Source organism: Numenius arquata, chromosome 7, assembly GCF_964106895.1.
Source record: "Numenius arquata chromosome 7, bNumArq3.hap1.1, whole genome shotgun sequence".
Classification (NCBI taxonomy): domain Eukaryota; kingdom Metazoa; phylum Chordata; class Aves; order Charadriiformes; family Scolopacidae; genus Numenius; species Numenius arquata.
In genome coordinates, this window is record NC_133582.1 from 16,554,315 (window position 1) to 16,626,403 (window position 72,089).

The following is a 72,089-nucleotide window of genomic DNA, read 5'->3' on the forward strand; positions in this document are numbered from 1 at the left end:
ATGCTCTTTTTTTTTAATTACTAAATTAAGAAAGTTAAACAGTTTTAAAATGTAAACTTGCAAATAAACCATAACAAAATGTAATTAAGACTTTAAAATTTGCAACTCAGTATTAAAAACTCAATAGAAATAGAAAGGAATTTTTTTTTTTTTTTTTGGTTAAACGTAAGTAATTCAAGGCTGGTACAGACAACTGAAAAGGTAATACTTTGTTCTGTGCATCCCCCATGAAATGTAAAGAAGTGCATAGTAATTCCACTGGAGAACTTGCAGACACAGAGAAAGTAATTTCATTAGCGGTACAGGACATTTAACACACTTACTTTACAATGGAAAAATGTTACACATAAAACAGAAAAGTCCTAGTTGCATGACCAACAGTTTAGCAGGTGGACATGGCTAAAATGCTATGATTTTAAGACCATCTGAATGTGGTTACACTGTTTAATAAATCTTTTTGAAACATTTCAGTATACATGTTTTGATACAAGAAGTCCTTGCAGTTTCAATTTTCCAGTTCAAACGGTGATGGTGTAGTTTTCTTGCTTTAAATATGTTTGTTTTAATTTCAAGAACAAATCATCACACACTTGTCAAACATTGGAAACATTACTGTAAATACAGCACATGATTCCTGAAAGAGCAAAGTTACAACCATCTACAGGTACATAATCATAAACAAAAAGTGCAATCCAATTTAAAAAAATCATGCTTGGCAAAAGCCAAAAATTAGATCACTGGCTTTCAGAATCCCACCAGTGTTTTCATGTCTGCAGTAAAATTATCGCTTTCTGGGTACTGCTGCAGCAGGATTCATTCCATTCCAAATGAGTTTCCTCTGCAATAGCACCCATATACTGTATGTACAGGTATGTATATATATTATATATATTTTATATATAAAAAAGCAAAAAACCAAACACCTGTCCTGATTTTTTTTTTATTTTATTTGTTAAAACATGAAAAAAAATGTTTTAGACAAAGAGGCCACTTCTGGAAAATAATACTTTTAGTTGAATCAGGAGAAGACTAGTTAAAATCACATAGGTTTTGCGTTTTAAAAAAAGGAAAGCACTAGGATCAGTTATTGGCACTGAGTTACTATTTACAATGAACAGAGGTTTTGCAGTTTACATAACATCAATACAATGCAGTTTTGGAGTCTTTGATTAAGGAAAAACAAGTGTTTTTCTCCTTTTCATCCAGGACATTCAGAGTATTAGGACAAGTGGTCATAGGCAAGGGCTGCGGAAGTTCCCAGCTCCAGCCCCTCCTGTGCACAGCGGTGCTGGAAGATGCTGCACTCTGGAGAAGCCGATCACGGAGTTGGAAGCTGGAGGGCAGGTGGGGCAGGGCTGAGGAACACCTGGTAATTCATGACAGTGTCTGGAGACAAGGGATTTACAGGTTGTCACCGGGCTGGTACTGGGGTTCTGTTGCAGTGAAGTAGTCTTCAAGGAAACCCTGCAAATATTCGAAAGTTGGACGCTCCTCTGGGTCTTTTTTCCAGCAGTGGATCATAAGCTCGTGCAAGGAGATGGGACAGTCCTGAGGACACGGCATCCGATAACCACGCTCTACTTGCTCCAAGACTTCACGGTTATTCATGCCTGTAAAGGGCAGACAAATCCACACTGTTAAATTACAGGAAAATTAATCTGAGTATAGCTATATCTACAATACATACGGTTTTCTTGGTCATACTAATTTCTTTTGGATCAGAGAAGAGAAATAAAAGCACCCCAATGCCCTTTTTCAGCTCTTCCTCAACTGCAAGGTAACTTGGAATATTTTCTTTCTTGGTAGAGGGTTATAGGATCCAATGATGAGTAAAACGCTGCTCCCATGGTTACCCTCTTGGCTTACTCACAATGGGCAGGATTTGGCATGTTCCTTCCCCAACAACAGTAGCTGTGAAATATATTTTGTGAAGTGGTTAAAGAAAATAACAAATACTATTCTGAAATCTAGAAATTAAGATGAATTTTGGAAACCCTCACACTGAGCATGGGCATTTCCTCAAGTGCTGTGTGAGGTCAAGCTGCAGAGACAAACTCTGCTACTTTGGGCTACCAGGGATGTTTAAAAACTCAATTTGTGCTGGTTAGTATTGTTTCTACCGTATTCCACTGTTGCATCCCAACCCAGAAGAGAAAAAAGTTGCTCAGAAGACAAGTCAATCACCAAGCAAAATGGCTCCACTGCAGAACCACAGCTCTCTCTCACAAAAGGTAAAAAGTTATATTACTGTCCCGCTTGCCTCTAAGAGTCAAGCCAGGCCCTTTGCTACTTTGTCTTTCCTATGCAACCTCTTCAACCCTTGATAACTCTGCTCAAGTGTTTTTCACTGTATGTTAATTTCAGTCAACCTCAGCTTTAGTTTAAATAGCTCTTCCAGTAACCCTTTTGGCTTTTTAACAGCAGGAGTAGGACTAGCACTGCAGGCACGCAGAAGTATTTCAGAGAAAGCATGCACCTTGACTGCAAGCTTTGTGGCTTGCCAGTTGGCAAGCCCTGACCCAGTCCTCTGCTGAAAAACATCTGCAGGCTTCAGTCCCCTGTCCTAGTGGGTACTGCCAAGCAGCTCTGCAGGAGAACTAGGAGGGACACTTAAGTTCCTCCATGACAGAATCTAGAAACCAGCACTTTGATGTTGCTCTTTCCATTAGCCTTTCCTCCCTCTGGCTTCCATGGCACCATCCTTCCCTGGATCTCCTCCACTCTGTTCTTTCAGGGTGTCCTCTTGAAGAATTTTCTAGTCCAACCTTCAGAACCCAGGGGATTGTCTCTTTTCCCTCTACTCTTTACTTTTTGTAAACTTATTTGTGAGAAATAATTCAACCAGCTTCTTCAACACAGATTTATCTTTCTACTCCACACCTTGACTAGAGGGAATGATGTCCTTACACCGCATGGCATTCAGGCTGGCAACTTTGCTGTATCCTTGGATTTGCTTCTTACTCTGCGTTCTCATGTCCTGGCTGTGTTTAATTCTTAAAGATGTTTTAAAAGAAGCATCTGCAAAATACAGCCTTTCCTGACCGTCCACATCTCGATTCTCATCTCAAGTTAGGATAACAAAACACCTTTTCCTCTTATCTTGACAGGGTAATTTCCTCCTGCTGGTATCCATTTGCAATGTCTCTGCAAAGATCATTTTCCCAGCCTGTTGTCGTAACCACCCCTCGCATGGTCTTGCCACTTGCTCCTTGTTGCCTACTATGTGAAATACAAGTTGTTTGTTTTCACTTTTGAAGCTTCTCACAGGCAGCCTCGCTAGCATTTAGGCTTTCATTTGGCCACGTCCTGGTCAGTCCACAGTTCTGGTCAGCCTGCTGCAGCACCTTCCAAGCACTGATCTGCGGTTTCTTATGCTGCCTGTTGTGCATGGAGGAACCTGCCCAGAAAACTGCCTCATCCTCCTACAAACCCTTCCCTTTAGCAGTGAAAACTGCAAAAAGAAAGGTTAGATTTAGTATTTCCTAACCTGCAGACCAACACTTTAGCACTGGTTTCTTGTGTTTGATTTATCACCTGCATCCACCCGCTCTTAGATGTTTATGAGTAGAAGCAAACACTTTGTGTGGCACCTGAAGTGGTCCATGGTTAGGACTCCACAGAGTGATGAAAATAGAGTAATAATGGCCCTCTGCAGACATCAGGCTCTGCATAGAGGGAAGGTTCTCCTGTATTATTGACTCCAAACTGATGTTGTTAGGGCACACAGGCTCACAACAAACCAGAAAAGCTTGCCACACACTGAATAAACGTTTGGGTGTTCCTCATTATCCAGCAAGAACATTTTCAAACATATTCCACTTTGTTATTATATTACAAAAAAAAAGCTAGTGGTCTGTTAGTCATCACCAACCCAAAGGCAGCATCACCCCAAAGCTTCTGGCCTTGTTGTTTTCAAGATGCTACAAGAAAAAAATGGGCATTTTGCTCACACTGTGTTCTCAATATTAGTTTTTTTAATTTGTGTTTTAAACAAAAATCTGCACCATTTTTTCATATTCTTGTCTTTGAATCTGCTGAATTACCTCATGTTTTGGGGTAAGAAATTCTGCTGTGCTTTTCTTCCTTTACATACTTAAGGCTACAAAGTGTTACCAGTAACTCATCTATTGTATATACCTAAAACACAAACTGCATTCTTTGTTTTTATTTTGGCAATACACCTCTAAGTACAACATGGGTGGAAGCAACAGCAGCAGAAAAGCTCCTTCCCAACTGATTTGTTATTCTAAGATATCAAATGTTTGGTGTTTTTATCCAGTGCGTTACTCAGTGCTGCAAAGCACACTCTGAAACTTGATAACGAACTGTATGCTGGAAGAAAAACCCTGAGGAGAGAGAGGGGGGAGGAAAAACATAAACAGCTCTTCACTTCCCTTTGTTAAAAAAAATGTAGAAAAAAAGAACATAAAAGAGACATTGCTGTCTGAAATCATAGTCATTTTTGTCCCTGGAAAGTCAGTCAAGCCAGGTTTTCTCATCACAGTATAATCTAGGAAAACGCCCTTCTTTTCCTTTCTTCTTTCCCCTCCCTCCCAGTAAAAAACCCAGATATGAAACTAAACCAAGTAATCCTCATGTTCCTTACTGGAATTCATACAGCCAGTAAGGGCTGCAGCACCTAGGATCTGCCAAAGAAATTACGTTGGTTTTGACATGTGCTGCTAATATAAAAAAGGAGTTTCAAATAATTTTTTTTTTTTTCAAAATCGATTGGATTATTTGTCAGACTTATAAAAATAGCAGTGTTTTGGGGATCCTTTTTACCTCTTAAAAGGTCTATTTATGTTTACAAACCTATTACCTAGATTCAGTTATCTTATCCTACAAGTTCTAGTGTTTCTCTTTTGATAGCAGGAGCCTGTTGTATCTGCACTTCTAACGCCACAGAGAGAATATTTGAGCAGTCTGTACCACTCCTCTCTCCTAATGAATACCCGAGAGTTTCAACTCTTTTAGTAAATAATAAATGAAATTCTGCTTACAGTACGCTTCTAGACCCCTTGAAAGTTTATCCTAAAATCCTTAAATCTGTGGAATAAACTACTCAGCAATATTCTTCTGTAAACTTCAGCTATTTCACCTGCTTGAAAATCAGTTTGTGCTCATGATGTTTCTAGAACTACTGTTTGGACCAAGAAGGAAATATCCAGTTTCCACAAGATGGCTTTTCCATTAGCTTTTTATTCCTTGAGAAGAGTAAAAATGAAATAACCTCCCAGCTTTATTAGTGAAACCTCCAACAGTCTTAGGATGCCACAGGATATGGCCACTTTAATGCTCAATACAATAAAAATCTACTGCCCATATGGCCTGGGGACAGAAACACAATGCTGCTTGACTTTTCCTAGAAAAGCTGCAGTAGTAAGAGTTACTGTGACATAAAAGAGGATGTAAAGTCTCCAGTTGTGGGTAAAGAAAACACTGGAAAGTGCTTTGGAGTGCTCTGAGGACCTTGATTAGATAGAGCACAGCGGATGTGCAAATAGCACAGATCTGGGCAACGCTGCTCTTCCAGAAGACAGGACACACTGCTGTAACTAGGCAGCATCCCCACACCTAAAGCTAACAGGCTATATAGATTACTCTGGGCAATGTGAAGTCCAGTGAGGACAGTGATGGTTTTAAGCCACTTTTTTTCTTGCTTTCTTCTGTCAGACTGAGAACTATGCTCCTTCAAGACCCACTGCATTATTTCAGACCACAGATCAAACTAATACAGACACAAATGCTTAAAGTAGGACTCTTAAAGCAACAGCTCAGCTGCTGTCCATCCCCAGAAATGCTGTATTTCAGATTCTCCAAGAACCCAGAGCTGTGCCTCTGCTCATGTTCAAAGGTTCCTCAGATGTGGACATGTTTGCCCTTCTCTAGTACAGTTGAGAAGGTAAAACTGTGTAGTCCTCCAGAGGGGCTGGATCATGTTGGCACTCAGAGCAAAAGAGAGAGGTACAACTGAGACAGGTTGATTTTGGGGATTTGTTTAGCTTGATCTAGAAGCAGAATTTATAACTTCCCTGGAGATCCCCAAAGAAAAGCCAGAGGTGAGGGCACAGGGATGGGATATGGGACTCAGACAGGCAGATTATTCCATATGAAGGCACAATAGTGCACTGAAGGGAACAGGAAAGCTGCTCCTAAAGGAAGACAACCTTTGACGCATAATGCTCTTCTTACTGAGCACAATATGAACCTAGTTATTTCTGTGCAAAGGTAGTAACAAGTTTTAAAAATCTGAAGTCATGCCACTTCATTTATAAATTAAGGCCTGAAAACCCTCAACAACTCCTCATCCTCAAGACCCCCACAAAGCTAGGCTACCAATATCTGTAGCACTAATGAATTAGTTATCACAGTGGTCCATTATGTCCATTGACAGAAGAGCAGGCTTGGTTGAAGGATGAAGATGAAGACACCTGTGAAAAAGTCAGTCTTGCTTGTGGGAGCTATAGGGTCTGGGGCAAGACTTGATTATGAACTCTAGCCTGATCTTCATCTCTGCCGGCAAAATCTTTATGGTTTACATGTCCCATGGGGCATTAGGATAGGAACTGGTTGAAAACTGGTAGACAATGAATGCCAAGTCCTGTTCCACACAGTCTGTTCCTCTCCTTATATACTGCCTGCCTTCTCCTTCAGTCCTCTTTGTGCTTCTCCCTCCTTCTACACAAGCTTAAAAAAATGCCTGGTTCTCCAAGGCATGAGGTACAGTGCCCTGTGGGCAGGACTGGGGTGTGTGCTATAAATAACCTCTCCAGGCACTAAGATCTTGTCAAGAGAGCAATCCCTTTGTTTGAGGGCCTCTCCCCACTCCCCGCAGCCTACTACAAGTTGTAAGCAAGAATATCAGGACAACATGCCCACAACTATTTCAGAAACTGGGTATTCCAGCAGAGTGGCAGCTCCATGACCCTCTTTGTTTCAAGGCTGTCCTTTTCCAGAGCTTGCAAATCCAAACGCCTCGGGTGTGGAAGTGGTTGGTGGTGCCTACAAACTGTATTCTCTCACCTGTAAGTTGTCTGCTTGGGTGAGGAGGGCTGAGTTTTGCCTCTCAGGGTGGTTGAACTCCCATCTTTTCCTCCTTGCACAAGCCATACCACAATGGCAGAAAAAGCCCTGTGGGTGCACCTGAACCCTACTTGCTTCTCCACACAGGAACCTGGATTCATGAAGCTTTATCTTTCCAAGAAGTCCTTCCTCTCCTCAGCATGAAGCAGGAGATGGATGATCCTTTCTACGTCAGGAGAAAATAGAGTCTTTTTTGAGGACCTTAGGAGGTCTTTGTCACCTAGGGAAGTCTGAGCCCCCTTTACAACCCACATGCAAAGAAAGACCCTTCTGAGAAGGCCCCAGTTCCCCTCCACCATTGCCTCAGCCTATAAAAGCTTCCCTAGTTAGGGTCTGGGGAATGAGATCGAATTGAAATCTCTAAAAGATTTTGGGAATTCAAATTTAAAATAGAGGTTGCCCTTAAGTAAAATTGACCGAGAGGGGAGTGATGGTGACCATGAGGATGGTTAAGGCTTTCTGACTAAACAGGGTGGCAGTCCCAGTGGGGAAGAAGAGCCCTGGTGTAGAGCTTGGGCAGTGTGTAACCAAGAAAGTACGTGACCATCCAGAAAATTGCTGTCTCTGTGATATGTAACACACAAAAAGTTGCTTCCAGCTACTTTATGTTTTCCTAGCACGGGTCGGAGAGAGTGAGCCGGAAGGACTTTCAGTGTGTGAGGGCTTTATGCAGTGAGGGATGAAGGGGAAGGACGGTGCTGAAAGCGGAGAGACACTTTGGAGTTGTCTTTGATGTGCTCAAACTGCCACATAATAAAACTGTCCACATGTTAGGACACAGACCATGCCTGAAATTTCTGTCATGGGTCCTACAAGAAGTTATATATTGCAAGCACTTAAATGCACATCCAGTGGCCTCTTTCCCCTTCAGGGAGGGAAAGGAACACTTGGGAAATGCAGACATCCTCGGCCGCCAATGGCCAACACTGTGTTCAGTTACAAAATGTGAGTTAACATGGGGCTTAGATGGTCACTTTTGCCCAGAATAGTATTTTTCCTGTGTGTGTCTGTCAGAAGGCTAGTCACTAAGCATCTCTGCCTCCCAATGTGGATGTGAAGCTCAGGGAAAAAAATTCACCTTAATTCTGCCCTTGCTGGTGAGAGTCCCTGAGCACCCACTCTGCTGGTGGCGACTAGGAATTTCGCCTTCCTGTAGCCCGGTGAGGAGCATTGCCCACCCCCTGGGAGAAACTCTGTTATCAGCTAAGTCTTACACATCTTCTTTCTGTCTTCGACCTTTGCACACCATGCCATGCCTGCATTTAACCCTCAATAAACCCACAGAAATCACGGCTCTCCCACGCCACTGCCAGTAATCCTCATGGCAAGACGACCTTTGTGCCTGCGACGGACGCAGCCACTCTGTGGTGGCAACACCCACTTTAACCACGTGGGGAAGTGCTGGGCAGAGGGACTCATCCATTCCTCAGAAACTCGTCATCTCACTTTCTGCTACCTCATTCTGTTGTCACTGTCACATCTTTACCAACTGCTCCCTGTTTATCACGCCAAAATTCACGGCTGATCACGAGAAGCCTTCCAGTCCCTGTATTCTCTTTCCAAAAATCAGCTACTGGCTGCTAGGCACTAGCAAAGTTGAAATTCCTTGTAAAAGTCTGGGAGTTTAGTTTTGCTGACCTCAGTCTTCTGAAGTGGTGGGAGATACCACAGGATAAACTGAACTCCACCTTGATGGTTCTCCTGCACAATTTGATGTATACATCTGACTGCTTGATTACGGCACAGACTGGAAAATTGAAACTGCTTTAGGGCACTTTCCATTAAACCAGCTGCAGTGCACACAGTCATATTGTTGAGTATTTAGAGACCTTAAAAAAAATAGTAGAAGAATACAGATGTGGCTAGATACCCTGTTATCAGTATCTCTGCTGATAAGAAAATGAAGGGATTAAATTCTTTTCCATGTAAGGCACTGCTTTCACGTCATCCCGTTCCTCTTCACCTAAATGCCTACAATCTTCAAGGGGGGCAACAGAATGAAAAGCTCTTTCTGCATAGGCAGATCTAATCACCCCTCCTACAAATCTTAATCCGTTGGATACTTGGCAGGGTTTCAACAAAGAGGCATGGGGCCTCCGGTTCCCCCATGCAGAGAATCTGGCCCCGCTGTGACCCTGCCATGAGCTCTGGCCTGCACATTACAGAATTATTTTCTTTCCTTCCCATCCAACTTGAAAGAAGGGTTTGAAATTTAAGAGTTTATAAAAAAGAGATTTGGTAACACCAGACATTCAGACAGTCATCAAACTTTGTAGAGAACCAGACTGACAGAATAAACGGCGTAATGCCACTCTGGGAGTGTAGCTGTTGGTATCTTAAAGTGAAGGTGGTACTGTGGAGAGCTATTTGCTCCACAGTATAGGAATTTTACATTGCTTTCATTATTTGGCTAGAAAACATATTAATTCAACTGAGAACAATTAAAAATTAACATTAGAAATTAATATGTTGGATTTTCTGTCCTCTTGTCACTTTTATCATGACCGTCACACAGCGGCTTTCAGTCAGGACCATTTTCAAACATACACAGAACTTATGCATGGTAACCATCCTCCTTTGAGCCCAGTGAAAATAAATACACATTCCAATTTAGGCATATGGCTTTTTCCCACTCCCTTCCCCAGATGACTGTTTTCTTACCTGGGTATGGCACTCTCCCTTTTGTTACCAGCTCTGTCAGTAGGATGCCAAAAGACCACACATCTGACTTTATTGTGAACCTTCCATACAGTGCTGCTTCTGGCGCCGTCCATTTAATGGGAAACTTTGCACCTAATGAAAGAATAAATGAGACTTAATCAGAACAGAGACAGAATGAAAGTACCAGTTCACAGGTGACTGTTGTGTTCTGCACCACGTGCAGGAGGACAGAACTGCAGGCAAGTGTTAACAAACAGCTCCGTGGACTATGGTCAGAGAGGACAGGCGGGTGGAACACATAGGGCAGAAGGAAAGGCTTAGCAGGGAAGGAGTGGGTTTGTCCCACATCCCAAGAGAAGGCTAAGACATTTTAATTCAGGTTTGAAGTTTTATAAACAAATAAAAAAAAAAGTTTTAAAAACCAATAAGCCCAATAAAAATAGAAATTCTTTCTCACAAAATGTTTTAAATTAACACTTCCCTGTGATATTTGCAACTCAAACACAGTTAGCGCATATGAATAGAAGTGAGATTTATTAGAAATGTACCTCACAGTTTCCCTGCTCAAGCTGAGCAAAATGCAAAACAAACAAACATGGTAAAAACGTAAATTGAAAACAAACCTAATATTTCATTAGAAACATGCAAGGACTTAATACTGCCATTCGAGTTGCTTGGAGTGCAGTGATGTCAAGGCACGACTTTGGCCTGTGATTTATAACTTGACAGTGTACTTTAAGCTCCTGGCACTGAAAAGCCTGTAGTGCCTTAAATACGTGCAGTTCTAATGTGCTCATCCATCACCAGAGCTTGCAGGAGCCAGTTGTGGTAAGGATGGTAAGATAACAAGCCTTTAAACACTGATTTATTTGCTTTTCCAATCATTTACTGTTTTCTTAGGGAAAATACTTTCAGTATGACTTTAAAGAAAAGTCTTGTGGTAATAATTAACTCATAGTATGTACAAAAAATATGCAGACATTTCCCTGGTGCCTTGTATTAACATACAGGCAAAAGAGTTGCATTGCTTATTGCTGATCCCTAGTGAAAAACACTCTTGAATTTGGAAACAGACTGACTCTGACTTCTCACCACCCTCTCATAAAAGTTCCCTTAGCTTTCAGGAGGAGTGTGGAAAGTGTAACAACGTGGACAAATCACTCTCAGGGAGTGAAGTTATGGCACTGTTTAGAGTTCCCTGCTGGCTGTTCTCCCTGTCACATCCAGCGCTTGATGCCCCGTATCTTCTGCTTTACGCCGCAATCTGACTTGACTCGGAGTACAAAGTAAACACGGTAATTCTCATCTCCTTACTTAGTAAAACATCAGCTGTGCTGAAATTTTTCCTTCTCTACATGTAAGTGATCCTAAGAGAGAATATTACTGAGAAACAAATAAGTTTTTTTTCTTTCCTAGGGAAAACTGTAGTTACTTAAGTACACCATGCTAGATTAAAAGACACAAGAGAAAGTTTCAGATCTATAGTGCCTGAAGTCAGGAACTTAAGTCTAGTTAAGCATCAACACGTGAGTGGTTAGATTTGCAAAGGTGCCAGAGGATTTTTGGATGTCTCTTCACTCTCAAAAAAGCTGCCTCCTCTGTATTTTCATTAGTTTATATGCAAGGCAGGAGCTAAAATTTGAGTGCTCGGCTTTTGTCTCAGTTTCTCTAATTTACACTTCTTCACAGGAGCAGTCTTAGTTTACAAGACTCAAAATCTATTTCATCTTCTCTTAAAATTCGCTTTGGCCACGATGTCCAAGATCTCCGCAGCTGCAGCCGCCTGCCACCACTTGAGCTTCTGTCCTGGAAGCTGGCCCTGCTCCAGCAGCACCAGCAGCCACGTGGGGTTGGCAACCGGCTCCCCATGCCACCAGCAGTTCCTGGGGATATACACCCCTTGCTGATCCCCAGAAAAACTGCAGGCTGCCTCTGCCTGGTGGTCGGGTTCCCTAGGCCTACAGCGCATGGCTTTAGATGGGTTTATGCAGGCATGCCATGAATATGAGGGCTAATGTCCCTCTGCTCTCTCCTACGTGCAGCTGAGATAGTACACAAACTCCATGCCAGCTGAACGAATAGCTCCAGGCTGGCCAGTAGCCTGAAGGCCTGGATGCTGGCCGGTGGTATGTGAGATAGCCAAGCATGAGGGTTTGCTCATTCGCTTGTTGCACACATTTTATTCAACAGTTTTAAAGTTTTTTTTTAATCAGCTGTGTTTTCCGGAGAAGCTGAGCCAAACCTGGTCTAATTCCCTTATGTTCCATTCTCAGATCCAAAGGTAGCAACCACCCACAACTCATCTTTGGAGGAAAGAAATCTCTTCAGCCTCCTTTGTGGCCAGCTCCCCCAGTATTTTTGCCGTCCTCATCTACTGCTGGTGGGGCAATGGGAGCTGAGTATGTGGAGTGTCCAGGGACCATGGGAAGATGAGAAGCAAGCTAAGTAGGTGAGAAGAGAGGACAATTCCAACACATCCCTTTTCCTGAGAGCTAGAGCAGCACAAACAACATTGGACTGTGATGGACACTGCTGGAGAAGACAAATGGTCTGTGCTGTGGATTTTCTGATGACAGGATAGCTACTCATTACATTTCTATGTTGCCCCTGCTGCGGGTGATTCTCTGGCTAAAACAACTAATACCAAAATCCCGTGTTCTCCATTTTGTGCAGTATTTGCTGAACATTGGTTTGAAGTGATAAATGGGGAGGAGGGAAAGGCAAGGTTGGCAGAGAGGTTGCTCACAGAGACCTGTCTCATGGTTTGCTGGCCCTGCAATGCAAGCTGGAGGGTAGATGATCTACGAGAGCCTGCAACCCAGTATGGCAGAGCCATCAGTAAGGGGAGAGCAGAGTCCAGGGAGGATGTACCGGCCTGGCCACCTGCACAGCTGCAGGTACAATGCATGTATGTACTTATGTAGGTACGTACGTATGTGTGTGTGTGTCTAATAGGGCCCCACGAGGTGCCGCCTCCCATGTAATGTCTGGCACTGGAGACACAGCAGTGCACTTCAGTGAAAACACAAAAATTCCCAAGCATGTTGAGCGCTGCTCCAAAGCCTGCTGATTACTACAGCTGTACAAGGTGCTCACACAGGCCTGATGCTGTGCATGGCTCCTGACCGACACACAGTCTCCGTACTCACTCTCAACCCAACATACCAATTAAAAAACCCACCCCCTCCCTCTGCCAAGGTCTCAGCAGCTTATTAAACAAGTTGGGTTTGTGCTGCAAACAAATTACAGCATCACAACATCAGATAAAATGTGTATTACTGACAAGCATGTTAATAAATCTGATAAGCCAAATTACCCCAGCTGACAAGGCAGCCTATCTCCCACTTTGAAGGCAGATTTTACAGCAGTGGGGGGGTTGGAATTTGTCTCTTTTTTTTTTCTGGAACGACTTTCATTACAAAATAGCGGGTCAGTAACTCCACACGTACAAACCAACCGTGCACTGCATTCATTAGGTCAGGGTAGCCTGTCTTTGCCCCAAAGTGAGGTATTAATTCGCAGATTTTATCTCTGTCCTTTTTTTGAAACATTTCAGCCTGGGGAAAGCCTTTTTTGGGTTTCTGTAGTGCTTGCAACCACACCGAGCCAAAGCTGCTCATACAATTTACTGTTAGGGCAGCTGGCCCTGCCTCCTACCTCTGAGGATTTCTGTGAGGCTCAACCCTGTTCTTGGGACCTCTGCCCAGCTCTGCCCAGGCATTCACACAGGTTATCTCGCAGGAGGATTTCCTTGGGAAAAATCAATCTGTGGCCCAGCTTTAATTCTTCGTCGGCTATAAGCAGGTCGCGTGATGAGAACGAGCAGAGGGGGCTGGGATAATTGAGTGACCCTGACGTACAACTCTCAGCATGGTTTCTTCTGAGGCGAGCGAAAATCCCTCAGAGCTTTGTTTTTTCAAATCTAAACCTCGATGAAGCAGAAACCTCTGAAATTCATGCCCCAGAGCCACTGCCAGCTTGATAATGATCCTGTTTTCAGCATTGCTACAAAGCTGCTACCTCTTGTACCTTAAAACCAAACCCAACACAGCGCCCCAAGCTCTAAGACCCAAAACCCATGGGAACTCTTGTGTTAGCGACCACAGAACCTAGTACAGCAGCAAATTACTCCTGGGGCTGGAAAGGGAAAGCCACAAAAGGTAAAAGCCAAGTGCTGAAGCAAGCACGTAACAGGAAACGAGTCAGCCCTGGTAGGCGATGATGAGTGCCGTGTGGGAGGGACTGCACAATTACATTTTTTTTGTGCTGTGAGAACGAACATGAAATTACAAGCCTGGCAAAACATTAGCGATCAGAAGCAGGCTCCGCAGGCTGACCCTTCCCCGGGAAGCAGGGGACAAGGGGCAGAACTGAGGGTCTAAACACCCCTCTCACCCTCTGCCTGCACGCCCCCCTTCCCCTTGCCCTTCCTCTTGACCTGGCCATGGTCCTCCTAGCAGAGCAGATGGCATCTCTGTGGGAGTGTTATGAGCGATCCCCCTCCGGAACCCCAGGGACTGGCTGTTGAGAAGCAAGAGTCCTTCCTTCTACCCACCCCATGGCTTGCCTGGGGAATGGCAGGCAAAGAGCAAGAACAAAGCCCTGGACGTTACAGCCCGCAGTACAGTCAGTCGCGAACAAGAGAGATCTGATTAGCTGGGAGCCAAGTCTCTGCAAAAGGACTGGAGAGAGCCTGGAAGGGGAAAAAAATTCCCACTCATTTCTAGGAAATCAAAATAAGAAGCATCACTTGTTTTTAAGCAGGGCAGGAAGGAGATTTCTAAGTGTTAGGGAGGCAAAAATGATCTGAGAGTTTACAAACATACTAGAGCTCCCAAAATAGCTCCGACTTGTCTGGAAGGCATCAGAAAGATCCTTATTGTTTCATGTGTGCTTGGAGCAGCATTGCTGCAAGTGCTGCCAGTGTACGCAGTAGAAACAAGGCCTGGAAAATAACTGTGCTTTTTTTATTAAGGCAATTTTAAATTTGTATCAGCTGCTACTGCTTAGAATAGTAACAACTCTTCCCCAGCAACTCTGTGGAGCACTCTCCACAAAAATGCCATGTGCTTGGCCAAAACTCCACGTAGCTGTGAACCAGATCACTGTAAGGATAGCAGAACTGCCTGGGAAATCCTGTGTTGGAGTTGATGGGAAGTTTCGCTCTGTCCTGTAGGATACCAGAGGTTTTAAGGCTTGCCTTACAGGATGGACACAAGCATCATCATGGATGGAAGGAAACAAGACTGAATGCCTGACACTGGTAAGACGGGGGGGGGGAAAGATGTTGCAACAGCAACAGCCAAAAGAAGCAAGCCCTGACGGTGCAGGCTGCAATACAGTCCGCCAGTGTAGCCTTTAAAATGGGCGTCACTTTAACAGGCCTGTTTTTCCCCTTTGATTACTCACTTCCTCTAAAGGCAAGAAGAGCCAAATGCTCATTACAAGCCAAGAACTTTTTTTTGGTACTATTTAATGGCAGTGTATAGCTGCTAGTCACACACTTTAAATCATTAGTGGCGTGACCATCTCTTTCCTTCCTGACAATTACTGAGAAATGGCAGTGCAGACAACAAAACGCTTTTTATTTACCTCTCATAAATCAGGAGCAGTCAGGCCTCTTTTGTTCAAATCAAAAAGAAAATAAACCAGTCAGTAAAACGTTACCACCAGGCTGAGTAATACCCATACAGGTTCAGGAATCCTGCACTCTAGCCCGCTGGGGCTCAAAGCATCCCCATCTGTTTCCTTTCAAAATATTTAATCGGAGACAAAAGTGACAGTGGGGGAAGGGAGCGGGAGATCAAGCAAGGCTGGAGAAAACCATCCCTGCCCCACGCCAACAGTGAGCTCTGTACTAACACACTTAAGCCAAGGGAAGGACGGCTGCTGAGGACAGAGTGACCAAAGGCTTTAATCTTGAGATTTTGTAAGGCAAAACATTTCCTTTCTCCCATAGGAGCTGCCAGTCTGGAGCGCTCCCCATCCCCCTCCCCTCTGCTGGCCAGGCTCTCCTCCAGTGTCAAAATTCCCACTGAAGCAGTAGTCAGCTAGATAAACACAGCAGTCCCCAGATGCATCCCCTTGGAGGCTGAAGTAATAGGTCATGGGAAACAAGCAGAGGCAACCATTTCCTTCTGATACTGTGGTCTCCACCAAGCAATGCTCAAATCTGAAGTTTAACTAAACAGACCAGGACTGAATCCCACTTGAAGAAAAATTCCAGTGGCGCATTAGAAACCATGTTTCTTCCTCACTAAATTAAAGGTCCTAGGCTCACCCTGGCTGCCCAGTTGGCTTGGAAGCTGGATTAGTTGTAACGAAATGTAAATTGAGAGTGTGCTGCTTGGTCAAAAATGCACCCTTCCCTAGAACAAGCTACCACTTAAGAAAGGGTCAGAAAAATGTTAGTAAAAGTAGGAAAACCTTTCTACAATATGCTTCTGATTACAGCTCTTTGGGTCTCTCTTTTTAGGAATTCTATAGCTCTGAAGGACTTAAGCCTGACACCCTGAGGTCAGGGAAAGGAAGTATTGTCTGTTGCCCTGAAGTACAGGAAGGATGGGTGACTTCTCCATACTTGCACCATGAGATGAAGCCAGGCAAATGCAATTCAGATCTCCCGATGCAGGTTAAAAGCCAAAATACTTCTCTCTTCCCAGCCACTTTTTTCACAATACAAGTGATTTCTGTCATGGAAGAATGCAGGAGATATGCACGATTACACTCCCTCTCCCTGCCAGTCCCGGTGTTACGCTTTTCTCAGCTCAAAGTTTTCCCACCCCAAATCCAGTAATTTTTATTATCTGAAAAATCTAAGCTTCTCCTCAACATTGGTCAGTCAGGTTTTCACAGCTTTCTAACATGTGAAGAGGCCAAAACTATTTCGAGAGATTTAAACCAGGAAGTAAACAGGTCATGAAAGGATTTCCTAGGGATCAGGAGCCTGAAGACATCTGGCCAGAAGTAGGTCACATATTTGTCTATTAAATCAAATAATTGGTCATGTCAAACTATATGTTGGGTGATTTCCGAAGGGAACAAAAGACATGGCAATAAACCAGACAGAAATAGAGGTAATATAGAGCACTGTTTCAAAGCCATTTTGCAGACTGGATCTGGCTGCCTTGTTCAAGGAAAACTCGTCTCGTTTTACACAGAGGAAGGGCAAGCAGGCAGCTTTCTGTCTACCAGAGCCTGCAGACACTCTTGTGACTCTGGAGAGAATGACAGGAGGCTATTTTTCCTAGCAAGAAGCAGTTCCCACCCTCAGGCTGAAATCAATAGAGGTTAACTCTCTGCGTTAGTACCTACCACAGGTTCTTCAAGCCCCCCCCACCAAAAAATTCAGGCCTCACCATCCGAATGTGAAGCGGGCTGCTTTTAGGGTGGGCGCATCCTGTGGCCCACATCCCTGTGACGAGGTCCTGCTGACAGCAGTTCAGAGGGCTGTGAAAGGCATGAGAGCTGCTGCTCCCCAGCCAAGCCAAGGCATACTGGAAACTCTCTGGCTTCTTCTGTCAACACTTGGAAGTTACAGAAAGAGGTTAGCTCTTTCCTAAGAATTAATGGCAAAATCCACGCTGAAACAGGGACTTCTGGTCAAGAGAAAAAAACCTCACAAGTGGAAGGGGTAAACGCAGGTTACGAAGTACTTAACCGACCCATGCTTTCTGATGACATACAACAGGGTTTAATGGGACACTCCTCGGCTTCGGCACTGGAATGGGCAGAGTGGTATTTACCGACACATATTGAGCAAGCACTACCAATGTACTGCCAACAGAAAGAGAACAAAACGCTAGCTCTGCAAACTTGGCCCAACATCTGACAACTAAGCATGACTTGTAAAGAATGACTAACTACAAAGAGCCTGTGTCGTGGCTCCGTCTGAACACACACATGCTTTTTTAAAGAAGCTACAATACTCTTTGATACATTTTTATAGTGTATCAGTGGTCGGCTGTGCCCAGCACTCTGTGTGGCACTGGAAAACGGCTTTCCTATTAAAGTAACATTTTAAGTTCCCAGAGAAAACATAGTGCTCAGAGAGACACATTGCACAGAGACACAATTCTTCAACCAGTTTGAAATAAACGAAATAAGAATAGCACAGCAATGTTGATAGCAGTTAGTAAATACTAGAAGGTGCGCTATGAAAGAAACAGCTTACGTATCTCTGGATTACCCAATTCAGGCTTTCAAGGCTGGCAGGTAAAGTATCCTCTTTGTTATGGCACCATGAGGATCTTGTCTTTACTGTCACTTCACCCACCTGTGCTCCCACTCATCGTGTATGTTTCATTGTGGTCAGTTTTTAAAGGGAAGACAACTAAATAAGACATTCTCTTTAGGACATGCGTTCAGCAGTGAAGTTCTGGGCTAGGAGTTAATATGAGGTCAGGATTTACTGAAAGCAACCCCAAAGCATGGGAAAGAGAGCTTTTTAAAGCTGTCTTCCACTCTTCCCTTGTCATAAGAATGGCAGTGCTACGCCTGCCGCTGTACCTACCCTGTCTGGCCGTATATTCGTTGTCTTCAATCAGCCTTGCCAATCCGAAGTCAGCAATCTTGCATATTAGGCCATTCCCTACCAGAATGTTTGCAGACCGCAGATCTCTATGTATGTAATTCATTCGCTCGATGTATGCCATTCCTGCAGCCACCTGCGAGAAGCAGGAAACACAATTGTTGCACTTGAACTCAGACATATACAGGCTATAAAACATATGCATCTGAGCCCTCAGTACTCTGAAGACAGACCTGGGCTGCCATGTCGACCAAATTCGGTAACTTCAAAGCTCTTCCTTCTCCATCTTTTAGGAAATCTAGCAAACTCCCTGCAAATGCAAAGTTGACACAATAGAGAGATGTTAGGAAAACAATGGCTCTTGTTTCATCAGGATGGAGGTGCAGCAATATATGCAATATTAAAGAAAGCAATGTTTCAAATTCAAGTGGACAGTTTAAAAAAAAAACAAAACACAATATCAAGTTCAAATGGACAGTTTCAAAAAAACCCCACAATATCCCAGAATTCTCCTATTATACTTATTTCACTTCGCTTTAAGGTTGGCTTGCCGAAGGATATGTCACCAGTCAAAAGACAGTTGCAGGGAAAAGAAACAACATTTTTTTTAAAATTTCCTGACCATTACTGAGAAAGCCGATCTCTCTTAACTTTTCCAGTGCTCTTTGAAACTACATACCTGCTGATCTCTAAAGGCCTCAGTTAGCTACAAAGCATCAGCTCAGTTCCAAGCCACACAAGCTATGGAAAAAGTCAGATCCCAGCTCAACCTGCTCCAAAAGAAAGGTCAGACTGGAGCCTGGTAAGCCCAAAGGGTCTAGCATTAACAGAGGTTAATTTTCCTTAGATTAGTAGTGCTGCTTCTCTAGGTAACCCATAACTAAATGTAGCATGAACCATTAATTTTAGAAGACCACTATGCAAAAGCTAAAGAAGACAAAGCAGAGAAAAAATGAAAGCAATTTTTGCAAAAGCAATAAGGACATAGCTCCCCTGTGCAAGAGAAAGCTAGGACGTTCGCTGTAGCTTTTGAAAAAAGCCTGGGATGCTATAGATCCCTTCCCAATCTTGTATTCAAACAAAGAAGTGTGGCAGTTTCCTTTAAATAAGGTCAGTGAATTGGTTTAATAAATAAGGGGAAAAGACACATGATTAGGCGTTTCTCTCTTGATAAATCGTCAGCCTCAAGCTCAGATCCAAAGATGTAAAATGTTACAGTAAAAACTAGTAAAGTAAGCCAAAATAAACCATGTACTTCAGAAGGATTTTGAGAAGTCTTTTTTTTTATAGGGGAAAAAGCACACTTGTCACTGAGACATATGATTAAAGTGTGAGTTAGTCAGGGTTTGGATGCCTCTGAGGAGGGAGGTGGGCAGGCACCTGCCAGGAAAATAAAAATCAACTCCAAATAGACTGAAAAAATGCACTTAAAATTTCAGAGTGTATCCTCCAACGTACAATGAAACTTCCCTGTGAGAACTTATGTTTCCTATTTGGTTCATTTGCTTTTCCAAAACAAGGAGATTTTTTGCTCTGTTCTCAGCACCCCTGCTGGACATCTGACGGAGCAAAAAGTTTTCCTTTTCTCATTTTACTGTATCGTTACCATTAAGTAGCTTAAAAAAAAAAAAGAGAAGGGAGAAGGGAAAAGGGAAGGGGAAACAGGAGGAAAGAATCATATGTGCCAACCATGTATTAAAATGATAAATGGGGTAAAATGAAAATTAAGCTGTGATCTGGGAGTGAGGCGCATGCGACAGACTCGGCGTTGCTAAAAGAAGAAACAGAAATCTTAGGCTGACAAGTAAACACTGAAAGAAGATGCCATATGAACTCTGGCACCAGGAAAAGCTAGGATCTTGGGAAGCAGCATGTAATATCATTCAAACCTAGAAAATGCAAATCTCCACTTCTCAGGGAAGCTTAGCTGCTGATGCAGTTGGAAGCACTTAGTCTGCACCGACATCTCCCTTCCCCACCTACTGCAGATTTTCTTTGTATGTCTAGAGGATGCCAGTTTTTGGGCCTGTTTCAGAGCTGAATTCATAATTCTTCTGAAGCCAGAGGTGAATTTAGCTTCCCCTTCCCTCTCCCCTTCCTTACATGCTGTTCATACATCACACTGCACCTCCCTCTGTATCCCTAGGGAGCATCAACAAAGAAAATATATCGTTATCAAGGGCAGCGGCTCTTGTTTCACCTTTGCTCATGTACTCCGTGACAATATAGATAGGTTCTTCAGATACCACAGCATAAAGTTGGACCAGTTTGTCATGTTTTAGCTTCTTCATGATTTGGGCTTCCTCTAAGAAGGATTCTGGAGACATAGTGCCAGGCTTCAGGGTCTTGATAGCCACTTTAGTATTTCCGTTCCACGTACCTATGAGCACAGATACTTAGTTAGATTAAACATCTCCTGTTCCTTTTTCTGCCTGATGCCTAATGTAACCAAGGAATAAACTAGCAAGGACACTTAATATAATTATTTTTTTTAAATGTCATTTCCCATGTTGCCTTATCATTCTATTCCTCCCACGCCTCCCTCATATTTTAGTCTTTTTCTATTATACTGAAAAATAATACTCCCATTGGCACTGGGGCACAGTCGCCTTGTCCTACTCAGACAATGCTTCCACTGATGTCCACAGAAAACTTCTCTGAGTAAGAAACTTGGGACTGCTGAAACCCATCTTATGTATTCCCTTGCTAACAAGTAACTGCTACAGAAAGCAAAACAGCTCCAGTCACGGATTTGGATAACAAAACTGGTTAAACCCAGAACTTTCCATTTACAAGACATTTTAATATTTTGGTTTTATTCTCAGTCAGAGGAAAAAAAAATATTCTAAAAAAAATTCCCAAGAAACAAATTCTGGATAGATTTCATTTTAGACACACGGGTGTGTTTCCAAACCAAAATACATCTTTTTCCTTCCCTTCCTCGTCCTGAGAAGCCTAGCAGCTGCCGATTGAAATCGAGACGGTTCCTGTCCACTTTGTTCTTTACTTGTGGTCAGCACTGAAATGGACAAGTTGCATCATTTTTCAGGCATCATCTATCAAGTCTTCTGTAACATCTGAAAGGCTGCACAAGGACCTGGAGAGAGCTGGGGCAGGCTTACTCGGGGTGTCCTACAAGAGGTGGGGCTTCACTTGGGTATTTGCCAGGGGGAGGAGGACTGGAAAGAAAAAAAACCAACCAAACCATCTACCTGTGTTAACAGGTTTTTCTGGGGGATGAGCACTGGGGAAGGGAAAGGAAGGAAAATTAATATGGGCAGCATTACCACTTTCCTAGCACCTTCTGGTTGTCCCTTGCCCAGACTTGCCAGAACCCTGCTCCAGAGCCAGGGCTGAAATGGCTTTGAATGGGACCTGTGAGCTGTTGATAGGGAGCTGCTATGTGATAAGGCAGAACAATACTAAATGACTTCAGGAATTAATCACATTGGGTAAAAAATACTCCTCTACACTTAAGCATGAGGATCACGGAAGGCCTACAAAGTACATGAAGACTCAGACTCAGATCTAGTTACTATAAATTGAGAAGCCATCAAAAAAAGGTAACGTGTAAAATAAACCTGGTTTATCTTTGTTAAAAGGACATGAACAGTTACCAGGGCTCAGCTGCTGTACGGGAACTGGTTAAGCCAAAATAACTGTGCCTTAACTTATCCTCTCGGCCCAGATTTCAGTTTAAATTGTTAAATTTCCTTGTTGTGCTTTGCTATTTTTCTCTCTAATAGAAAATTAGCAGAGACCTCCCTCTGAATTCCTCCCATATGTAGTTACTTACTAGTTAATGCATTTTTTATTAATTTTTACTGTGTTAATTGATTCTGATTTGGTGATACTTCAGGGCTGTTAACATTTTTACTATACATTACTTTAAGAAACATAAGCATTTCTGGCAGATATTTGGACTGAAACTTGGCACTGTATTTCTCAGCTGAGTTTTTTTTAAACTGCATTTGCTACTTTAGCTTATTGTAACAGTTTAAGAACTATGGCACACAAAGCTGACCACTAAATATTAACATCCACTTGGAACTCTCCCATGCATTCAAGATGGAGAACAAGAAGGTGAAACTGTCATTATCTGGAGATGCTAATATAAAACACAGGTAGTTTTCTTTGCAACAGGTCAAAGTAATTCTGTGAAATTATATAAATATTTCTATTCCGTAAATTCTCTGAATTTCACAGACTTGCTGCCATGCTCCTTGCTGTAGTCTTGCAACAGAAAACAGCTGCAAGAACCCAGGAGAGCCTGCTGGTTATTTTAGTTCTACATACTTTTGTGTCACTGCAACAAAAAGGGCAGCCAAACCACTCCACCAAATGATTCTGACATAAAGAAACAGCATATAGCAATTCTTTATTTGAGGCAGTCATTTTAAAGTGGCTACACAGAACGCAGTTTGGCACAAAAATTGAGCCCACCTCTCATTAAATGGCCACTACATTGTGTTTCAATGCTATGGCTATACTAAGATTTATGTATATTTTAAATCGCTATTGTTTTATAGTCATTAAAAGAATGAGGCCCATAGAGAGGGGAGCAGTAAGTAAAGCTGGCAAGTGTGCAGAAAACAGTGTCAGTGGATTTGGAAACTGTCAGTATTTCTGGACTTCAAAGTGGGGGTTCAGCTGGGCTGGGCAAGTCTTGCCTCTATTGTTCCTGCTCTCTATATACTGAATTATGGGGTTCTGCTGCAGATACAAATTTCAAAACAGACTTAAAAAAGTGGATGCATGAGAAAGCTGGCTTGACAATATCAGCTTGCTGATACTTGACATTATTTTTAAGCTGTGAGAGCGATTGAAAGCATTTTCAGGGTCTGACCCATCCATGCTAAAACACATGAATGAAAAAAAAAGTCTACTTACCAAGATTAATTTCTGGCTAGCCATTCTGCCTTACAAGTTTCCTTCCATCATTCCTATTTTAAGACCTAGCAATTTTGTAGTCACCCAAATAAACCCAATGCAATTAATGAATTTTAACGCCCTAACCTCTCATGCAAGTGTGTGCAAATAAAGGAAGTTTTCCCCGGGATTAACTGTATCTAGGTTTGACTGTTTAAAGTGATATAGACTAACATTTCATACTATTCTGATCTTTAAGCTTTAAGATCTCTACTTGTAATGTTTATTTCTGCCAAGAGGGCCTTAAAAGATCCATCCAAAGCAAAATATATTCTCTGCCTTACCACGCCACACTTCAGCGAAACACCCCTGACCAAGCTTCTGTTCCAGAAATAATGAATCACGTGCAACTTCCCATGCATCTTTAGCCAATCCAACAGTTTGTGGGGTATTATTCGTAGCAATCACAGTTAAGTTAAAACATAAACCATCAGCTTTCTCTATAGGAGAGGAAATTAATAAAAAAAACACACTTATAATCCAAAATTATGCATGCATTGAGAAAGATGGAAGGTGACTTGTCTCTCAGTGCTTCATTAAAGTTCATTTGCAAACACTGATTTTTGGATACTGAAGGTAAGGACATTTTTGTTAGCTTGCAGAAAAAGGCTCCTTGGTATAATTAATAGATTACTATGTGAGCCTTGATTTATTATTAAGGCAGTGGTAATTTATCAAAATTGAAACCTTCTGAGGAAACATGGAATTTCAGTTTTACTTTGCCATCAATTACAGTGAAAGTTGAAGATCAAAGAATTTCAAAGTCAAAGACATGTTTCCAAAGGTATTTTTCTGAAGAGTTTGAGCTTTGCTCATTTCTTTCTTGTGGATCAGTGTCCTACATTTCCACCTTCCATCTTGTAATCCCCACACAGAGAGCTATTTTAGAGTAATTATTTTGCTCCATACCCATCCATACTTCCCCAAACTGCCCATTTCCCAGTCTCTTGATCAACTGTAGGGATTCTCGTGGAATTTCCCAGACATCTTTGGTTTTGACAGACAGATCAGTAAGCCTTGGCATTCCTTTATGACAGGGGACTACTAAGCGGCAGCAAAGACCTGCAGCTCTCTCTGATGGAGCCAGAAGTGAAGCCAACAGCAAAGGAGAGGAAAGAAAAAAAAGTGTGACATGAAACAAAAACAGTAAGCATAAAAACAATGCTACTCACAACAGCTGTTAGTTGCATACCACAAAGCATCCTGGAAGATTAGAAATTGAACACTGAAACATATTCATTTGAGAGAGAACAGGAAATATTTTAGTTTCTGCTTCCACAGCCTGAAATGAAAGGTGACAGCCAATGGTGTTCTCTTGTGGAGTCAAGATTTCCCTTCTCAATGCTGCTTTAAGATAAAGTCATGAGTAACTGGTATATTATAGTACAGTATAGCTTTGTAAAAATCACCTGTAAGTCACAAACTGGATTGTTTCTGAACTGAGTAGGAAACACAGAGAAGACTCACTTTTTCTGAAAATTACATAAATGAAAATATGGTGGACTTCCTTGTTAATTTTTTTTCTAGTTATCCTAGCAAAAGGAATTGTCTATATTCTACTCTGAAAAGGGGCTTTTGTAGGTGTCATGTAAAAGATTTTTTCTGCCATTCTTTCTAGAGCAAAATTTTATTAGTGTATGCAGCCAGTCCTACATCGTTTAGGGCAGATTCATTAAAAATGTCTCTTGCTTCACAGCTTCACAGAAGACTGAACTGTGACAAAAGTCACAAGGTATTTTACGATGATATATATATATAACACATACATATAAAAATGATATATATAAAAATATATATATACACACACATTGTTGTGTAGTATGCTACGCTGCACAAAGCAGACTACAATGTAAAGCTTGCACAGTGACTTATATCTTAAAACAGCTGCAGTAGAGCAGAACAAGGTGGGGAACTGCAATTATAATTCAGATTCAAATGTAATCTTTATTCTCCTGTGCACGATTTCTTTCTGGGCAGGAGGACAGTTTTTTTCAGCATCACAAGGTGGGCAAGCACTGAAGCTCCTTGCAACACCAAACTCTGTCTCCTCAGAACAAATGTTGTGGGATGATGGGGAAATCCCTACAGACACCCTGACATGGACCTTGTTGTGTCTCCAACAACAGCAAGACAACAAAGACCACAAAACAGGGAAGATGAGCTGAGCAGTTGGCATGTCTCATTCCAAGATAATTCCAATGGGAACATTAAGAGAGAGACAACTCAAAATACAGATGGTATCTGGAAAGCTTCCTTATGAGTTTGGATGGCTGCAGAAAGAAACTGGAGGTTTTTAAGACCTCCTTGTTTTCTTTTGTTGAAAAAACAAAAAAAAGCTTGGCATGCTGGTGCTCCAGTTAAGCCTAGACTGCATGCTCAAGAGCTTATGCTTGACAAGGTGCAGTGGGAGTGCATTGCAGGGTTACCTCTGCTGTGTCTGCACAAAGGTACATTTTGTACATCCAACTCCTGACCCAGGACTGCTCACGTGAGACCAAACTGCACACTGTCTACCTGGGTAGCTTGGTTCCCAGCTGCCTGGACAGGAGGGGTCCTCCAGACTGGACAGCTATGGGATGAGGGCTGAAGAAGGGTGGGCTGCAAAGCATACCGATCCTGCTCTGAAGGCACCGATCTGTGGTTCTTCAGGAGCTATGATGGTCTTTACAGAGTCATTTGGGCATCTTTGAGCTCTCCCTAGAAGTAAATCTAGGCACAGACAAGGAGTTATGCTAATCTACCTCCCACAATCCAGAGTGCGGAGCAGGTGGTTAGAGGCAGCCTTTATGTTTTGAGTCAGCTGGGGCTGGCGTGGAAGGAGGGCTCCTGTGTTCACCTGGGTCTGGAAGACTCCAGGTGAAACCTCTGGAGTCTGTACCATGCCCTCCTGAGCTACCCTACCTGGATCCTACTGATTATGCCTCTGTGTTGCACAGAAATGGCTGTTTCCAGATCTATTTGTTTCTGCGTCTGTGCATGAAAAATACACCACCCAAATAATTGAACTACAGAAAACTAATAGTTGGCATATACCAGCTGGTATAGTGGGGCTGAAAATTATCTTCCTTAGATGTGAGGTTTTATACATTATTTAGCTTAGTTTAATGTAGTGTCACCAGAAACAACTAGAAACTCTCCCAGGCAGCATACACCCATCAGAAACGGGGCGGAGAAGACAGCCAGATGTCTAGTATGAATAGCATAAGAATACAGCAGACAGAATACAAAGAATACAGAAAAAACACCCCACAGAGAAGTTGATTTCCCAAGTAAAAATTATGAAAAGTTTTTGAGCAGTGAGCATTTGGGGTCATCTGTTAATATTACGAAAAGCTAAAGAAAGGAAAAAATAAAAAGCAAAATAATTCAAAATACAAATTTGTGCTTAAAAAATGACCATGTTGAGAAGCATGGCAGTCTTCTACATAAGAACCGGTTGTCCTATGTGAAGGTTTGGGGGGCCTTAAAGTTGCATCTGTTGTACGCCAATCGCCAGTGACAGCAGGATGCACTTTTGAGTTGAATAGTGCATGCCACATTTTAACCACAGGAATTTAAAAAAAAAAAAAAAAAAGAAGAGCGTGGTGGGTAGACACAAACAGTGTGCATAAAGAAACACCCACCTTGCCATGTTTATTTTTAAAATTTGACCGATTATAATTTAAATGTTAATACTTTGCATATTGAACACAAATCCCATGGGAAAATTTGAGTCAGGTAATGTATGCAAACCTTTTGGTCATTGCTTTAGGTGACTGAGTTCCACAATGCAGCTCCCTATTTGCTTTATTAGCAATACCGTGCTGCAAAAGGGTACATATTAGCACTCGCTTATGCACAGGGAATTCATACTTTGAGATGTGGAAGTCAAATTCAGTAATTCTGTTAGCTTAGAAAAGGGAGAGTGGGCAGAACCTTTACCTCAGTAGAATGCTAGCTTTTAAAAGCTCCATCATTGCACACTGTGAACGGCACTCAAAGCCATTTATAACTGTAATGGGAAAGGGATAATGGAAGATGCATTACAACAAGCTAGAGACATATCTCAAATGACTCTTTAGGGCGTCTTACACATACATCAGCTCAGCAGTAAACACTTTTGTTTTAAATTACTTCAGGGTGCCATGTATTATCTGAAAAATTACCTGAATAATGCTGAACCAGCTGCTGAAGAGTTTCAAATTGTGCCCGAGTTGTGATATAATATCCACCATTGTCAAGTTTACGAATCTTATAATGTTTGACATGATCTCCTTTCATATCATCCCAATCTCGAATAGACAGGGAATAGGCACCTGTTCCAAACAAAAGAGAAATAAAAAAATGTAAGTAGCTTTTAGACACAAAGATTTTGGCTTGCTGGTCAGTTGTTATGAAGTGAAAGAAATTGCTTCCAAAAAAATGCTTACTGTACCTTCAAAAAGATCAAGTGAATTTAACACAATGAATTAAGTATCACAGAAATCTTATGATGTTCACACCATGTTCCTTTCACACTTTTCTAGAAAGAAATCAGGAATTCTATGCAAATGAAAACTCACATTTTAACATTTACTTCTTCAGGTTGCCAAATTGACTTTTCCTGTTCTGTGTCAGGTTGCACTGCAAATACTATAGGTAAATGCCAGTGGGCGGTAAATATCAAGATTTTCATAGGAAGCACTGGAGATAATGAGTTTATATGTGTGTAGTGTTGTTACCCAGATGGATCCCAAACTTCTTTATAAAAATCAAACAATCAAATTAGCATACTTGGCATGTCACAGTCTTTGGAAGGTAGTGCTACACCAAGACTGTGCACCAGTAGATCTGCAAGAACTGCATGTTTCACTTTCCAAATCCGTGCTGGAGCTTTAGAGCTTACTGGTGGGATTCAGATGCCCAAACACAGGGGTTAAGTGACACATGAGATGCCCCAGGACATCCTGCTTGGCAGTCTTCCCACAGGCTGTCACGCTTGTCTGATCCATGTGGATGATCTGCAGGCATTTCAAATGACTCTGGATGCTCACAGCCAAGTAAAGGAACCCAGTTGAGGGGCTGGATTTAGTTTCAGGTGTAGCAGTGGCCATCTGCAGGTGGGCTGTGGGCTTGATTTAGATGCCCACACACATAAATTTCTGGTGCTATTAGGGCAGCTGAATCCCAGCCTAGTTTCCATGAGCGTTGTGGCACTGCAGATATCGATGGCATAATGCAGGTTTGAGTATTGGGTGTCTGCAGTCGTTGGCAGCTGAACTGAACCCCAGCTTCCTGCAGACTGTAAAGGGAGCTTGGCCACCTACACGGGGATCTGCACATTCAGGTCTTAGTTTGAAGCACAGTCCTATAATACATACAGTGACACCCACTTCTTTGTTCTCTACAGTGTCAAAAGCAAAGCCACATTTTACAGTATAATACAGTTTCTGAGCAAAAGCGTGGCCATTTCAAAGGCAGTGGAGAAGACAAGTCCTCACTCATGGCTCTGAGAAATATTGTGTTTACTCAAAGGCAATTCAGACATTAAAAGGAAAAAAACCTGGAGTCAACTGACAGCTGCAGAGATCTCAGGAAGGTCGATCTTCTGGAGCCTGGGCTGCTTTCACTGGTAACCATGTCAGCGAAGAGCAGGAAAGGAAAACCACCAGCAGACGATTTTGGAAAACATGAAAGGTGGAGTGACTTCCTATAGGTCTACTAGCAAACAGCACCAACTGCTGCTTATCCCAAGTCAGGGTACTTTTTGACACACCTGGCAGGTTCACATCCTCTAGAACCACCTCCAGACAAATGAAATGGTTTAAAGAACCTCCCACAGTCAGGTGGGGATTCCTGGTGTAAGATATCTTTCCTGGGCATCATCCCGGGAAGAAGTTTCCCCAACCACATTAACCTGCAACAGGTCACTCTGGTGGGTGGCTCACGGCTGAGGGAGCTGCAGTGAACAAAACATCTCTGCCCTGACTCCAAGGACTTCTCAAATTCCCTGTTCTTTGTCCTCTAAATGGAAGGAAAAGAGCCAGCACTTACACAGATGATTCTGGTTTATGCGAATGGGAGACACCCCGAGAGAGTGACAAGGTTTTTTTATTTCTAAGTGTAGAAAAATTTGTTTTGGATATTTTTCTGAGGAGGTTCTCCCACTGAGTAAGTACATCTCTCTCAGCTAGGAGTTCAAAGTTATTTGGGGATTTTCAAGCACATCTTGTGCATGCTTTGTACCACCACTCTAGGTTCTACACTGTTAACCAGCCTACTTACAAAATTTTCCAGGCAGTGTTCTGCACCTCTGCATTTGTGAGTTTTGATCCACTGGCAGCAGCTGTATTTTCTTTAGTCACGCTCCCTGCCTATCTGGTCACTATTTTAGATTCTTTAGGAAAATGTAAACAATCTGTGGCTCCAGGTCTGCAATCAGAGCTGCATGGGTGGCCTCTGTGGACCCCCGCTGACCTCAGATCAAGTTGCAGGACTGGAGCTTTAGTTCAAATCTGGATGAAAACAAGATCCAAGATGGATTTCATTACTCATTTATTTAGGCTGCTAGTTATTTATACTATTCATTATTATCTGATGATAAATTCAAATATAAGAGATATACTTAATAAAAATTTGGGTAGAAATACGACATTACAATATATCATAGTAATGAATTTTTTAAAAAAACAAACCTGAAACCAGACAGCCTTGGAGGGTGGAGATTGAAACCAGGTGAAGGATTATACAGACAAGAGCTGATGAAGTACCTGGGTAGTCAGGCATTGAAAAAATGAAAAGTCGGCTCCATATGATTTATTTTGGAAGTAAGAAGAGAAGGCAACCACGATCAGGGGAGGTTAAATTCATGCTGAAGTCATCCATGATAGTACTTTTAACATGATCTCAATTAATTTTATTATTGTTATTATTTAAAGCAGAAGGGACAATTCTAGGTCGCAAAACAATTCCTGCCTCAAGCCCAAGATGACTAGTTGGAGTAAGGCGTTTTCAGAAGACTTACGGGAGAATGCACCATTTGAGCCCTCCCAGTTGACTTTTTTCTCTCGTGAACAACAAGCTCCCTCTGTTTTCTTCTAACAACATACTGAAACACCACAAGGATGAGAAGGGAAACAGGCGTTTTTGACAAAAACCATGCGTGTTTGGTTTTTTCCAATGGCTTTGATGCAAACTTAGCCTGAAGATGTAGAAACCCTTAAGTTCAAATGGAGAGAAATTAAGCTTGCTGCTATAAGTCCATCCATGATGGATTACTCCTTTTCCCCAATGCTTTTGTGTTTCACAAGAAGCTCCAGAAAAAAAGCCCTGACTTAGCTAAGTAAACAGCCCTGCAAAACATATCCCCTATCACTGTATAAAAAATGGTCAAAATAGACCAAGCTGATAATGTGGCTTAAAGAGACAGTGTTGTGGTTGTTTTTAGGATCCATGGATGCCTATATGAGTGAGTTTTTAAACTTGGCACAGAATGGAATGAAGCCCTACTCCTCACACTCATCACAACAACTGTTGGTGAAAACAACCAGGTGGAGGCTATTTGCAGAAAAAGAGCAAGTTAGAGCCTGTCTTGGTCCTGGTGAGAATGCCTCACTGCTACATAAGGTACGGTGAAGCTCTGGGGTGACTAGATGGGAAATTAGCTGTCTGAGACAACAGCATGTCTATTTGGATTTTGCTTCAGAGATTTTTGTCTTCAGAGTTATGGGCAGTGAAGGAAGAATCCAGTGACTGCAGGAGTCAAAAGTGTAAAACTTACAATTTTAGATGACAGAATGCAGCATCTGAAGATAGGTCAGGTGGAGAGGAATGGGAAGTAGTGCTTCTCTTCTTTAAGCCTCTTTACCAGCCATGACTCCAACCACCTTGCATGCTAAGTTTAGCTGACAGAGTGTGCTCTGATCAAAGCACTGACAAGTAAGTGCTTTAATTACATGAACCATCATTAGACTTCAGAACTTACATGGAATTAATTCCAGTGCCTTATGCTTCCCACAGCTATTGTTTTGGATTGCTGATTAATTGAGAAATGGCCAGGTTTGTTTTCACTTAGTTGCAGGTTTTCTCCTCAATACTTGTATGAGCTAGAGAGATCTTTTCATACTTGCAAAGCTTTGAAGATGTTGACAGGCCTCATGAACAAAATGTAAAAGCAAAGATAGCATCCACCAAGAAAACTGGAACTCTTCCAATATTTTCAGAGGGAAAGAGGAGAATACATCTTTCCACTTGACTTCAACAGAATGGATATAGTCGAATGCTTTATGAGTATATTAAATAGAAATATTTTCAAGTATTTTCACTGTTAATCTATGAATTTAAAAGTCCTACATCTTTTTTTTTTTTTTTTTTTTTCCCCCCAGGGATCCAGCATTTTAAAGGGGAAAGGCCAAAAAATCCCCTAATCTTCCCAAAATAATAACTCCCTCCCACACCCATCTTCCAGCTAAGAAGGTTCAAATATTCTGCTTGTTCAGATGTTAGTAATAATTTTTACCAAACTAGACGGGAGATTCCCAGCATCTGTTCACAGTAAGCTAGCTGGCTATGCCTGGACATCAATATGGACACCAGGAAGCTTGGCTCTTGTAGCCCCATAGCTGTTGTTCTGAAGAGCCACTCTCCACCCAATGCCATTGCAATGGCAGTATCCTCAACACACTAATGGAGAGAGACAGTGCGACATTCGGAGTGTGACAGCAGAGCAGAGAACCCTGACTGTGGATGACTTGCACTGCAGATACCATGGATTAAGCACGGCATGGCTTGCATTTGGGTTGTTCTCTGCTTTGAACACTCACTTTAAGACCTGGGATGTCCAGACATCTCATTCCATAGCACACATATATGCAAGATGACACTTATCGCTACCTTCATACCAGTGAAAACAGTATTTCACAAACTTAGCATAATTTTTCTCATCTATTTCTCATTCATAGTCAGAATAGCTTTGGCCAGCCTACCTTTGGTAGTTTCACTTTCCCGGATCAGGAAGGTACCTCTGGGATTTCCAAATGACAACAGCTGCCTCTCAGCATCTTTTCGGCCAAGTTTGCCGAAGTACCACCTTAGGGAAACAGCAGAAGTAGTAAGACAAATGCTACATAGGATTACTACGTACTGTCATGGAGCTCAGACATGGAGAATGATTTGTGGAAACTATAGTTCCTCAAGTATATTTGACAACTTTTGACATATTTTTTAATTTCTCTTTTATTGTGGCGGGAAGCTAATGTGATGAACTGTGTAGTAGATGTTGTATACATTGTGCAGTAGCACTTTGCATTAAACCTATAATCAGTAGAGGCTGATAATGCTTGTTTGGTGTCTTACGACAAAGCCCAGACTCACAAACAGAGAGCAAGACTTGGTGGGGAGAAGGAATAGACAAGGAAAAGGGCAGAAAAATGCATAGCTGCTGAAGAACAGTATTTTTACAGATGTTGCTGTAAATTACATATTTGACTTACATAGTGATGTATTAGTATTCAATGTTTTTGTTGCAGCACAGCTATAAAACCTCAGTAGAAGGACCAGATGCAACCACTTTACTGTGGTTGTATAAGGCTTTCAGAGTTTTGGTATCTTTTTCCTTCCTGCAGCAATTTTTTTTTTTTTTTCCGTTTCACAATCAACGAAGTACAACCCAAAGTACAGACTACAGTAGTATCTGCTCAGCTCCATAAGCTCCTCCAGCCTATCTTTTATGCTGGAAATAATATGGATACACACAGCACTCCATTTTTTGCATAGATATGTCCTCATGCTGCCTGCTATATGTGTTGTAGGCGTCTTACCTATTGATAGGTATTTGTTGATAGAACATGCTCTCTTTAACAGGCAGTGTGCACACTAATTGACCCAAATATTTGGTTCAGGAAAAGCAAGGGCACCTTTTGCTTAAAGCTTGAAATTAGTTGACACTGGAATAAAGGAAGCAGACCTATGTTCCTTTAGGTTTTCTTCCTTTGTTTTGACATTGAAAAAGCACTGAGCTTGTGCTTCTTTTGTTACTAATGACCTAATTATTTATCAGTGCAGTTAAGAACTGAAATAAAAATAATGCAAGTCATTTGAAAAATTGCTGCAATCAATCAAAACCAACTCCTTGAACCTCCTTCAAATACAGGACTAATAGGTCTTTACAACAAAAAGAAAACATACTCCTCTGCTTGGATGGAATCGACTGGAGCCACATAATTACTGGGAATGTAACCAGTTTCGCCTGTTGTCAAGGAGCGGGCCTCCCACCAGTCTCCTTCCCTGCAGAAACAGAGGTGAGAAGGAGAAGTAAGAGTGAGACGCAGCTGTAAAGACAATGATCTGACTTTTCTAACAGCACTCACAGCTGCGTGGTGTAAGAATCCACAGCAACTCATCTCTTTATCACTGGCATGCTTCTGAGAGTCTGTTAGCATCTAAACCCAAATAATATATGTATTTCTTTACACCTATTATTATTTCAGCAGTGATTAGTAATGTAGCCTTCCAAACGTAGCATAATGGCATAAACAGGCATAACGACCCAGTGAAATCAGGTTTGGTGAGGGCTGGATTTGTACTAGAATATAGAAAACCGTCTCCATAACAATTATTCTAATAGATACTCTTGAGAGATCTTATGGAAAAACCACCAAACTGAACACTGTCACATCCACTGCTAATTTTAAACTTCTATGGGGATAATTAATCTGAAACCTAAAGGCACCAAAAGCCATCTACCAATATGGAGTTTTACATAACCCTCAAGGATCACACGTCATTGTCTAGATTCCCTCTCTTAGTCATCCAGAGGAGATATCTGAAGTAGCAAAGGACTTAGCTGCATTTTCAAATACTTACAGAACACCATTTTTCTACAACATTTAAATATGAAGAGGTCCATGCAGGACCATTTTATGGCAGTATTCCACAGGCTTAGCACCAATTTTTGTCATACATGTGTGCATATGTGATACTGCCCTTCAGACAATACACATTGCTGTAGAATGTGCAGCTTTAAGATAAGGTTATTTCTCAACTTTTTACAGGATGCAATGATTTGTGATTTAGCAATGTGTATTTCATTCTCAGCACCAGATTCACCGATGTTTAACTCCTACCACTACTAATAAGCATTCTCTTTTCTGTTTCTGAACTGTTTAGAAACTCTTTCTTAGTTCCCCTCTCTGTAAAACAGAGATTTCTTCACTAGATAAAACACTATTATCAAATGTGGCCAGAGAATTCACCTTCTTCTGTAAGCAAGCAGTTACAGAAAACACATTGTCTAAGCTATCACCGGCAGGGAAAGTTGTGTCAAGATCTCTTTAAACTCCCAACTTCACTTTAACAGTTTGAAGGAGTACGAACTCTATGGAAAAAAACTAAAAACCAGCTGTGATTAGTCAAAAAGGAGACATTTCCAAATCTACAGTTCAAAAAAAGTGAAGAACAAGTAGCTTTTCTAGAGGCTGGCAGCCGACATTATTTTAATACATCTTGTATGCATTAGTATGTCAGGCAAGCGGCCCTATTGGTTTACATCCCTAATTTTATCAGCTGAAGTACTAACGTTTTTCCATATGTTGCTGTAGAATATTTCTGAGAGATTATGCCATACTGTGGTTGATAAATTGTACCATTACATTTCTTCTCCTTACTGTACAGACAGTCCACTAGATGGAGGTATTTTATCGCATCTAGGGAGGCGAAAAGCAGTCCCGTAGGTGATGGCAACATCAGGAACAACTCCCTCTGCTTTGACAGAGAAGCTTAAACCTCTCAAAGCACAGCCAGAAAGGAGGAGGAATGCAGACTTTTGTCACAGCTCTTAATGTTAGACACCCAACTGAGGTAGGAGGAGGCCAGTCAATAGGGCTAGCCACCGTGTGACGCTGGGAATGGCTGGGTGTTTCTGAGCCCTGGAGTCAGGCTCTGCTCTGAACCACCCCTGCAGTTACCTCTTTTCCCCAGACTTCCCTTGGTATTGTTTCTGACTTCAAATCACAGGAATACCCCTCTGTTCGCCATTTCAGGTATTGCTGCCCTGAGCTTTTAATCCAAAGCACAAATTAAATTTCCTTTGTTGAGAGCTAAAAAAAAATCCAGACACTCAAAAAACATTCCATACAAACTAGTTCTGTGGACATATATGCTTTCTGGCTGCAATCAGCATCAGCAGATTCTTAAGAAAACAGGCTTCTTTCATATAATTACTGATATAAGTGAAGAGAGGAAAGCTGCTTTCTGGAGATCCCCAGTCCAGCTGTCAGTACTCCAGAAGTGTGTTAGGTCTGTGTTTATAAGCAGACAGAGCCGACTACGATGGGAACTGGGCTTCTATAACCCTACAGGAAAATCAGTGGATGCTTGATTTTTTTTTTTTTCCCTTGTAAAAACCTTCCTCCAGGCAGTAATTACCTGCATCAAAATGCATGTACTGCAATCGCCCACACACGGGGGAATCTCTCCGTCCCACTGACTCCACAAGTCCTGGTGAGCACCTAATTTTATCACCTGGCATGCATAAAGAATTTATAATGTGTGGAATTTCTTTTTGTTTCAAGTTACAGTGCAGTTTGTGCAAGGTTAGGAAAGCAGCAGGCAAGATGAACAAAAATGGACGATAGGTTAAAACAGGGTTTTCTCCCAAGCCCTAATTTAGAAATAAGAGGTTTTTAAGCTGCTGCTCCCTCTACAAGTCGTAACTGAAGTTTTCATGCTTTCATCTACATCAAAGCTCTTCAGCTTCATGGCTTCATAACATATTCCACAGAATTACGTGATTTTTTTTAAATTTTATTTTACTTTAATGCACATTGAGCCAACTCCAACCCTGTAGTTGTTCTATTAAAATTAACAGGAGTTGCACCAGGGACGAATTTGCCTCGCTGTCACACAGTGTAAGAAAAAAAGATCAGAACAATATCACAAAGTCTCTAGAAAGCGACATACTTGGTTGTTAACCCATTTTTACCTCTACATGATAGCAATACTGGAAATAACACAGAGCCTTCAACTTTATGTTCTTAGCCAAGAATTACAAGATGTTCAGATATAGGTCAATAGCACAGTAAGTTTTAGATGTTATTTTTAAATTGCTAAGGGATTATTTTCAATGGGCAGTTAATAAAATTAAGTTTAACTTGATGATTTCCAGGATGGAAGTGTGGTTTTCATGCCAAATACAACTGTACAATGGTGCGTTTCACTTGACAGAACTTCCTAGCGTGTTCTGACTGTATCACCTACCTTTAAAAGAAAAAAAAAAAAAGCTTTTAAAATTATGTTGACACGCAAGTCTGGGTAACGCCTCTTTTGTGAATTGGTTTGTAGCTTGTTCCTGTGTAGAGATACTTTCAGCAGATTGCAAAAAGTGTTATTACGTGACTTGCAGAACTTCTGTGACTACTGGTAAAGCACGGAGCTGGTACTCTCAGTTCTGAATGTGAGTTTACTGTGAAATGTAAGCAGTGAATCACACAATCTCACACTTTTGAAGTAAAGCTGCGTGTGGTTGAAGGGTTTTTTCAATAGTAAAGCACTTTGCAAAATGCAAAGGCAAGTAAGTAAGCACAGAGCAAAACCCCTACATATCTTGAATATCCAACATTAGATCTTACTAATAAGATAAGCAGACAAATATAATTGTCAACATTATAAGTTTAAAAATACTAAAAAGCATATTCCCAAGCCTAAAACTTACGAGCTGTTAAGTATTTGAAATTTTTCTCCTTTGTGAAAACTCAAGTCATCTTCTGTTCTTGCTTCATAGTCGTAAAGCGCCACAAAAAGAGTTACACCTGAAAAAGAAGATAGGTGAGTTAGTTACACTCCATCACAAAAACAGGAGGGAAAGGAGCCTCAAGAGATGAGGTGGCTAAGCTAAATGTAAGTTACTCTGGTTGCTGAGGAGCAAAATGAACTGAAGCCTCCTACTTTTTGGTCGACTACTCTAATCCTTCTGCTTTTATGCGGCCAGCAAGCACGCCACTGCCTTCAGTTTGTAGAGTCATCAGTCTTCTTGGTTTGGTACCCATACACAATGCAGGATCCCAAGCAGGCAAAGGGGATTTGAAGAGGGGATTTTGACATAACCATGGCAAGTATTTCCTGTTAACTACTTGAGGCGGCTCAGACCACACTTTCCGTTCCCTGGTAGGGGGATGAGGCGGTCAATCAGCGAAATTGGGCATGTATACATAATTTCTCAATCCCCAAGTGAACTAGCACTTGCAAGTTAGCAAAGGTAGGGCTGAAGACCCTGGTCCACCCCTACTTCAATTCTTTTCACTATTTCATGATGTAACTCTTCCCGAAACCAGCATGTCGAGACAGCCGTGCCCCTGCTGTAGTTATGTGACTGATAATTGAAAAAAAAAAGACTTTACTGAAAGACTTTAAAACTCACCCGTTCCTCCTCTTGTACGCAGTGTCCCCGTATGAGAGGAGGAATTGACTCCACCAAACACAGTCAGTCCTTGGCCTCCTGTGGCATGGAAGTTGTTGTAGTTTGGGATTGAAGTCACACCAAAGCTAGGATAGTGCTGCGGAGTGGGATCTGTCCCATAGCGGTAGCCTGAGCTTTGAGTTAAACTGCCATCCCTCTCGTCAGTCAGTTTTGTTGCTTCTTTATCCTTACATTGCACACAGCCCATTATCTAAAATCCTAGGAGACGAAGGAAAGGACAGGTATTCATCCATTGATGGTCACCAGATCTCTCCCAAACCCACAGATGACGAGGATCAAATTAAGTTCACTACTTGAAAGTTAAGTACTTTGAAAAAAAAATCCCACAACAGTTTGAATATAAACAGCAACACATTGGGAAAAGCTCATATAAAATCTTCCTTGCAGTGGTTTCCCATCAGGGCCTGGGGAAGGAGGTCCTGCCTGTCTTATGGTGGTGGCAGCTCCCTGCCCAACTCTGCCGGGCAATGGGGCAATGGCTTGCACTGAAGCAGTAAGAGCTTCCTCTCTTGCTCACCCTTTGCCAGGAGGGCATGGCTGGCAGGCAAAGGCCGCAGCCAAAACATGCAGCCGGAGGTGTCCAAGTCTTCCCCCAAAACACAGAGCGAGGCATTAGCTCATGGCTCGTGTTTGACCTTGCCAACTACACAAGAGCTGACCTCACCTAAAGGCAAGTTAACCTTTTTGCATTGCTGGAGCTCTGCGTGGCAGGCAGGAAAGCAGACACAATGAACCGATAGTTATTACAGCACAGGAATGTAGGAGGGAGCTATCAGATGGCACAACTAAAAGGAAAGGAAGCGCCTTTTTATGCAGTACTGAACAGAGGGGTAAGACCTGCTGGCAGGAGACGGTGGGGCTGCCAAAAGTATACATGAGTTAAGAAACTAGAGAAAATCCCAGAAGAATTAACACGTCAAAGGCAGAGCATCTCAAAGTCCGGTTCCCAGACAGGAGGAAACCAAGAGGGTACGGCTTGGAAAAGGTTGCTTTAAGTTTTTTAATTCTTGTAACCTCTTGTTCAGCCCCCTCATGAGGCACTACCAGGGCCTGGGTTAATCTGTCTTAATTGTAGGTGCCTACCTCCCTCTGTGGAGGGAGGCAGAGGGGCATTTGCCACATCTTAGAAGCAGCTCTGCAAGGTTAATCCTGTTACCTGGTATTGCTTTTCATCTGTGAGCTCTAACATCTTCTAATCCATGTGCTGGTGTTAACAAACTCTTTCTTATTGACTCGAGCTGAATCTAGACACAAAACCTGAGTTTCTCTAGAGAATCAGATACTCTTGATCTGAACTGGTATGGTGACACTTACATGTAACCTGGCACGCAAACAACATACTCTAAGCACTGGGGCTGCAAGACGAGCAGTGACAATGAACAAATCTTTACAAAATTAGACATACTAGCCATACTTTGTCCAGAATATATAAATAGACATGGAAAAAATGCAGAGAACTCTGCATATATAGTATAGTGAAGCACTTTTTTTTCCCTCCATATTTCTTTTCACATTTCAGCCAATATCTGTCACTTAGGGTAAAAAAAAAAGTTTATCCTTTTTCAAATATCCTCATTTTTCTGTAGCTGCCAGGCTGGCTATTTTGTATGCCTTACCTCAACATCAACACAGGAAATTGATTTTGACAAACTCATGGGATTCAGAAAAAGCATATTCCTCTGCTGCTAATGCTTGAAAAATTGTGCAGCAGCTCCCTGCCTGTCTGTGACAGTCCACAGTCTGGATACTTGCTTCCTAAATCTAACCTGCTGAATTGAAAAAAAACCTTCTTTTGAAGGATATTTTCTACAATTTGAAGATATTTCCAATTATTCTACAAGTCTGTTAAGAAAAGCAAGCACCATTTTAACGTATATCCTTGAGCTGTACTGCCTGCAGTTAGCACAGGTCTACCGTCTCTTGCTCTTAGCTTAACTTAAAGGTGCCGATTTTACATTTCTTTATTTCCTTCAAGTCACCACATCCACTCAGTGAAGTTCTCTCACCAAAATATTCAAGTCCCTTCGTGCAAACAGAAACAACTCCTGACTCTGCACTTGCTGCGATGGGTGGCATGAACTGGGATCTCTCAAGAAACTAAAGTGACAACAGGTCAAGGGAAGGGGGTTTGCAGCCTAGAGCCTGCAAAACACACTGCTGCTGCTACTGCTGCAGCAGTCGTGCCAGCTGCCAGCCTCTGCTCGGCCTGGTAACTGGGTCAGTGCTGGAGGTACTGGGTACTGTGCTGGGGCTTGAGGTTTTCCATCTCCAGCACCAGCAGTCACTCCAGGTGAACCCACAGGGATGGTGATGGGTGCAAAGGTGACTGACTAGCTTTGAATCATCTGTGAAAAACTGCTTGCAGAAGTATCTCTGCTGCTTTTACTTGTTTCAACAGCAGGACGCCCTGTTTCTCGAGACCCTCTGTTTGGAGATGTCACTCAGGGGTGAGGTTTTTCTGGCTCCTCTCAGAGTCAAGGAGCCCCATGAGCAATGCCAGGGAGTGAAGCAGGACCACAGGGAAGGCGAGGGTCCTGCGGGGCTCATCTCAATGCTGCTGGCACTAGCAGAGCCCAGGGAGGCTTCGGGTGGGATGGATGAGTCTGGGACTCACTGCTCGGACCCCGCTATGCCTCTGTGAAAGCATGCTTCTGGTGCACAGAGAGCGAAACATGGGCAGTGAGAAAACGCTGCATGGGAGATGCCATGATGGAAATCCCAGCTTGAGAGAAAGGGCACAGAAAGACGCCAACCATCCAAACAGGGAAGAGTGAGCCATTAAAACAGGCTGGTTGAAAGGTGCAAGTGCTGGAACATGCATTTATTCACCTCAAAACAGTTCAGTGACATGCAGGCTTTACTATCTAAAGAAGAATCTCAGCAGCCTTTTTGTTGGCTTGCAAACTTACCTCCCTGTGAAACTCTATCGCCTCCTCCCTCTCCCCTCCCAGCTCTGTTTCTCCACTTATTTTTTCCCATGTGTTTTCACGGGAAAAAATAGAAAAGAAAGTGAAAGAATGAAAGAGAAAAAGCCATGGCAAACATGAAATCTGGGAGAGCAGTGGGGGGAAACATTCAGCTGAGCAGGGGAAAAAATCTTCACTGAAATCTGGAAAGGTTTCACATAACAAATTTACGAGTGCTGACAAGACAGTCCTACACACTTCATTTACACATTGATGAGGAAAAAGTTAGAACGACAAATCGGGTGCAAAAATAAAACTGTTCAAAGTATTAATTCTGAAAAAAGCAAATAAACCAGGAGATGGTAAATATATGTACTGGTAGTTTCAGAAAAATAATGGTTTGGGGTTTTCTTTTTACTAGAAATGATACAAATAGAAAACCAGTGAATTATTAGTTTCTTGCTTTTGTTTGGGTTTTGCTCCCTTTATTTTTTTTGCTGGCAATGACAGCACACAGGGAAGGAGAATTTGATGCAAAGTGAATGACTGACAAAAAGGGCTTGTTCTTTCACTTGCCCTCTCCCACTCTGTCGCAGTGTCTAGACAATCCGAGTATAAAGACTGCTTGATTGTAGCCTATTGTAAAATGTGACAGAGGGTGTTACATACACTCATCTTTTCAAGCCAAGCACCTGAAAGTTGTCTGTTCCTGGCTCAAAGAAACCAGCATCATGGGGAGTTGGCTAAATGTGAGAGAATACATGTGTGCATGTACATGCTTAAAGTGGTTTCAGCTAACTCAGGGGTTTCTTAGACAATAAATATAACCTCCATTCAGCATTGGCCTTTGTGTCAATGAATGGATTCCAAAAACTAATCTCCTTCAGTATCACAGAGCAGGCTTTTAATATCTGAAAGTCTCATCTGCCTGCATGTCAGCATTTGGAGCTGTGGAAGGCTGGAGTTACTCAGCCAGCTCTGAGATCACCAAACAAAATCTGGAGCTGTTTTACACTAAACTCTCTAGAGATGAGTACACAACGTTGTTCATCCAACATGCTGTGCAACTTACAGTAAAGGAACAAGTTTTTATTCCAGTTCCATTAGGAAAGGCAGCATTTCTCAGATGCGTGAGTTATGGGTCACGCAGCATTATCATAATTTGACAATGGTATTGTTAAAAGGTATGTTACTAGCCTAATTAAAATGAACTTTTCTGATGCAAGTGAGTTGTATTTGTTTATTTTAAAGTTGTGTTTTTATGGGCAATATAAAACATATTTTCATGAAAACATAGAACATTTACATGGTTTTTGAAACTTCCTTAGAGACAAATGAAAATAACCATTATATTATTTTCTCCTTTCCTGTCCTTGCTACATTTCTTGGACTCCAACATTTACATTGCAATCCAACATCAGCCTAACCAGAATAGTAGTTTCCTCCCACGTGGTGGAAACACTATTCAACAAAGTTATAAAATTAATTATATCATCATTAATTATTTATATAGTCATAGCACCTTAATTACTTTCAGTTAGGAAAGAGACGAAGGGCAAGCAGATGTTGTTAACACTATTATTATTATTGTAAATCACTCTCCTTCAGTTTTTCTGATGGTTCTCAATACAAAATGGAAACCAAGACTGAAACACCCACCAAAGCCAGGCATCCACTCCATTAACATAAACAAAAGCAGTCCTCTGTTAGCTAATCAAAGCCTAGGAAAAGTCCAGGAGTACCAGGAAAAGTCAATTTTCCATACTTCTATTTTAAAAGTAAAAGCTCCAACATGTGATATTTGAAAAACAAAAATTATAGATAAGCCTTTGCTTAGTCTACCCTCTGCAGTTGTAAGCCATCAGGAAAAGACGGATGGGAGGAAAACTGGTTTAAATTCACTTCTTCAGAGCATCAGAAGTTTTTCCATAAGATTTTGCAACTTGCAGCTGAAACTCTGAATTACGGTACCTCTTCAGAACCTGCTTTTTCGAGTGTTGTAGGAGAAAATATAATAGTGGTCCTTAAAATGTTTGAGAGAGAAGTACAGGGGGATGCAGGGAAACACCTGTCTATTCTGCACCCTCCTTGCTATGCCATGGCCTCTGTCCTCCAACCCCTTGCGTAGGAAAGGAGACCACCATAAGGAGAGGGCTCCAACATGCTGAAGAGACGTGGAACAGGTTCAGACCCAGCAGGGCGCATTCTTCTTCCTCTTAGTTTTCTCTGGAATGAAATTTGATGGTGTATTTCAGGAGAACTTTCAGTGAAAGACATGAAAGGGAAACGCTGGATGACTGGTAACTGTCAACTGTCTTTTTCTGCCTGAATCTTACAAATCTTGTCTGGAAAGCACCAGCAGAAAAGCTGAGTTAAGAAACAGTTATGTTAAAAGGGAATCAGAACAACAAAATCCTTGGCTTTTATTCAGTCTCTGTGGTGAACACGTTTGTTAATCAAACCAAGGGTTGTATCCAGCATGGCTGTGAAAAATATATTCTCTAAGGGATATCTTCTTGGTGTTTTATGTTTTGCTGAAAGCGCCACAGAAGTATCAGTCTGTGACATCAAATAAGACAAATTTCATGAGCTACAGTAGGAATTAATATTCAAAATTCTGTATTCTGAGTTACCATGAAAATGCAAGAAGGACAGAAAAGGCTTTCCAAGAATAAGAACTACAAGAATTTTTAGAAGAGACTTTAGTTTTCTGTGGAATGCCTCCTGCAGGCTGGATAAGGGGAATAAACACAGAAATTTACCCTGAAGTTGAAATGTCTTAGTTTCCATGCCACCATTAGTAGCCCCCTAGAGAGAAACTGATGGAGTACATATTTTGAAACACAAGCCTGAGACACATTAAACCTCCCAATTTTCAGAAAAAGTCTTGCTCACCCACTTTGACTATTGCAAGTCATTAGGAAGGCATTTCTAGTTGGGCAACAAATAGGCGCTTAAAACTAGTCCTATGTAGGTCAGCAATTCTCCTGCTATCTGCTTGTCGACCTCTCTTTGACTTACAACTATGCTGATGGGAGCATTTTGAATTTCCAGAATTAATTCTGTGTCAGTTTCAAGCCAACTCAAATTAAACAGATAGAATAAAATAGCAACACTTGTTGCCTTATTGTTTTTAAATCTGTTAACTCTGGGACCTTTTAGAGGACCACCTTCATTCCAGCTGACCAGTGATTCCACAATTGTTAGTAATCATAAACCAGGTCAGAAAGATACAATAAATACTTTAAGATAATTGAGCTCTTGGGTGTTATTCATTATTTCTCAGGCTTGTGGGTTGCAGGTTACTATATATATACATATAATTTTTATATAATGGCCCAATCTAGAAAGAATAGAATTCTACTGCAATGTGATAGATCTGGTTCAGCCTTGAAAGAGGCTGGAGACTGGGGATTTGTGTAAAATGCCTTCAAATCTACATGTGCACCACACCTGTCATACTGCATTAAAAAATGTAAATCAGAGAAGACGCAGTACTACCACTGGTTGTCCTGTGACTATTAAGGATATGCAGAAAATCTCACAGGCACAATGTGGTGCTCCAGAACAAAAGGCCAGAAACACCAGGGCAAAACTGTATGTATCAGGATCAACGACTGCATTGAAACAACTTTTTCATAAGAAAAAGAGCACTGAAAAATGCCAGGCCTGCATTAATTTGACTTTTGAAGAGAGTCCTTTAATGCTTTGCTCCCAGATTCTGCTTTAGTGGGCTGAGTAGAAAAATCTCAGCAGTTTAATTGCTTGTTTGTCTGCAGCAGTCAAAAGTCAGGCCACTACCCAGTGTCAATGGACACACACACGGCCAGAGGAGTAGGAAGCGCAGTCTTAGACGAGCTCCTGCTGCCATACTGCTCTGGCTCAAAGCAAATGCCTTTTACAGCGCTGGAGTGCTCTTACTATTGTTTCTTGTCAGCATAAAGTTGCTTTGGAAGTCTTCTACAATGGTGGCAGAAGGGATTTGGGAAGAGGAGCAGCTCCTGCTGCCATGAGAAGAGCAGATCCTGCAAGGAGCTTTGAAGTGCCATATTCTGCCCTGCTGTTCCTCCCCATTTACTGAGTGACTGGGGACATGGCCCTGGAAACGACAGCTTCCTGACACTACAGTCAATGTTTAAGTTGTAACACATGTCTGCAAAGTATAGCACTCTGCTTGTCGTTCCTCTTTTTCCCCTTTGGGACCTGACCTAAAAGTCAGTTATGAAAGTTGAAGATTTGGGCTGCTTCTTGCCCCTTTAATTTCAGCCAGCCTTGATGGCCAGGACCAGCAAAGGGAACTTTGAAGGATTTCATTGAACTACAACCAGATCCTTGGCTTCTGCCAGAGGTTATGAGCACAGCTGTCCATGGGACAGGGTGGGTGGCCACTGAATGCCAGGAAGAAAGAGCAATGACTGTCTTAACAAACAGATCCATCATCCTGCTGGTGGAGTATGGTCCCTCTCTGGGAAGAGATTTATTACAATCTAGACAATCTATTTATTAACCATATATCTATAAAATCTATTTATTACAAGCTAGAGAGGAGAAAGGAAGTCAGTGTTCCAGCTGGGCAGGAGGGACAATAACCATGTCCACTTGTGCTGCTTGTTTGAGGGACAGTTTTGATGGTGGGACTCACTGGTAGCTGGCTGGTGGGGAGGTTGCCTGGCAAGGCCGCAAGAAGATGCACAATGTGGCTGTTCAAGCAGTAGTAATCAAAAGATCCCCAATGCAATGGATGCAAGAGGAGTCGTCAAACCCTCCAAACTGCCCACAAAAGGACATGTCGCCACCCTTTCAGTTTTCTGCAGCTTCTTTGCCAGATGAGTCTGTGAATGTCATGGCCTCATCTTTTTCAGAAACCAGTGAATACTTTTCCACTGTCTGTGATACATCCCTTTCAACAAAACCAAAACAGAACGAAATATAAGAAGCAATTAAAGCAGCGTCTCACCCTGCAATCTCTTAAAGTAACAGCAACTGAGTTATGCCTTGTACTGTCTCAGGACTTGTATTACTTTAAAAAAAGATGCCCTAGAAAAACGCAGCACAGGAAGACCAGTTCTGAGAAAAGGTTCTTCTGTGTTTTTTTCTTTTCCCATCAACATCCAAACTTCACTTATAATCTGAGAGAAAGAAGATTATGTATAGCTAACTTGAGAAGGAAGGCCTGCAGGTTTTATGTTCATGAATCAAAGAGCAAGTCAGAATCAAAACTTCACTTAAGATTTTTTTTTTCTTAAAAGGAGTTAAAGGAAGTTTTGAAATTAACAGCTAAAGGTAGCAGCTATATACAGTAAGCACACCGCTTACTCTACAGTTAAACCCCAAAGTATGAGTCTATCCTTGGTTCTGAGTAACACAAAAGAATACCATGTAAATTCAATACTGTGATTTCAAGCTCCATTCGTCCTTCATCAGGCTGCTTGTGGTACCTCTATTCACGAGCAGAGAGAAGTAGGTGGATGGTCTGCATAAGCACTTTGAGCTAATGCGCCTAAATTTTAAAGTGCCTTTTAAGTATATAAATTAGAAAACCTGTATCAAGAGAACAACTGCTGCAAATGCCAGAATAATTTCATCTTGGAAAAAGAAGTGAAACAGTGCCTCCACTGATTTCCTTTTTCTTTTCCCATGTTAAGAGAACAGAAAGATGATTGCAGGTTGATTCACACTGTTCTGATTTTTTTTTCTTTCAATTCTTATTTTTAGAGTCTACCTGGGATTAATAAGTGTTCATCTGATCCACAGTAAGGGAGCGGCATGGAGCAGAATACAAAATGGGAATCAGGATGGGCAGGGAAGGAAGGGGTGAAAGGGAGCGGTATAGAAGTTCTGCCTGTTTGCTGTTTTGGAATATGTAAGAGGCATAGAGAACGATTTTCTCTCAAAAAACCCCATTGTTCCCTCCCCACCCCCGTTTGCCTATGCACAAATGAAACTAATCTCTTCTCTGCCTTGTCTGACTTCTGATTTGTGACTGAAGAACTCAGAGGATGTGACAGCAAGGAAATGGGAGTGAGCCGAGTCTCAAATCAGAAGATTATTTACTTTGAGACCAGTCCAGACACCGTTCCCTCCTGAAGGGACTCTCGTTTTACCTAGGTTGCTACTGCTAATATTTTAGAAGTGTTACTTAAATTTCTTATTTGTCCAGTTACATTGGGGAAAAAAATACTCTCCTTCCTAAACAGGAGCAAAAATCTGCCTGCGGCCAGCTCACAAAGAAATCCTTAGTCTTCTCACCATCACTGCAGCTGGCTTCAGCTACAACAGCAAAGATGCTTACAGGTAGAGACCCCAGGCAAGGTGCCAACCGCGTGGTGACAAAGGCCAATGAGCAACCAGGTTGCTGAAGGTACTGACTAAATCACTAATGGGAAGACACGAAAACTCTGCCTACAGTTACACGCAACAAAAAAGTGCTACCAGTGAGAACTGTTTTCTCAAACCCAGTTGTTTCCACTGTGGTTTCAGCGCATGCCAGCTTACATAAAGGTCCTGGGTCTGGATGGGGTTAGGTTTCTTCACATCAGCCCAGACCCTGTTGTGCTTTAGATTTGTGACCAAAACATTGTTGATAGCACACCCACAGAACCACAGATGTTTTAGCTATTGCTGAGCAGGGCTTGCACAGCATCAAGTCCTTCTTTGTTTCTCACTCTGCCACCACAGCAAGTAGGCTGGTGGTGGGCAGGAGGTTGGGAGTGGACACAGCCAGGACAGATGACCCCAGCTGATCAAAGGGATATTCCGCACCATATGACAACATGCCCAGCGATAAAAGCTTGGGGGTAGTTTTTTGAAAGTAGCCATTGCTCAGGGACGGGCTGAGCATCAGGAGGTGGTGAGTGAGTGCCTTTGCATCATTTGTTTTCTTTTTATTTCCTTCACTTGTTAAACAGTTTTTATCTCAACCCACAAATTCTCTTGCTTTTGCCCTTTCGATTCTCTCCCCCATGCTGCTGGGGGACAGTGAGCGAGTGACTGAGTGGGGGCTTAGCTGCTGGCCGGGGTCAATCCACCACAGTGAGTAATATGTAAGTGGTGTTCTTGGTCCAGAAAATAACCTCAGAGGCACACAGGTTAAGCCATGTTAACTAGACAGGCAAGAATTGAGATACCGCCTAGAGACTAATTTGTCAGGATTACAAAGATGACACATTACCATCTAGTCCTTTTTTAGCAGAGATTTTGAAATCTAAAAAACTAGAGAGTGGGAGGCTGAAATGATAGTGAAAAACACCCTGGACAATGGGATGTGGAAGGAGACAGGTCTGAACTTGCGTTCCTTCTCACAGAAGAGTGACAGTGTTGATGCATACGGTCCAACAATGAGGCCACTAAGACCAGCAATTCTCAACTCTGTTTTGCAACTACCCTAAAAGCTGCAGCTCCCTGTATTCTACAACCCTGTGCTGCTATAGGCTGCATCTGTGTCACCACGGATGTCTTCTTGGAAGTCTATGGTCAGTCTTTCCTTCCTTTTAACAACACACAGTCCCTAGTGCTAAAGAGCCGGGAAATGTCCCTAGAAACAGAGATAACCTGCACAAACCTGGATGGGGTAATCGGCAGAGCAGGAGATAAGTAACAGGAAGGGAATTGAGAGAGAATTCACAAGAATGGGAGGGAAAAGAGAAGCTACTGTCCCCTTCCTCGGTTTCTGCTGAGGACCAGTGACTCACAACAAAGTCCCTCTGCCTCCAAAGGTGGATCAATGCTGCTCAGCTCAGACTGGACCCTGAAGTATCCCAAAGCCCAGTGAGGTTGCCTACATCCCACTGCTACCTCAGGGAACTCTAGGAGGTAGTACTGAAACTGACACACATGGACTTATGCCCTGAAAGGCCTGCTCCTCTCTGTCTTTCTTTCTGTCTCCCTCTCCTTCTGTCTCTTGAAAAGATACCAACTTTCAAGATACCAGCAGCAGCCACAGAAGAACACAAAACAGCAATGCTGGGCAGATGCCTTCTCTCCTTGATGCATTGTCCTCTTTGTCTTTTTACAACCTATGGCTGTAGGACTGATGAGTTTTCATTTTTGGTGATTAATTCCACAGCCTGCTTTACAGTTAGGTGGCTGCACTACTTGAATTGGAATTTCACAGCCTGGAGGAGAATAAGCCAACAAGAAACATGGGAGAACATCACAGATGCTTCAAGAGACAGGACTTTTGAGTTTAAAAAATGGGGGATGGTGGGGAAAATGAGGTCTCTTCTATTAATTCCGGATAAGATGGGGCTTAAAAAGGGATCAGATGCCATCTAAGGGCTATGAAAAAGAGATTCTGCTGAGTTAGTAAGTATTTTCCAAAGGAAGCCAGCAAACAGCTAGAGGGCCCTTCCACTTTGGTTAAAATACCTAAGTATCATTAACCATGGTAGCTCTATTTTTAAGCTTAATGTCCGTGTCTGAGGGCAAGTAGAAGAGATAATTTTATTTCACCACGAACCTGTGGCCATTACACATACTGCTCAGGGAATAACCTGCAAGGGATGCTCATGTGTAGTGACTCTAAACTACAGGTCCCTAACCTGGCCCTTTAGCTTAAAGCTACTGCAATCTCCTCAACACAGCTACAGGAGGTCCTACTTGAATCCTTAATGGTCCAAGCAGAAAGTCACATTGAAATAATGGACTAAATGGAAGCTGTGGTTATTTAGGTTAGGTGTCAGGGAAGAAAATGCTTTCTATTGGCAAGGACAGCAAAACAACCTGGAACAGATTGCCTAAGATGATGGACAAAGGGTAATGGCTTTAAATTAAAAGAGGGTAGATTTAGGCTAGATATAAGGAAGAAATTTTTTACAATAAGGGTGGTGAGACACTGGAACAGGTTGCCCAGAGAGGTAGTAGATGTCCCATCCCTGGAAACATTCAAGGTCAGGTTGGACAGGGCTCTGATCAACCTGAGCTAGTTGATGACGTCCCTGCTCATTGCAGGGGGTTTAGACTAGATGACCTTTAAAGGTGCCTTCCAACCCAAACTGTTCTCTGATTCTGTGAAGATGACTCTTTTCAGTTGCCCATGTACTAACTACAAGCATCTGAAAAAATGGATAAACCCTCTGCTTGCAGAATAGCAATACAAAATAATATTCCAGAAAACTAACAGATACGTTTAGACTATCAGAATATTAAAAGAAATAGTAGTAATCAATTTAAGAAGTCCAAATGGAAGAGAGGAGTTGACAGGCCCTATATGTCACAAATGATGTCTGAGTGGCTGACAACTTGGAAGTAAGTAACCTTGGATATTTATGAATCAAGATACACAACAAGACTGTTACAGACCATTGGAATCACTGCAGAGCACAGGATGATGGGCTTCTTCAACACCCATATACAACAAATATAAAAAAGCCCCTGTGGTATCTCAGGGCCATTCAATCCAAACAACTTGTGCCAGAGACTTTATGTCACTGCACTAAAATAGGCATGGACTTTCCAAAAGGCTACAAAAGACAAGTTACTAACTACTAATTTAAAGGAAAGATTAGCCTTCCTAAACCTGTGAACTAAAGCTCTTGCCAATTAGCTAAATGAGTCACAAAGCAGGAAGTTACTGGTTGTTTAGACTGAAATGGACTGACACTTTCTGTGCAAACAACTAACACTGTCTGCAATCAAATCCAGACTAGTAAAATTTTATGCAATATATGAACATACCCTCTTTGTATATACATAAATTAAAATCACAGTGCATGCTTTCTGACAGGCAGTTTCACAGAACTATAGCGAATGGGAGTCAAATCAGGCTGAAGACAGAACCTACAGAAAGTTGCTGACATCTATGAACAGTTTAAGACATTTCCTAAATGCCTACGATGTTACAACCATGAAAAGATGATGGAGCTGGACAAAAATAACACACAAGGAAAAAAACCAACAGTTGGGTTTACCAGGGAAGTGAAAAAACATGTAAAGTGTTACATACAAAACCAACACAAGAAGGGTGAAAAGGGAAAACATAATAACAAGTAAAAAGGCTAAAATAAAGATTATCTAGAGGAAGCAAGAAGATACTAGGAAAATTAAGGCAGATAGACTCAGACATTTAATTTTTTATTTTTCTAAGCGTATTAGGAAGGGTGAATCTGGAGCAATAAAAGTGGTAGAATTGTTCATAACAATATGACAGCAGCAGAAGTTATTCAATAAATATTTCTGATTAGCACACAGGTAAAAGGCTGGACGATCTGTTTATAATGATGATGAAATAACTTCCCACCACAGCAGCCCCAGGAGAGGGGATGTTAAGCAGCAGATACACAACTCTAGGTGTTTCAGATTAGTTGCTAGAAATAAACTTATCTTAGAAGGTTTTACAGACCTAGCCTTGAAGCTGCTTACTGCTGCATCTAAAGCAGTTCTGGGCCCCTGGAGAAGGACCAGGGGCAGGAGGAAGGCTCAGGTTGGGCCACTGTTTAATAAGGGTAAAAAGTAATTACAGGCCAGTTAGCAGAGTTTCCAGTATTTTGCATAGGATAGAACAACCAACATAGGACTCAATTAGTAACATCTTTTTTAAAAAAAACCTCTATAATTAAATCAACTTGGCTTTAAGAAAAACAGATCCTGTCAAACTAATCTGATGTCATTTCATGCAAAAATTACACATTCACTTGACGAAGGCAGCGTTGTTGACAGTATTACAAGTTTAAGTCATTTGACTTGTTCTGTAGAATATCTTTATGAATAAAATGAATGCTTTGAAGCCTGTATGGGGTGTGCTCCATCTGTACACGGAGAGCAGGACTCCATTGGTGGAAAGCACTGTATGAGGTCAGGCAAAAATCTCAAACGTATTTTTTACTGAAGTCACTTCTGAGTCCACAATCATATTAAATGTATTAAAAAGCTGATAAATGAAGGAAATCAAAGTGTAACTGTAAATAGGAAAGTATTTACTAGCAAACAAAAGGGTTTTTATTGGGTTCCCACAGGTATTGGTAATCATCCCTTTACTATTTAATAGCCTTATCAGTGACCTGGAAAGGTAAGTTATTACAGTTAGATATGAGACTGGGGACAACAGAAAACAAATAATGGAAGGACAAACCCGACACAGAGCAACTGGGCTCTGTAGAAAGATGGGAAAAACAGTTTATGTGTTAATATGGCCAAGTGAAGAATCATCTTATTAGGGTAAGGCATACAGGCCATACTTACAGGATGAGAGGGAGAGAGAGGACTCTATCCTCCGAAGCAGAGACTGAATATGAGACCGGGGGTCCTGGGAGGCAATCAGCTCAACATGAACTCCCCACGCAAGGCTGTGACCAAAAGGGCTAATGCGAGCCTCAGCTGTACAAACAAATGAAAATCAAAAGATGAGTAGGTAGGTTACAGTGATGCTGTATTTGGCTCTCGTTCCTCCGCTCTGTGAATAATGTATCAGATTCTGCTGCTCCATTTTTCAAATAAAGTGTTGGAAAAATGGAAGGGTGTTCAGGGGAGAGACATTAAAAAACTGAAAACACTGGGTAGCAGAAGGTTTCATTATAAACAAAAAGCTTAAAGGGAATTTTGTGGTTTTGTTCACGGTGTAGGAGTATTCATACAGGAATAAATTTGCTACCAGCGGATTCTAATCTAGCAAAGGTGGAAAACTCATTGGAACTGGAAATTAATCCAATCCAGGTTGTGAACGGGCAATTTTGTTTTGCTTTTTCAGCAATGATCTGTTATGGGCAATTAACCAGTAACTAACCCTTTACACCACAGGTTGTACTGTGCATCTCTGCAAAGTTGTGAAAATAACAGTGCTTGATTTAAAAAGGATGCACGTCCAGGCAGCTTGGGTTATTAGGCATGAAGCAGGAACTCCTGCAGGTGAGATCTTCTGCCTGCATAAAACTGGGGCTCAGGTGAGTGGTCACTGCATGTGTTTCCATTAAGAAACACTCGCTCCCCTCTCAGGGTAGTAATCCTGGAAGCCTTCCAGCTCATGGCCTACAAAATGCCTCCAGGGGAAACCCCAACCTTTTGGGGCTGAGGTGCCATCTAAGTATGGGTGACACCCAATTGCCTGTTTTATGCAGGATCTGCAAGCAGCCATCTCTGAATTCCCAGCACCTGGCTCCACAAAAAACCTCACTGTGCAAAGCTCCTCACACTGAGATGCCAACGAAACACCTTCTAGGAAGCTCATGGGAGTTATTACAGGTCTGCCACTGAGAGAGTACCAGCCACTCCTTGTTTCAGCACTTCACCTGCTGCCGGCTACTGGGATCCCATCCCAGGATCCCCCAGTCACAGAAGGTGACTTCAGACAATTAGGATGAGGGAAGGAGTCCTCCATACCTCACAGACATTTCCTCTCCCAACTTCACCCTTTCAGGATTACCTGATGGACTGGCTGCCTTCCTCAGGAAAATAAGGTAATGCTTTTAAGCTGGGTGAGTGGACATGATCACCGCTCCAGCAGGCACTTCCCAGCTCACTCGGGCGACCCACATCTCTTCTCCTTCCCTTTCACCCTGCTGAGGGAATTGGGTGCTGCCAAGAAAGCTTTTTGACTCTGCATCCCAAGGATGGGGTCTGCCAGGTGGGCTCCTAAGGACCACACACTCAGTGGGGGGCCCTGGCTACTGAATTTGCTTCATCCCACAGCCTGCCAATACTTAATTTTCGTGATTTTTAAGGACGCAGTGCAAGCTTTTGTCTGTGCTGTCTGTCTTAACCTGGGCCTTTGGCCAAAAAGTATTAATCCTGTTAATGTGCAGGAGTGGGGAAGGCTGGGGAGTGTTTGATTTGTGCCAGTTGCTGGCATCAGCTCATTTTAAGCTTCTGGAATGAACCCACTTATGACTGAATGCTGCAGTGTAAATTCTGCAAATAAAACGGATAAAATAATCTCAGTTACTTGATCTCAGCATTTGTTCACATATGCCACTCCAGAGATTTAGAAGGCATTATTTCATACAAACATTTAGTTATATTTCATTATGATTCTACAGATATTTTTCTGTTCAACAGGTAGCGAAAAAAATAACGTGTTTTTCAAATTTTCAGTCACTTTCAGAAAGTGATGCCTGCTAAAACTCAGCACACATAGCATAGTAAAATCTCAGTGCTATGTTACAAACAAAAGAAACATTCTGTCATACTACATTAGTAAACTAATACTAATACATACTACATTAGTAAACTAATGTAGTACAAAACTTCTGCAGAGTGAACTAAAGTAAGAAAGACTGTGAAAACTTTAGGGAGGGAAAAGCCCTGTCCAAGTGTGGTGTAACTATAAGTACGTGCACATGCATTCATGTACACCACCACCTGCTCTCTGCTATACGTGATATTCCTATCAACAGATCTCAAGACTCAAAACTGTGATTGGCAACTCTTTACTAAATAAAAGAGCACAAGTTTGGGGAAAGCTGATCAAGAGCGAGGTTTCAGAGCTACTAATAAAAGATGAATCAGTGTTTGTTAAAGTACAGTTCTAATTGTGCATTTTTGCATCTTAATACTTTCTGTCTTCCTGGATGCATTTTTCTCCCTCTTCCTCTGACACAATCCCAGCTACATCCTACAGCATCAGGATGTTCTGTTAAGCGCATGTGCAACTGTGTTTTTAAGCCTTGTAAAGGCTTGCTTATGTCAAAAGATGTACCATTACAAAGACCACATAGGCTAGACTCCACAAATGTATTTTTACAGGTGAAGTAACTGTGGTAATCTTCCTAAACATAAATGATAAAAACCACATAGAAGCAATGTTAATAGATGGATTTGAAAAATCTTTTTGTAATATTAAGAAATAAATCAGATGTAAGGCTTGTCGTTTTACTCCAGACACGCAGAAAAAGAATTAAATGGGAGAATGTGAGACTAACCACCCCATCTGCCTTTGTAAGTCAGCCAGACCAGACGCAGAAATGCTATGGAAGTTAATGCAATGAACCCCAGAAGTGTCACTTTCACAAATCTCAAGAGGCATCATTGACCCGAGGCTGGCTGCAGTTTCTGCCCCAATTCCAGTTTAATGTATTCCAGTTTGACCCTCAAGCGACAGAGCTGCTCGAGAACACGCTAAGAAACAAATGCAGGCAATTGCTTTGACATAATTCTTTTGGACGCAGGCAGATCGAATGTGCTGATGTCAACAGAGACCAGAAAAGAGTTTTACCCAACCTCCTTTCCTCACTGAAGAAAACAATAAGAGAAAACAAAGCACAACCCAAAACGTAGCCACACACATGCCCACCTCTTAGCAGCAAAACTAACACATGCCATCTGACAAAGGGAGAACAAAGACAAACATATCATTTGGATGTATACAAAGCATTTCATTTATAGCTTAAATTCACCTGACTTGTATATACAATTGGCTCTTTGCACATAACATATATGAAACAACTGTTCCATAGAGGATATATATCTAAAACCCCAGGAACAGCGTAATGCAGTCCTTTATGGCCATACTTCGTTCAAAAGTGTTCCTAACACAGTACCCTCACCTTAAGCAAATTGCTCTTCTTCCTTCTCTCCTGTTCTTCTAAAATTAGGGGATTGCACAGACCTGCTTTCAATATGATTGTCAGGATGAAACTTTCCTGCCTTGGAATTTAAATGCCCAAGCTTTAGCAACTTCAAGGCTGCACAGCTCGATATCAGAGAACATTAAGGCAACACTGACAGGGACTGCAAGAATAGAAACTGGGGATATTTTTTTCCGAGGGAAAGACAAATTCTGGTAGGAAACCAGATCAAGGAAGCCACAATGACTCTCTTGAGAATAAAAGATTAAAATAAAGATTTTCTTCTCTACCTGGTTGCTGTTGCTCCTGAAATAACTTCTGTGTTAAAGGAAAAGAGAAAAAAAACCATACATCAATGGTACAGTTTTTCAGAACTTGTAAGGGAAAATACCAGGGTTGAATGTGGCTTGTCCCTGAACTTTATACAACGAAAACAGAACAAAGAAACAGATCCCAAGCTCATTCTCTTCTCCCTTTTTTACTTCATGTCCTAAGAAAGTCTTCCACCTCCACTACTTGCAATTTTCCATTTCTTCTGTTCCTCCAGCTCCCTATCAGTCCATGCAGACAGATTGTCTGTAATGGAGGCACGCAAAAAACAGATGAGATCCTCAAGACTTCCCCTTTCTGTGTGCCTAGAGTACTTCCAAGAAGAGAAAGTCTTGTGAAGAAATGGATCCTTACTTCCCTTTTCAGCAACTATTGTCACCCTACCACAATAAAAGTCCACGTTGCTATCTGACCACAATGAAGAGAGAGAAAAATTACCATTTTGAATGTCCATAAGAAGTATGGTCTCTGAGTGATCAGTCACTGAGACTACTTGACCTAGAAGACCAAACCACCCCACACAAAGAAAAAACAAACTTCTGTCCTTCTTCATCTCCCACCCTTTATGTGATCTGCTCCCAAAATGTGGTCACAAAATGTGGTCCACAGTTTGGCTGACCATCAGAGGCTGCAGGACCTTTTCAGCTTTGTTGGGTCCTGTGTAAATGTTGTGATCTTCAGTGAATAAGAGTTTTAGACCACCAATCATCGGGAATTATCAAACACTTTAGCCCCTGGAGTGTGTGATGTGCTGCTCCTTGCACAATCTTCTAGAAAGAAAACTTTGGAACTTTGGAAACATTGCTCTAGAGAGTCAGAGAACAAAGGCTGATCAAAACCATGACTGAATGTCCTAAGGAATTCTTTAGTTTCTCACGCTGTCATGTTATATTTTTTAAAGCATTTGTTGAGATGCAAAAGTATGGTTGAAACATTTTCCTAATACTAAAAATGAGAAGAAGGCTTTAACCGATATAGAAGTTTACTATCTACCTTGACTTATGTGAGCTCTTTGACACAGGCCGATACGACACAGCCCAGAAAGCCAACCATGACCTGGGCTGCATCAAAAGAAAATTGATTAAAAAAAAAAAAAAGATTAAAAAGATTAAAAGATTGATTGATGATTCTGTTATTAAACTGTATTCCCACCTCCATGACTGTTATCACAGTACAGAGACAGTGCAGTTCGCGCAGCTGGGACTTAATGGTGCTGTAAGACAATTTGTGGAACAGGGTTACAAACCAGTATTACTGTAGACAGAGCACCTGCACTCTAGCATTAAGGCACATGAAAAAGAGAGGATGATACCCACATGATTTTCTCTAAATGCATAGATAATACAAAACCAAAAGCAAGAAGCAAATGCACCCATATCTTTACATTGCCATTTGTATGAAGAGTTAAAGTTTATTATTTCTTCCACACTGTAGAGCTACAGCTGTTATGACAATCGCAGCAGTTATTATGTAGTTCACACTCACTATCTTTTCAGAGCATGAGAGATCCAATCATCTGCAGGCTTTGAACGCTTTCCTTTAAACATGCTCATCTAATATGACTCCAGTTTTCAGTGACAGTACGTTATCAGTTGTTTGGCTACTGCAGGCTGTTACAATATTTTTACAACAGGAAATGTGTATTCCATACCTAAGAAGACTACACTTACAAGAAATAATGCAGGAAAGGAAAGTGATCTAATTTCTATTCTGCTTCCTTCCTTCTGCAGTGTGCTGCATTGAGATGTTTGTTCCAAAACACAGATATTAGTTCAAGGCCAAGATTTTATTTACTCTGATCCTACAAAACAAGCCTGCAGCTAAACTGCAATTCAAGCACCTCAAGCTGTTGTACTGCATTCACATTTATGTAAGTGACTTAGGTAAGTGGGCTAAAAATTTATCTTTTCAAGGTTATTGAGCCTGCCTTATCCATGGCTAATAATTTTTTGTCAATGCCATAGTTTTCAACCTCCTGTGAATTAAGAACACTTCCCGAAGATGCAAATGGTACATCAAGCAGGAAGTGTCAGCTTTGAAGGCTCTTTGTTGTGGTCTTGACCCTCAGTATTGCAGACTGTAAGAAAATGGCCATTGTGCTGCATTTAGGGAAACGGCACAACGCCGTCACGAAGTGCTGCCCCCATCCATGGATGTTACCCAGCTACCACCGCTGAACAAAGAAACCTGACTGACTGCTACGCTTCACTTCCCTGCTTTTGCAAAACCAGTTTTTAATTTAGGAAGTCTGAGGTAGCTTTTTAAGAGGAAACTTTAAAGCATTTTCTTCTACTTATCCCATTTATTACTATGACCAACAATTAGACATATATAATAAATTATAAATGGCCACATGCAACTGCCTCCTGTCTGCAAGCTAAAAGCTGGCAAGACACTCTATACTGCTTTGGTGCCAAATCTGCATCAGGCAGGTTGGTGAATTTAGGGGGTTTTGAGCACCAGCAGATTCGCAAGTGCCGACTGCTCATTGCCAGAGCTCTTGGGAAGGGATAAACAGACGGTTCAGGAAAGGACAGTACTCTGAACTGGATTGCAGAGCTGTAGAAATAACACCCAGGGCTCATTTGTTCTCTGTCTTCCATTAAAAGCCAGTAAACCTTTAAAACTCTTCCCGCTATATCCTGATTTTTGGTGAGCTGACAATACTAACTCTTTCGTATTTATGTGTTAGAGAGATAGGGGAGTTAAAAATATAAATAAAATCAAGGAATACTTCAAAAAGTTACATTTGTTTTGTTTATGATGTGAGTAGTGTGCTCTTCTGGCAAGGTAATATTGACTCTGAAACGCAGAAGATTTCCCTATGGCTGGGCTGGAGCTTCTGCCTTTTGTTTGCATTTGGGTACTTAACTATCTTCAGTGAAGATTTTCTTGAGCGTGAAGAATGAGGCTACATGTTTTCTTTTGTACATATTTTTTCAGAGTGGTTTTTCAGATGCCAGGAGCATAAATGTAAGTGAAAGAAAACAGTCCCAACTTTGTGAGCTTCCCAGCACTATATTTTGTATTCTAGTGCTTTTATTTTCTTGCAAGTTCAGCATTGCTTTAAAGGCAGCACCCTGGATTCCCCCTGCCCCCAACAAGTGATACATATTAGTACATCAGTTTTCTCCGTAAAGTCTTTTTTGCATTCTTTGCAGGGCACAGGAAGGATGTGGGCTCCTTTTCACATTCAAATGAGGCAAATTAGCCTTTGCCTGGTTCCTACAGTATAATGCTTATTTTACATTTAAGCGTGAGAAAAGGGAAGGAAATAAAACCCAATGCATTAGGTGGGTTATATGTTTCATTTTGGTACAAGCCTTGCTTAGCCTTCTTTTGCGAACTGATTTCCACAGGACGTAATTTCAGGATGGGGTTCAAAAGTTTAATCATGTAAAGTGACTGAATAGTTTGCACAAAGAAACAGCAGCCACAGATACCTTAAACACGAGAAAAAGCTGAAAATGCCAAGTTGAATCAGCAGGGCTCAAGCAATCCAGGAGATTCCTGAAGAGCATCAATGGTAACTTCTTCACACAGGTGACCAAAGAGTTGATAATGGGAAATGCTGTGCTGGACCTTATACAAACAAACAAGGGTCAAGGGATGTGCAGGTTAGGGGCAGCATGGGCTGCACTGACCATGGGATGGGTCTTTTTTCCACAAAGACAGATCACAACCCTGGACTTCAGGAGAGCAGAATTTGTTCTTTTCAGGGATCTGCTTAGAAGAATCTCATGGGATACAGTCCTGGAGAAAAAAGGGGCCCAGAAGAGCTAATTGATTTTCAAGGATCACCTCCTGTGAGATCCAGAAGGGCCCATCTCAATATTCAGGCAGTCACACACAGGCAACAGGAGGCCCATGTGGATGAACAAGGACCTCCTGACTAAACTCAAACATGAAATGGAAGTGTACAAAAGATGGAAGCGGAGTCGAATAGGGTTAGGAAAGCCAAAGTCCATGTAGAGCTGAACCCAGTGAGGGTTGTCAAAAGCAAGAAGGGTTATCACAGGTATATCAGCAGCAAAAAGAAGATTAGGGAAAATGTGGGCCTGCTGCTGAATGGGGCATTACTGGTGTACCCTTGAAGTTGATACTGAGGCCAATAGTGTTTAATGATCTATATGACAGAATCATAGAAACATAGAATGGTTAGAGTTGGAATGGACCTTAAAGATCATCTAGTTCCAACTCCCCTGCCATGGGCAGGGACACCTCCCACTAGAGCAGGTTGCATCCTTAGAAGGTTTGGGAGGAGTAGTTGATACCCAAGATGGTTTTGCTGCCATTCACAGGTACCTTGACAGGCTGGAGAAATGAGTTAACAGGAACCTTCTGAAGTTCAACAAAGGGAAATGCAAAGTCCTGTGCTTGGGGAGGAATAAACCCATGCTGGGGGATACACGCTGAGGGCTGACCAGCTAGAAAGCAGCTTTGTGGGAGAAAATCTGGGTGTCCCAGTGGACACAAACATGAGTCAGCAGTCACAGAATGGTAGGGGTTGGAAGGAACGTTTGGAGATCATCTAGTCCAACCCCCCCCATCAAAGCAGGTTCACCTAAAGCAAGTTGGACAGGAACACATCCAGGCAGGTTTTGAATATCTCCAGAGTCCCTTATAGCAAAGAAAGCCATCAGTATCCAGGCCTGCATTAGAAACAGGATGAGGGAGATGGCCTTTACACAGCACTGGTGAGGCATGTCTGGAGTGCTTGATCCAGTTTGAGGCTCCCTAAAATTTTGGGAGTCCCCAGTACAGAAAAGACACGGACTTATTGAAGCGGGACCAGCAAAGGGCCACAAAGATGGTTAAGAGTTTGAAGCGTTTCTCCTATTAGGAAAGGCTGAGAGAGCTGTGACTGTTCAGGCCAGAGATGAGAAGTCTCAGAGAGATGTTTTTAATGTGTATAAACACCTGATGGGAGACAGCAAAGATGACATGGCAAGACCTCTCAGTGGTGCTCAGTGACAAAACAAGAGACAGTAGACACAAATTAAATATAGGAAATACCACTTAAACATAAGAAAAAAAACCCCTTTTTAATATAAGGGTGTTGAACACTGGAACAGGCTGCCCAGAGAGGCCGTGGAGTCTCCATTGCTGGAGATACTCAAAATCCAACTGGACATGGCTCTGAGGAAGCAACTTGAAACAGACCCTGCTTTCAGGAGGGGGTTTGGACTAGAGGATCTCCAGAGGCCCTTTCTAACCACAGCGATTTGTGATTCTGTCAGGTCACACTCAGACCTGTTCCACTTATTCATGTCCTCCTCTCTCTCCTTTTAGAAACCAGAGACAAATTCAACAATTCAGTAACATAACAAAAGCACAGTACACATTTTGCAGGGAAATAGTGTGGTTCAAATTCCTGCTTTTTTGGAATCTGTGCTCTCACCCAAGTGGTAAAGTTAAGAGATGGGATGCAAGAAAAATCAAACAACTGCTTGTTAATCTGTGATTTACTGCAGGCAGTTAGCACTAGGTGGAAATTCAGTGCACTCTTTTTACGCTACAGCAACTTCTTGCACACTTAATCATGCTACACCCCATATACAGGGAAGTAGTAGGATGCTGTAGATTTACACTTGGCTTTACTGATGGCAACCTCCCAGAACAAACAAGCCCTTAGTTCTGGTCACAGTCATGTGCCAGGTTTGACAGGTTTTACTGAGAGCGCTGGAAGAAGTTTTGACACACCTGCTAAAATGCTTTCTCCAGCTCTGCTGCTGTCCTCTTCCATAGTTCTGGGATGGATGAACCATGGCTCTGGACAGCCACGGTTCAGCAACTGATGGGCTGTGTCCTTGGTCTGAGGACCTGCAAGATCCATGTCCCAAGTCCCTGTCTGCTCACAAACTACCCTTTGAAGTCAGTTACTTGTTGTTTCTTCTGGGTTTTCCCTCTTGTTCTGACCTGAGTCACTGTACAATGACCTCCTTTCTGGGCCTGCATGATCACAGCCCCGCCGCGGCCTCCCACTCACCCCTGTGGGATGCGTGAAGTCTGCTCTGGCTGCAACAGGGAGGCCACGGAGGAGCAGCAAGAATTCTTACTGCCTCAGAGCTGACTGGTTTTCCACACACCTGGCTGTCCAAAGCACACAAGTGCCTGCTGTTCTCACCCACCTCTCTCCCCTTTAAAGCCAAGGCATCCAAATTGATTAGTCTTGCGGCATACAACAGAACAGCAACACCATTATGTGTGTTGGCCTGAACTCCCCTTCTCCTTCAAGCTTTCTCCTTAAAACAGCAGTGCAAAGCTCCAGCTCAAAGACCTAGAGTAAAGATAATCGGGTCTGGAGTCAGATCCAGGCTTCCCACAAAGCCTGAGCTTGCTAGTGTCAGGCTCTTGCTGTCCTCAAGCTGTAGGAGCAACGAGGCTGCTTGATCGGAGCCTGATGCCTTTAACACTGGTTTACTTAAAAGTGTTGTGCCAAAGGGGTACATGGAAGGGTCCTGAATAATTCAGGAAGTTCTCAAAATCAATGCAAGTGAAAATTTATTTTAGGCGTGCTAGGAGCAGTCAGTTTCTCTCTGCTGAGGCATCCATAGCACTTTTAATCCATAATTTCCATTGTAGCTTGCTGAAATAATGAGATTTGTTATTCCTGTCACATGCCCTTTCTGAAGACACTGGGAGGGTGTGGGAGAGGGAAGAGGGAAAATTAGTTATCAGTCACCACTTGCCAAGTGTAGATTAAGCACTCAAGAGTTACACATTCATGTATAAATGACTCAAGGGAGTTTCATTTATTCCTTCTCTCCCACCTTATACTTTTCTTCCTTCTGCCCTACAGCCCTTGTTCCCCTGTTATGCTAGGTCACAACCCGCCTGCAGTGGACAAGTTGGAGAGTGGTAAAGAATTCTCTTTTTTTCCCCTTTCACTATGAAGTTTCATTTGGACTCCTTCTCCCAGACCTCAGAGCATGGCTGATTTCTGGGAGCAGAACAGAGAACAAGAATAGAGTTAATCTTTAGTGATGTGATAAAAATCACTCTCACACAGACAAGTGGAGAAAGATTTCAAAAGAGCTGTTGTGCCAAGCAAAACGTGAAATTGAAGCCAACCCACACCTTCCTCCTCATAGACACAGCTCGCTCATTTTCTCCCCAGCACTCCCTCTTCTCTACCTCGAATGAAATGTAAATCACCACTGAGCATACCCTCACACCAAAATGCACTGTGCTTTGAAAGAGGCCATTATTTCCATAACAAAAACAGAATTATTATTATTTTTTTTAAATTATAGTTTGTAAAAGCACGTTAAGCAACCAGATTGGAGAGATGGGATAGGAGATGAGGACACATGAAGATTTGATGGTCCTGGTGCAATCTGAGCTGTGGAGGAGCGGGCAGGTGAGCTGAGCAGCTGGGAAGGGAGGAGAGGAGGGGGCAGCGGGAGATGCGGAAAGGGCTAGCAGCTTGCACTCTCAACGCCAGAGCGCCAGCTGGCAGCTACATGTTGCTGGTTGCGTGTGGGCTGGGAATATAATAGAAGAGATGAGCCTTTAGGGGAGGAGCTGTCTGATAAATCATTAATGAATGAAAATATGAAGTAATCTGTCTGCCTAGGAGGCAGAATCGTCTAATAACGAGGATGGTGGATGAGGAAGCCGGAGATGAGGTTCCTGTCTCACCCACAAGACCGCTGGCACACCAGCTCCTCTTGCCGTGCATAAGAAGATACACCCGCCTCCTTACACTGAAGGGCTGCTTTCTTAAAATCAGCACGGAAACCCCATGATCTAGATGGAAACCTGATAATAAAATTTACAGCACCCTTTGTGAGAACTGCACCCCCTGCTCCTCTTTTGTCGCAGGCAGCGCACAAAGAAACAATATCCCTTCTCAGAGACAGCTTTCACTAAAACAGGGGGTTTCTCAAAGCCCGAACAAAACCTAGCATGACCTTTTGCCAGCACCAGTGGCATTTAATTTTAAATTGATTAGCTACATACACAGTACTAATTACCCATGAGTATTTTTCAGCGATCAGACTATTGGTTGGAAACATAAGGGTATGTCTGTGTGTGGACAGGGACACTCTGTTTTCTCTGTGCTCTCCAAAATGAAGAGGAAAAAGCTCAAGAAAGGATGTTGAAAGGTGTGTTTGTGTTCATGGGGATAGCTGCAGGGGCACCAGACACAGGCAGTCAGAAAGCGATGAGGTTGTCAGAGGAAGGGGCAGGAGGTTAGTGCAGTTTGCTCTGCACAAAGACCTAGCAGGATGTGTCGTGCAGCACAAAATCAATACGGACCGCACAAGAGAAAATAATAGTTGGTTCTGTACAATTCTCAGGCTTATTTGGAAAGATCCTCACAAAGGTGATTCCCAATTTGTGTAAAATCTTTAAGTCTTCTCTTTCCTCTGTCTTAAAACCCCCTGAATGTTCAGGGATTAAAACAGTTTTAAAATAAACACCTAAGAAAGACACAGCACAAATCAGTGTGAATCCATCTAACGTTGGCGCATTTGTGCGATAAGAGATACAAGTGCTTTATTAATCAGTGTACTTAAAATCATGATTTTCCAGACTAGATTGCAGCAGAAACCATAAACAGAAAACACATATGGCCATAACAGAGCCTATGTATATAGAAACTTAACCAAGCACCTGAGCAGAACTGTGGACTTTAACTCTCATACTTACTTGCACCGCTTAAGTCCAGTTTAATTATCCTGCCAAACGCCTCTGAGCCACAACAGGGTTATTACCGTTTACCAAAGGACCTGCTTAGGCAATTTTACAAGGAAATTGCCTGTGCCTAATTTAATTGCTAAGAAGTAGCTAAAATTATCTTAGACCTGTAAAGACCAACAAAGAAGCAGGAAGCTGCAAAAGGTTCAAGAAGCTTCACGAGGCTGTTCCTGTAAATCACCACTGCGGCGATTCAAGCTCCCTGGAGAGGCTCCCAGAGCCAGACAGTATTTTCCACCCAGAACAAACATAATGCAGGTGAGATGATTTACACCACAAAAAAAGTATGATTTCTGACATACATAAGCCTTCTTACTGGTTACTGAATACATTTACATAATAAGTGGGGTTTGTACATTATCCACTGATGATGTCACACAGATTTAAATAATCTGCAGTATCAGCCTCTGCTATTTGCAAGCCGTAGCTGACACTTTAACAGCCTTTGCAAAAGATTTAACTGGGCTCCACTGAAGAATCCTATTTTTCAAGCTTTTGTTCAATCATAAGATGAGCAACATCTATAAAATTTAACGAATGGATTGAGATGGCTTAGATGGTTCCAGATCCTTCCAGGAAAACGGTACACAACATCAGAAGGAATTTCCTCTGTAAATTACAGAAAGTTTAATTGGAGACTGCTGGACACGTTAAGCTACAGTCAAGTCTGTTAACACAGTAACTGTACAACATTACCTGCTGAAACACCACAGAAGTACCTTTGGAGAACCACTTCTAGTTTATGTCCAAACTGACCAAGAACAGATTTCTTTTGATGCCGCCACCAACAGCTACTTTGACACATTGTGTGGACTGCCATGATTTCAACTTGCCTACTGCCTGCTATTTTGCTCATGTGTTCTTGGTTTAAAAAAATGAAAGGAGAAAAATTAAATAAATCTCACGTTCACTCCACCACCCCACTGACATAGATGAGCCCAGGACAGATGACCTGGATTCAAACTGGTAAAATACAAGAAAGGGCACGTCATGAGCAGACAAAGCAAGCTTCAAGGGGATTTCTCTCAGAGACTTTCACAGTTTTCTGGTGCTTCAACCAACCCTGACTTGCAGAGCGTATTAAATTTGCTGCTCTCCCTGTCCAATATCATTAGAGAACTGTCTGTCAAAGAACAGATTTCTACCAAAGCTGGTTATCAACCTGAAGAAACTATACAAGTAATTGTCAGCTGTGCCTAGAGTGTCTTCCTCCTCCACTATGGAACTGAAAAGATTTTTATATATACACACACACATATATTATTCCCCCCCATTTTCTTGTTTTAAACAAGGAAAATTCTTGTCTGGGTGACAAGTAGAAGCGTCTCCAACCCAGAAGAGCCTAGAGCTACACCTTAAAGCTCCTGGAATTTATCCCAGACAGAAGAGATCCGAAAGAAAAAGAAGATAGCAAGACATTGACTGTATTCATGAGTAGCTTCTAAAAGATTTATATTCTGAGAAAAAAATACCATGAGAATTGCTGGTTACAATGGTATTGAAGCAACAGTGATAACTTGACATAGAAATTCTCTACACAGCAGCACTCTTACAGCTCCTGCTGAAGCAGGACAGTGGCCTGGAATGATACTGGTCTCTCACAGTATTGAGGAAGACTTTTCTTAGAGAAGAAAAGGTGGTTAAAAGTCATAGCTTAGGAATTGTTCAACTAGGGACATATTTAATACAGCAAGAGAAACTTTCAACGATAAGCAATAGAAATATTTAATACAGCAATTAGAAGTCCCCTGCAATACATGTGATTTTCAATGATGTCTCAAATATGTGCCTTAAAGGAAAAACATAATTTGATTTCTGGAGACTTAAAGGTGCTGTAAAAGGGGTCTTGCAACACAGGAGTAACAGATCTGTGTTTCCCACAAAATTTAAAACTCAGATCTCATACATTCACCCACATCATACATGCATAAAAGCATGCGTAAAAGCAGATACAAATTTGGGGACCTACACTGGACGAGAAAAGCAAAATAACAACAATGATGTGTGTGAGCTCTTCCCAAAGACTGCTCCTTGCTATGCACAGCGAGCAGCTCGAGTGCTTTGGTCTCTCTGCCTGGAAATGGAGCTCCTTTCTCAGAGCTCTGCCCAACACCCACCCTCTGAAATGTCTTTCTGTGCAATGTGCAACATACAGCCCTTTTGCACGCTGCGGCAAGACATAATAGATGAAGGGTGCTACATCTTTTACTCAGCCCGAGCCACGTGAAACTGCTCAGAGAAAGACAGGAGCCACAGTTACGTGCAAGATTCGCTACTGTTGATAATAGCCAATGGCATATTCCACATGCATGACCAGACAAGTTCCTCCAACTAACTTTCTGAATAACATCTACACCACGTGAAGAAGATGGCACACGTGGAAGGCACATACCACACTAACACAGAAATGATGAACACCCAAGAATTCTGCTTTACACTAGCGATGAGGCTTGTGTCTTCGGCATGCTCTTACTTCCTCAGGGTTAGCAAGCAGCCCCTTGATTCAACACAAGCTTTTCTTCTGCTTTGTCAGCTTTGAATAGTGCTCTCTCTCATCTGAAATGCTTGGCTTATAAACAGTCTAATCCAAAAAAGAAAACGAAGATATATACTGTCATTTACAGCTGTGAATGCTAATCCCCCAACACCATCTAATGACATACAGGAAAGCTGGTGGTTAGACTCAAACTAAGCCTCCCTGTGTAATTACAGTCAGTTAGAGGGCAAACCTCAAGAGTAAAACATTTAAAAAAGCAAATGGAATGATCTTGGGCTCCTGCAAAAGCATTTAGCATACACAAAAACAAGACAGTGGATGTTGCATAGTCTTCCTAGCCAAAAAATATGCCATTTCACTCATATACATTTTTTTTTTCACTGTGTTTTGACACATTTGGTATAATTACCATGGTAGAAAACAATGAGAAGTCTACAGCATCTGTCATCTGTCAATCTCTCTGTTTTCTATATGTCTACAGATGTATTCAGAGTTATCCTGCTCTATAGATAGAGCTGAATTTCATGTAATGGATCTTCCATCAGCCTCTGTCTTACAAGAATAAAGGCAGGTAGTTGCCTAAATATTTCTCATCAAAGGATGTAAATGGAAAGAAATGGGGGGAAAAGAGGATTACGTTTGATAGTAAACTGCATGCAGAGAGAGACTAATACCCTAATATTCAAGAATTAGCAGAGAGGGGAAAAATGGACAACTCCTAAGTGCCACACACAACCAACAAATACCATAGCAAAATGAGGACTTTCTTAAACTGATGATTCAGTCCAACTACAGCGAACTAGACTCAGAATCCATCACAGCAATGGGTGCTGGTGCACCAATGCAAACGCTAGCTTTAAGCATATTTTACCATAATTTGGTGTAAGTTCCCACTGAAAAAAAAAAAAAAAAAAAAAGACAAACATTTAACTTTTAATAAGCAGCAAAAGAGGACCAAAGTGTGTCCAAAGTGTGCAGCGGAAGTTTCTTTTCACAGAGCCTACTTTCTAACTACTATCTTAACTGCATGAATGGGAAGGTTTGTTAACCAAGGACCAACGTAGTTAACAATTCAGATCACATCGAAGATTTATGCATATTTTTTAACTAATAATTTTACAAAGAATCTAAAAAGCCTCATGCTATTTATGCTTTTACCCTTCTGCCTGTAAAGCCACTTGATTCAGTTATCACGATTTTTGGACAAAATAAAATAAAAGGTAAGAAATGCAGTTTGAGGAAAAAAAGGACAAAACTTATGTCAGTAAATCAATACAGTCTGAAAGGTTGTTACAGGATTAGATACCACCTTGTAACACTAGAAAGGCAAGATTCTCAGTACTGAGCACAGCATTCAAAAGCCTAACAGACTGAGATAGTAGATTTTATATTTCTCACTACTGCTGTTGCATGACATGATCAAGGATGTACACAGTCTTCAAGGCCTTTCAAGCTTTTGCTAGAGGGAAAATTTCGAAGCAGAGTTCTTCCTGCCTCATAATACTAAATGGGCTGGGCAGGAATGACATTTACACAGTTGAATCTCTTATTATATTCCATTAAAAAAAAAAAAAGGGGGCAATATGACTAGCTGTATTAGATATATTCCTGCAGGTGGGCAGATAACAGCTATAAAGGTCACAAGGACAAAACACTATTTATTAGAAGGCTGTATAAACCTCTGTTAGCTCTGAGGTTTTCAGGGTGATACCTTCAGCATGAACACAAACTTCTCATGAATTTAAGCTCACTGGGTATTTTCTAAAAATCAGCATCAGTGATTTCCCTGACAACACATCTTGGGAAGAGCTGACTCGCCCACACCAGTGAAGGCTGTGTGGGACCCCTTGGAGCCCACGAAGGCTGCTCACCGTTGCTAGCAGGGCTACTGCAGGACGATGCAGAGCACTCCCTGACAGAGCTTTCCACCTCAGCTGATGGAGAGTGACATGTCAAGCAGGAATCTCCCCCTCCACTGAGCACTGCCCTTCAAGATCCACCCGTCTTCATTTTTATTTTGAAATGGGTATTGTGACACAGTTTGAGAATGCAGGCATTCTCAAAACATGCACTCACGCACGATCTTCACACTATCTTCTTTAGTTTCTCTTCTTGGTTTTTCTGGATTGCTTCCCAGGCTTTCTTTTATCTTTGAGCTTAACAAAGTGATTAATATAAATAACTCAATGTCCAAAAATATTCAGCTTTGGTAATCTGCAATGAGATCTCTCCTCTTCTTCATGCTCCTTTACATGCAGTTTTATTGTGTTTGTGCCAGATTAGCATTTAAGCGAGAGGGAGACGCAACGAGGGATGAAGAACTAGAGCAGTGTGCTTATGCTGTCAGGTGGAAACAGACACTTGCGCCTAGAGACCCATACCAAACTCTTATTGAAGAGATAACATGTCTATAGTATTTAGTGCCCAACATACAGATTCGCAAAAGGCACAGAGAAATCTCCTAAACAAATCCCATAATAATTAAATCTTCTTGATACCGCAGCATCCTATATCACACACACACACATGCATTCTGTCCTCTATTTAGTTTCAGCAGCCTCCGCTGTGCTTGGCTGATAAAATAATCTCCCAAATGATTGTAGCTCTAAAATCTATTAAATCCATGAAGTATTGATGAGGCAGAATTAATGTCGAGAGAATTACATTAACCACCCCCCTCCCCTTGTATTTCATAAAAGAAACTCTCTTGAAGTAAAGTGGCACCATGACTGTACTACAAAATACCGCATGCTCAGGTCAGGAAAATCTACACCCGTCCACACACCTTAAACTCTACCTATAGATATAGGTACCACTACAACACGTTTTCACTTAGTAAGAGTCTTATCCACAGAAACAATCTTATCTGATGACCAGAAATTATGCTCTCTATTCCCTTTAATCTCTGGTATGATTCATGTCTTACACACAGCTCATCACGCAAACCAGGCACCGGGTAAGCGCCCTGCCTCTCTCTGCGGCATTCCTTGCTCCCTGTGCTGCGGGCTCATTAGCTACGGGTTGAGAGCATTACCTACTAAGACCCTGTTGCTGCCTGATAATAAACTTGGCACAAACAGGCCCAAGTTTGGCAATATTCTCTGTGCTGGATGTTTGCTGGGAGATTCTTTTTCCCCCCTTGCTTTGTTGCTGTTTTGGATTTTTGGCATGACTTCAGCCAAAATTTTTCAAGCTAATTCTGGAACAAAGCATGGGAAACTGGAGTGATTTGTTCATGTTAAAAACTTCTGGTCATCCCTTAACAGCTCAAGAGGTTTTGTGGTTTGGACCATAAATTTGCAAGGTGTCAAGACAAAATCTTTGTATTTTGATCTCTGCAGAAAACTCCCAAACATGACTAAATTGCTAACTTCTGAAAAAATAAATCTCTATTTGCATGAGCTCACTAAGGAGGTGATGCTTCCTAGCAACTAAATTCTCTGAAGTTCCCACTTACAATGCCCCAGGATCCTGCTACCAGCTGGGTGGGACCTGCCTGCTCCAAGCTGCACTTACATTTTAATATTAAATAATCAGAGCTGGACGTGAAACCAGGTGCAAGGCTGTTCCATACCTAAATCTGAATTCATAATGGCTTGGATCATAGTGACCCCTGCAGTGTACAACATACAGGTTTTTATTCAGTCCTGTAGCGGGGAGGAAGAGGAACAGAAGGCATGGGAACATGCCAGTGTGATGGAACAGGAGTTTTTGTATCAACTGCACAGTGACAAAAATACCCTGATGCACATATAGAAAAGAGCAAAGTTGATGTAACGCTCCCTAAAGCAAGATCTGAATTTTTAAACTTAATGCTTTTCTTTCAACAGAGCACTTGGAGGGCTTGTTATCTAGGTTTAAGAAAACCCAACCAATTTACCACTTGCAAAATCCTATCACGGATCTTCAAGCTGCTGTAACATCACGATCCACTGCAAACCTCTCCGCCATTGAGCCAGCTAAGAAAGCAGGGAGGAAGACACTTGGGAAAATGACAGACACAAAGATCCCTTCTGCAGAAGATTGGAACATAACCTCCCGGTGTAGGGTTATCTGATTTAATAAATTGAACACAAGTATAACAATGCTTCACGTCTCTTAAAAGACCAGACTAAATCCAACCTGATCGGGACTGGAGACATGCAGTTCTGGGCAGGGGACAAGCCCCATTCCTTAGAAATCTTATGGGCCAGATTTAATATTTACCACACCCAGCGACACCAACATGCACATCTTCTGCACAGACTAGACTGGAAGAAAAGAAGCAGGCTAAAATTGAAGGATTTACAAGCATAGCATAGCAAATCTTGGTAAACCCCAAGATATTTTAAAATGCTCAAGCATTTCCACACACTTTAGTTCCTAAGGATGCATGATAATCCTCAGCCCACAGGAACAAATAACGAAGATACACAACAGAAGCACATTATGAGGCACATCACTGCCCAAATTAATGACTCTGGAAAATGAAAAGCTACTAGAAATAGGACCAAAATGCACCAGGTCAGCCCTAATTACAGAGAACAGCTAATGATTCTGGCAAAGACTCTTGTGGCCATGGCAGAGTACAGGTAATAAAGCAGGTTACAGCGGGTTATTTGTGCAGTGAGAGCACATATTCCAAGCTCTTTGCAGATAATGCATAGTTGGTCTATAATACTTTATGTCAGAAACCTGACATAAGAAGAAGAATCATGAAGAGAAATTCAATAGCGTTTTTGGTAGACATCAAGGATGTAAATAATTGTATCATACAAATCGGACACCCAGGAATGCAAGGGGCATCACAATCTTTATGAAGGCAAACAAATTTAATATACATAAAGATACTGAAAAACTGTTTTTATATAATTTCTAAAAATTAAAGCAGGAACTGCCTGCTGAATTGTTATTTAAAATAAAGAGAGAAGAAAAATGTGACAGTCCTTAATGGGAAAAAAAAAAAAAGCAAACCAAACCACCAGATGAGTGTCTTAGGAGCTGAAATCCAAATTTTCCATGATACAGCTGAGCAACTAGGAATAACTGAAACCATTGTTTAAGATGGTTTAAGATGATCTACAGAAAGTGTGCAGATAGGAGCACAGTATCTCAGATTTCAGCTGAAAAAACAAAAAAACCGCAAAACTTGGGGAGGTACAGCTGCCTAAATACAAAGTGAAAAGAACAGTGGACTTGTAGGCCCCGAGTTATACATTCAGCTTCAAGGTCTGTGTTTGAAGCATTCACAGCTTTCCTGGGAAGAGGAAGTCTATAGGAAAAAGGACAAGCACACAGCAGCACACCTGGCACAGGAAGATGCAGGTCAGGTTTACGATACATCACCCCCTCTATTCACTTCACAGCTTGATCCTCCTCTGATCTTGGTGGCTGTAACCAACTACAGGGTCTACATGGACAGGGACAGAACACCATAGTGTACAACCTAAGTCATGCTTAAAAATATAAAAAACTCTTATGAAAGGCAAGAGTTCCAAGGGGAGTCTGGACTGGTAAAGAGCAGTCCGACTAGGGAAAA

At 41.9% G+C, this 72,089-nt stretch overlaps 1 protein-coding gene across 3 annotated transcripts; it reads right to left on the bottom strand.

Annotated features, from left to right (window-relative positions):
* Positions 1-954: 954 nt before the first annotated feature.
* FYN (FYN proto-oncogene, Src family tyrosine kinase) lies at positions 955-37,835 on the bottom strand. Of its 3 annotated transcripts, none has more exons than XM_074150636.1 (11): positions 37,578-37,835; positions 36,873-36,969; positions 33,350-33,448; positions 32,149-32,252; positions 27,352-27,501; positions 23,491-23,646; positions 20,478-20,657; positions 18,511-18,587; positions 18,260-18,413; positions 9,748-9,879; positions 955-1,610 (listed from the first exon to the last, which is right to left on the bottom strand). In XM_074150636.1, the coding sequence occupies exons 1-11, from the start codon at positions 37,822-37,824 to the stop codon at positions 1,402-1,404; spliced, it is 1,605 nt and encodes a 534-aa protein (XP_074006737.1). In that variant the 5' UTR covers positions 37,825-37,835; the 3' UTR covers positions 955-1,401. The 3 variants fall into 3 exon arrangements, with proteins under 3 accessions (XP_074006737.1, XP_074006736.1, XP_074006738.1); XM_074150635.1 differs by lacking the exon at positions 23,491-23,646 and adding an exon at positions 24,116-24,280 and having other exon boundaries at positions 37,578-37,824; XM_074150637.1 differs by lacking the exon at positions 23,491-23,646 and having other exon boundaries at positions 37,578-37,824.
* Positions 37,836-72,089: the final 34,254 nt, after the last annotated feature.

Coding starts and splice junctions, on each gene's coding strand:
- FYN (XM_074150635.1), bottom strand. CDS start 37,824: ATGGGCTGTGTGCAATGTAAGGATAAAGAAGCAACAAAACTGACTGAC. Junction 33,449..36,872: donor TTTCAAATACTTAACAGCTC/GTAAGTTTTAGG, acceptor CTGTTTCTGCAG/GGAAGGAGACTGGTGGGAGG. Junction 1,611..9,747: donor AGGGAGAGTGCCATACCCAG/GTAAGAAAACAG, acceptor TGCCCTTTACAG/GCATGAATAACCGTGAAGTC.